This window comes from Manis javanica, chromosome 15, assembly GCF_040802235.1.
Source record: "Manis javanica isolate MJ-LG chromosome 15, MJ_LKY, whole genome shotgun sequence".
Classification (NCBI taxonomy): Eukaryota; Metazoa; Chordata; class Mammalia; order Pholidota; family Manidae; genus Manis; species Manis javanica.
In genome coordinates this window covers 23,311,600-23,366,794 of record NC_133170.1, presented here as the reverse complement: position 1 = coordinate 23,366,794, position 55,195 = coordinate 23,311,600, and the positions used below count along the sequence as shown (strand labels likewise).

At 43.9% G+C, this 55,195-nt stretch overlaps 2 protein-coding genes and 1 pseudogene across 2 annotated transcripts; 1 reads left to right on the top strand and 2 right to left on the bottom strand.

The window, feature by feature from the left end:
- Nucleotides 1-18,513: 18,513 nt before the first annotated feature.
- Nucleotides 18,514-21,046, bottom strand: LOC118972832 (sorbin and SH3 domain-containing protein 1-like; annotated as a pseudogene).
- Nucleotides 21,047-29,218: 8,172 nt separating this feature from the next.
- LOC140846348 (C-type lectin domain family 12 member A-like) lies at nucleotides 29,219-44,558 on the top strand. Its single transcript, XM_073222207.1, has 4 exons — nucleotides 29,219-30,042; nucleotides 42,155-42,253; nucleotides 42,540-42,728; nucleotides 43,608-44,558. The coding sequence occupies exons 1-4, from the start codon at nucleotides 29,952-29,954 to the stop codon at nucleotides 43,691-43,693; spliced, it is 465 nt and encodes a 154-aa protein (XP_073078308.1). The 5' UTR covers nucleotides 29,219-29,951; the 3' UTR covers nucleotides 43,694-44,558.
- A 4,153-nt stretch (nucleotides 44,559-48,711) lies between these two features.
- Nucleotides 48,712-54,916, bottom strand: LOC140846347 (uncharacterized). The gene is made up of 2 exons (XM_073222202.1): nucleotides 50,483-54,916; nucleotides 48,712-49,732 (listed from the first exon to the last, which is right to left on the bottom strand). Exon 1 carries the CDS (start codon nucleotides 54,914-54,916, stop codon nucleotides 54,062-54,064), a length of 855 nt encoding a protein of 284 aa, XP_073078303.1. The 3' UTR covers nucleotides 48,712-49,732; nucleotides 50,483-54,061.
- Nucleotides 54,917-55,195: the final 279 nt, after the last annotated feature.

The following is a 55,195-nucleotide window of genomic DNA, read 5'->3' as shown; positions in this document are numbered from 1 at the left end:
ATCTGCTGAGGAGAAAGGAAGTTTGTAAAAAGTGAAGAATCACAAGCTCATGCAGCTGTATTTGTTAACAGAGGATCCTCAGCTCAGTAACAGAGCAAAAGCTGTTCAAGTGGTTATTTTCTCCAATTGTCCCAAGAGTGGTACCCAGCTAATGTTCTTCCAGAACCATAGGAGATAAGAATATTGATTAATTAAAGGCAGGCTTTAAAACCTTATGGCTTAATAATCTTGTGTTAAGAAAGACCATCTTAAAGCTGATGAAAACAGAAAAGAAAGCTGGGCTCTAAACTGGCTGCTGAAACCAAAAACAAAACTATTTTCTCTTTCTCAAGCACAAACATTATGTTGGCACTGTGCATGAGCACACACACACACGCGCGCGCTCGCACACACACACAGGAAAACAAGAAAAAGGAGAAGTTAAAAAAAAGTCATCGATATTCAAGGTAGTAATGCTATGTTAGGAATGAAGGAACTCAGCTCGGTGTTGTGGGGAAGTCAGATAGGGTGAGACGAGAAACCAAAGTCAAGAAAGCAAAGTAAGTTTAATGCACTCTGCAGAGAGTAGCAGAGCAGGCCTGCCTAAGGTGAGACAGGCCGGGATACTCATTCTGGGGCTTCTTCTATGTGGGGTTGGGCAGGCCAGAGAAGTCCTTAACTGGCAGCTCTTAGCTCTCTAGGCTTGTTCTGATTGGTAAAATGAGGACAGGGGCTCTGCTGTGCCTGTGCTTCTAATGTTTCTTATCTGGGGAGATCCTGGACATTTCCTGGGTCATTTTTGGACCCTGTGCCTTCATCAGACCAACTTTCTGAGTCATTTCTGGCTCTTTGGTTCTATCTGATCAACTCCCTGAGTCATTTTTGGGGGGCCCCCTCTCCTTTTCATCCCGCTAATTTCTGTCTTTCTGCCTAACATTCCCCCCTCAAGCAGTTGGGACCCAAGTCATTGGGATGAGGGACGATGACCACTCTGGCTGCTCCCTGCTAGTGAGGGACAGTGTGGTCATTTGGGTCCCTCTGCTTGCTGACTGTCAGGATGGTGGAGATTTGTGAGACAGGGACCATGGGTCTAGTCAGAGAAGGGTGAGGGCCTCCGGAAAAAGCAAGGCAGGATATTTACAGTTGGAGCAATGTAACTACATGCAAGGAAACCCCCCTACCAAAACTCTGTGTTAAATATTAAGCTCTAGTCATTCTTCAGTGAGATCAGTTAATATTCCCCAGATAAAGAAGAGTAGCACATGTTTTTATTATGCTAATCATTTATAATCATGTGTAAGATTCACTTTAGTATGTTAAAAGGCCCAGGCCTATGTGCTGTCTTTCCTCCTTTAGACCTGATGAGGTGATTTGCAAACTGGGCAACTATTTTAGCAAGTTAAGCCCAGGCATAAACAACATAGTAAAAGGCAAGAAGGAGAAACCTTAAAGATAAGATTATATTTTAATACCAAAAAAGTTAAGAAGTTAGAAATTCTTAACTTACTGTTTAGCAAACAATACCTCAGCCCACCTTGAGGGCCGGGAAGGTGGCCTTGTTTGATATGCTCCCAGACCAAGATGCTGGTATCTCAAGGAGAAATCATCAGAGCAGAAAGTTGCTTCTGTTAATTCTAAACATTCAAGGACCACTTAACAAATCTATACCCGTTAGCCTTTTTTCATGTTCTCAAAAATCCTCAGCTGTCTATAAAACCCCCTAGACAACACACCACCCCAGACTCTCTTGGCCCCTCCTGGCGTGAGCCGGGAGCTCTGTCCTTTCACTGTATCTCTAAATAAAAGCCTATACCTTGCTCTCCTACCTTGAGTGTTTGAGAAGCTCATTCTTAGGCTTTGTGAACAAGAACCCCAACATCATTAGGACAGTAGGGGTGCCCATCTAGGGGTCCCAGGGAGATGGTTGGCAAGGGTTTGAATTCTCATGACAACAGGGCCTTGGCCTTGATGGATTTTAGTCTGTAAGAAACAAGTTTAGTTAAAGAGATTTAGTAAGCATGGTCCAAACAGTAGGGCTGGGAGGAGCATCAGCAGGGGTCCAGATCTGGGACCAGTTGCCCCTGGATTCTGATAGTTGCTGCAGGATTCTGGAGGCACTGTCAGGAAGCTTTTGGACAGTGTATCTAACTAGGCCATATTGGTTAGCATAAAAACAACATTCTTCATCTAGAAAGAGGCATAGGCCTCCCATTTCAGCCGTCAAGAGGTCCAATCCTCTTCTATTTTGAAGAGTGACTGCTGCTAAGGAGTCTATCTGATTTGAACAGGTAAAATACTCAAGGTATTTTCTTCTAGGCTGTCAGAAAAATCTTTGGACAGGCTTTGGTAATAGGACAGTGAGATAGTTAGTCCAGCCATGGCAGAGCTCAGTCCTGTGGTGATTGCTAAGCCTATTAAGAGAGGAATGAACTATGTAGCTCATTTACCTCCTCTGTGAGAGGACAGAGGAATGGTCAGGGATTGGCTGTTGGGGACTATTTAGAGGTCTGGGGCCAGGTGGGCTAGGGCAGGAGTCCCAGTCCAACTAGCTGGGAGGCACAAATAGGTATTTAATCCGCATAAGAAAAAGACTCATTTTTTTTGAGGCAGAAGTTGTTTTCAATGGAAAGTAAGTGGGCGAGTTGGCTGTTTTCATTTTCCCAGGCGGACAGGGTCCCTGCTGATACAGCTCTGGAAAGGGGTTGAAAGGGCCCGAGGCGTGTAGTGGACTGCTCCCGAAGTTTTGTTTTCCCATTGTATGAAATTCCTTTTGGTATTTATCAGAACCCACTGGGAAGAATTTTCTAAAGTGGGGCATAGTAGGCATTCACATTGGGTGCAGTAGGAACACTATTGAGCTGGTGCTAGGTCATCAGGACACCACTTCCTTTTCAAATCTTTCCTCAGAGTTTCAGGTGGTTTCATATTCTTGTTCAACGAATACATGAGGAACTAAAGAGAAGCTGCTCATATCCCACAGAAGTTGAGTCAGGATTAACACATTTATTCTGACAGGGACATTGTGCAGGGCCAGAGAAGAGACAGGGAGGCAAGTAGGGTGCACAGGAATGCAAAGAAAGAAAATGAAGAGCATTAAAAGGCACAGGATTAATCTCTTCTGGGTGGCCCCAAATTCACAGCTCTGGTCACTTCTATCTGCACCCAAAATGACATTATGAAAGGTAAAGTACAAAAGGAAAGGACACATAAAACCATTGTTTTCATTTGGGGACAGTAAAAAGAATGAAAGTTTGAGGAGAAAATGAACATACTCTACCTGTGTCACTGTGAAATAGTCTATCCATAGTGATATAGGGCAGAGACAGGAGATAAGCATAGTGATTAGCCTTCCAAAAAAGCCAAGATATAAATAATATAGCAAGAGTAGGAAAGACTCCATCTTAAGGCTAAGATTCCATTTTAAAAACCAGGATTTTTCAAAATAAGATTCCTAACATGTTTGTTAGCAAACACACAATAACTGAACCCACTTTGGGGACACAATGAGCAGTCTTGATTGATATGTTTCCAGAGCGAAGCCAATATCCTGGGGAGGAACTGGATCAATAAATTTCTTATGTTAAGTTTGTCTTGCAGAATTAGCTGGAGGACTGATAATAGAGGAGAGGAGACATGCTGTCTCTCACCAGAGATAAGCATCCTTAGACCACTTGACAAGTCTACACCCCCTGGCCAGTTGTCACATTCCTGAAAAGTGCTTAAAAGACAGAAACCCCAGCCTTTCAGCGTGCCTTCTCTCTGAGGACAGCTGCACTTTTTCTCTTTAAGTGCTTACCTTTAGTAAAGCTTTCTCACGCTCAACTTAACTGTCTTTTTGCTGTTTCATTCTATTCCCAAATCTCCATTTTACCCCTGGTAAATAGGGAGGGGCTGCTGAAAGCTCTGATTTGGGCCTGCAAGTTCCTATTCTCTGGGTGATGCTATGCAGTGAGCTTCCTCTCCCTCCCTCTGCATTTTCCTGCTCTCGGTTGCATGCAAAGCTGCTGCCATTCATTTCTAATCTCACCTTAATGAATTCTTTCCTTACCTATACTCTCTTCTGACCTGCTCAAGAATTCTTTCTCATTCACAGTCAAGAACCCTCCCCCGTCCAGGTTGAAGTTTCACCTGGTGCACAGAGAGAGACCTCCCAGACTCAGCTACCTGGCAACAATAGCTATTAGAACTGGATATATAGGAGAATATAGAGATTACACTATCATGGTTAAGTGAAACTCATTTTGTTCCTAAGAGAAAAACAGTCAAGATAAAAAATTTGACTCGAAATATATAAAGCACTTCATCACCTCAAAATGTTCTCTGTTGTACCTCTGCAGTTCATGCCCCTGTCCCTGAAACTGGGCAGCTACTAACCTATATCAATGGAGATGAGTTTTGCTGGTTTTAGAATTTTATATAAATGGAATCACACAATACACAGTCTTGTGAGTCTGGTGTCTTTTGTTGAGTATAATGTTTTTGAGTTTCATCCCTATTATTGTATAGACCAGAAGTTTCTGTAGGGTAGTATTTCATTGTGTGGATCTTAAATATGTGCAGATTTTTGTAGATAAATTATACCTCAATAAAGCTGTTTTTGAAAAAGAAAATAAGTGTTTAATTTTATAAACATAACACTTTCCAAAGAGGTTGTAACATTTCCATCATTTACACAGGACAGTTTCAGTTGCTCCACATTAACAGCAACATTTGATATGGTCAGTCTTTTAAATTTTAACCATTCTAGAAGGTTAGTGGTGCTATCTAAATGTAGCTTTGATTTATAATCTCTAGGGATCTGTTGAGCATTTTCTCATGTGCTTCTGGAAATTAATATACCTTTTTTTGTGAACTCTATTCAAATATTTTGCCAATTTTTACAGGATTATTTGTCTTCTTTTTAATGAGTTGTAATATATATATACTGCAACATAAAACATAAACACATTGCAACATATGTTGCAACATAATATACAAGTAATATAGCAACAATTTCCTTATCAGATATATGTATTACAAATATTCTCCACCATTTGTAAAGTGTCCTTTCATAAAATCTTTCTCACAAATTTTAGAAACACTAGAACTCTGTAAATGTTGAACCCTCAAACCTTTGAAGGGGATGCTTTCTCCCCTGTTAAAGAGGATGCTGAGCCCTCTGTCGTCAAAGAAACTACAAACCCTCCTTACAATCATCCCTTCCTATCTCTCTTCCTTATAAGACCAGTGACTAAGTTTTACTATTAGCCTTGATACTCAGAATGAATTTAGACCTACCCAATGTGTAATGACAACCTAGAGAATACATAATGGGATTGGAGTCTGAGGATGCTGGATTAACAGAGAAGCATAAAGCTGGATAAGAAAGATTTTATCAATATTGGAGTTCCTTTTGGGCCATAACATTTAATAACCTGACCATGTGTAATCAGACAGTGCTGATAAACTGCTAAAATAACTCCAAGAAGTTTGAAGAAAGCAATGGTCCATGCTAAACTGAGTAAAATGCCACAGTTGCTGTGGCAGATAGTTGAAGAGAAGATAAGAATACTTAGAAAAGTGGGCGTGCTGTAGTGGATGTATACTCTATATAGACAGAAAATCCTTCCCATGACTGTGCTCTGTGGTAAGCTATGATGGGCACCCTATTAACAAAGCACTAAGGTGGGAAGGGCAGGAGCCCTGCTGAGCAGCGACCTGTGGCTCTCCCTTGTAGGCCAGGGATTGGAACAGCAGATATCCTTGTGGAGTTGGACTCACAGATACCCTTGGGAATGACTGTATCTTGAAGTAGTAGAGGTCAAATGGCACAGATCAACCCCAAAGCCAAGTGGATACAGTACTGTTCCTGAGATAAGATAGACAGATAGGTATAAAAGATGTTTCCACTTGTGTTATGGTCTTTAACAAATGGTGCCACAGAGAAAAAAAAAGCCTTAGATTGTAACATTTGCTGATTTCTATGATATAATTACTCCCTCCATGGCAGATTTCAAGCTACCAGTATGAGATCATTGAACACCAGAGGTGAAAAGAGATGTGCAGTAGCACAATTATGTATTATTTCTATAATGTAGATACTATGGGCATAAATAACTTCATACATAGATAATAGTAAAATATAGTAAAAATAATCATAAATTGATGTGCTCTAAGTATTTATTACTTTCACTTTTAATCTATTTAAAGTCCAGATAATACAAGTTTTAGGTGTGACTATATTGGATGATTGGCTCACAAAATTCTGCAAATTTAAGTCAGAGCTTGCAAGCATACCACTGGGTTTTGCTGAACATCTATATTAGCAATAAATCAAAAATGGATGATCAGTAAGCTAAGGGAAACCACCCCCTAAAAGTTACAAATTATTTTCCCACTCTAGTTCTGCCTCAACCAGTTTTCTGACTCAGGACACAATTATTGAAGAAGGCAGGTCCTCAGAAAAAAGACATCTTTAATACCATGACTAGTACAAATCATGATTCCCCCAGTGCATCCCCAAAGGGACCTGTATAGTTTTCTCAGGCTGCCATAGTAAAATACCACAGGCATTAAACAATAGAAACTTACTTTCTCACAGTTTGGAGTCTGGAAGTCCAAGATCACAGAGCCAGAGGACTATGTCTGATAAAACCATCCTTCCTAGCTTGCAGTGGCTGGCTTTTCATTGTGGCCTCATATTCCTTTTCTCTGCATGCATGGTGAGAGAGCTCACTGGCGTCTCATCCTTTATTTCTTTGCTTGTTTGTTTGTTTGTTTATTAAGGTATCATTGATATAAAATCACATGAGCAACATTGTGGTCACTAGATTCCCTCCATTATCAATTCCCCACCACACACCCCATTACAGTCACTGTCCATCAGCATAGTAAGATGCTATAAAGTCACTACTTGTCTTCTCTGTGCTTTACTGCCTTCCCTGTGCCCCCCACTACATTATGTGTGCTAATCATAATGCCCCTTATTCCCCTTCTCCCTCCCCTCCCACCCAGTCCCTTTTCCTTTGGTAACTGTTAGTCCATTCTTAGAAATCCTTTTTTCTTTTTGTGCCTCAGCTTCTTTGTATTCCTCTTCTCTAATTTCCATACCATTTACAGTCTCTTCTACTACATCTAATCTGCTTTTAAATCCCTCCATTGTTGTTCAGATGTGGAATTTCTTAATTGAATCTCCATCCGAAATTTGTCCCTGAGTTTTTGAATATTTTTCTGCACCTACCTCCATGTTTATGATTTTTATTTTGAACTCCCTTTCCAGAAGATTGGTAAGTTCAGTTTCATTTTGCCCTTTTTCTGGGGTTTGTGAGATTTTGGTCTGAACCAGGTTCTTTTGGCATTTCATATTTCTATGTGGCGCCCTCTAGTGCCCAGAAGCTCTAGTCTCTGGAAGCTCTCAGCCCCTGGAGCAAGGTCGGGGGTCAGAGGGGAGCAGGCTGGTGCCTGTGGGGAGGAAAGAGCTGTTTCCTGCTTCCCGAATGCAGTGCCTGTCTTGACTGTCAGAGAAATCAGGTGTAAGCCTTTGTGCTTTGTGTCTGTAGCTGTTGTAGGCGATGCCTCCCTCTGGATGGCCTGATACTAGGGCAGTGACTGCAGGTTTGTAAGCAGTGCCTGCAGTCCAGGAGGAAGGCAAGCAGACTGCGTATCACAGTGGGTGTGTGTGTGTGGGGGGCCTCTAAACTGAGTAGGCAGCCAGGACGATGGAGCACCTGAAGCTCCTAAAAGTTCCCAACCTGCTGGGCAGAGCACACCCAGACAACCTTGTCCACTTATCCCTTCTCCCATGCAGCAAGCTCCGTGTGAACCCTGCCCCTTCAGAAGCCTTCTCACTGCTAGGAAGCCTCTCATACCACTTGCCTTTCTTTGTCTCTGAGCAGCCAGATATGGATCTCTGTCCTCCACAAATGGCTGAAATCTCAGTCTCTCAAGAATTCCACCTGTCTTAGCTTTCCAACCCCACTAATCTCCAGAGCACCATGAGATGTAGGTTTGTGCTCCCAAAGCAGATCTCCAGAGCTGGGTGTTCAGCAGTCCTAGGCCTCCACCCCCTCCCCACTCCGTTTCTCTTCCTCCCGCCAGTGAGCTAGAGTGGAGGAAGGGCTTGGGTCCTGCTAGATCAAGGCTTTGGTACATTACCCTGTTTTGTGAAGTCTGCTCTGTTCTCCAGGTGTGTGCGGTCTGGTGCTGCCTTCTTTCCTGTTGCTCTTTTAGGATTAGTTGTATTAACTGTATTTTAATGTTGTATGTGGTTTTGGGAGGAGTTCTCTGTCTCACCTCTCATGCTGCCATCTTGAATTGATTTCCCAGTTACTGTATTTTTTAAGGTGTCTATCTCCCTCCTGAATTTGTCCCTTAGCTCTTGAATATTTTTCGGTAGCTCCATTAGCATGCTTATGACTTTTATTTTGAATTCTTTCTCAGGAATATTGGTGTTTCAGTCTCACAGAGCCCTCTTTCTGGTGTTTGAGGGATTTTGGATCTTCTGCCTTTTCATAGTCCTGGAGTGATGGGAGTGGTCACAAGTGAGTGGCACGAGTGTCTGCTGGGAGGACAAAGCCCTTTTGTGCTTCCCAGTCACAGTGCCTCTCTCTGCTGTCTGGGCCAGTTAGTCATGTGCTAATTCCCTAAGCTGCCATGGGCAGAGTGGCCCTCAGGATGACCTAGGGCAATGGCAGGGGTCACAGGCAAGAAGCGCTGGTGTCTGCTGTGAGGACAAAGCCCTTTTGTGCTTCTTGGTCACAGTACTTGTCTCTGCTGACAGGGACAGTTAGATGTGTGCAGGGAGAAGCCTCTGCATTAATCCCCTAAACTGCCATGGACAGGGCTGCCCTCCTGCTGGTCTAGGTGATGGCCAGGTCTCAGGTGAATGGTATGGGTGTTTGCTGGGAAGGCAAAGCCCTTTCATGCTTCCTGGCCGCTGTGCCTGCCTCTGCTGTCCAGGCTGGTTAGCCATGTGCAGGGAGAAGCCTCTGTGATAAGCTGTAGTTGCTGTAGGCGGGGCTTCCCTCCCGCTGGTCTGCAGCAATGGAAGGGACAACAGGTTTGGGCACAGGTGCTGGCGGGGAGGAAGAAGCCTCAGGCTGCTTATTGCAGTGAGGGACCTTGGAGCTGCGTTGCCAACCACGGTGTTGGAGCACCTGATGCTCCTGAAAGTTCCCAACCTGCTGGGCTGAGTGTGCCAGGACTATTTTGTCCACCTGTTCCTTCTCCTAAACCCTTTCCCCTTTAGCAGGCTTCTGACTGTTAAGAAGTCTTTCAAAGCACCTGCTTTTCTTTCGTCCCAGGGCAGCCAGTTGTGGGAATCTTGTTGCAGTCTTAGGCTCTGACTTTGGTTTTTAGCCCCTCTAATCTCCAGAATACCATGCAGTGTGGGTCTGTGTTCCCAGGGTAGATTTCTAGGGCTGGGTATTGAATAGTCCTGTGCTTCCACTCCCTCCCTGCTCTGATTCTCTTTCTCCTGCCAGTGAGCTTGGGTCACGCCACATCATGGCTTTGTACTTTACCCTTTTCTGGGAGATGTTCACTTCTCCCAGATGTAGACTGGCTGGTGCACTCTTACTTCTGGTCACTTTTTTAGGAATATTTGTATTTGCTGTATTTTCAAAATATATGTGGTTTTGGGAGGAGATTTCTGCCTCACTTCTCACACTGCCATCTTTTTGCCTCCCATTGTGGTTTTACTTTTTAAGTTTGTAACTGAGGTAGCCTATACAAGACTGACTTTCTGATATCAAAGCATTCCAAAGATAATTCTGTTTGAATATGAATTTTTAACTGCATTGCTGTATTTAGTTAACTAATGTCTTTTTTGGAATTTTTCTTACTAATTTCATAAGAGAATCTATTTCTTTTTGTCTCATTCTTAGCTTGTTTTGAAATCAAACATACAGTAGCTTATGTAGAAGAACAGTGCAGATTTCTCTTTTTGGCTATTTTTTGTAACAAAACATACAATCTAAGAATTAGCTCTTCCTTGAAAGGCTAGTAGATTTACTCCATTTTACTTAGTATTTCAGTTTCTATAGTATTTATTTCAGTTATTTCTTTTTCTCCTTATATTTTGACATTTAATATGTTCCAGAAGCCTATTTATTTTCTTTTATCTAAGTTCATAAATGTAAGAATATAGTAATTTATCCTCCATTTGCCCCATGGTCCCAAGCACATAAGCTGGTGAGAATTATGCCTGGGCTTGCCTGGGGCTTGACTGGGTTTACCCCGCCTTATCTCTAAGCATCCTGACCCTCCCCCAAAGCAACAAGTCGAGCAGATCCACCACAATAAAAGGCACCACGCTGCTGCCCTCTCTCTCTCTCTGTCTCTGTGTGTCTGTCTGTCTCGCTGCTCTCTTTGTCTCTGTCTCTCTGTCCCCCTGCTCTCTCTCCCCCCCCCTCTCTCTCTGCTCTCTCTGTCCCGCTGCTCTCTCTACTGCTTCCTCTCTCTCTCTCTCCCCCCACTCCCTTCTGGGGGCAGCCACTTTCTCCTTCAGATAATAAAGTCTCTTGCGTGGGTCCGTGTCTCCTGAGTCATTCTGGGGTAAGGAGGGTTGCAGCGAGATACCCTTTCATTGGTGCCGTGACTTGGATGAGGCTCTCCCATTGACTTTGCTCTTCCTCCGGGAACCTGAGCTGCTTTGGGAACCCTCACTGCCCGATGCTCCTCCACGGGCTCACCATCCATTTCCCTGGTTGCTTGTCTTCTCGCCCAACACAGCCTTCGATTTGGTGAGTCTCCCCTTCATGGTCAACTTAAATGTCTCTTTGGAACCTGGGAAGTGACTGTTGAGTGTCCGGCACCCCCAAGGGCTCCTCTGGGACAGGGGCACCCCCAACCATGACTTTCAGAGTCACAGTTGATCCCCGTAGTTGACCCTTCTCTGCCTCCCCATGGTGAAAATCCTCATCCACTGAGGCCCAGTCTCCCTTTATCTACTTATCTACTCGACTCGAAAACTCCTGGTACCAGGTACCTAGCTTCCCCGGCGTTTTCACCTCAACCCCGCAGTTAGAGGTGGTGACGACTCCCTAACTGTGCCTGGTCTTCTCCACGACCTTCTCAATCGCTCAGGGACACCTCAGCGACTTCTGAACGGTCTCTTTCTCACCATGGGATCTGGCCCCTCCGTTCCCGCAGATTCACCACTAGGGTGCTTACTCAATAATCTAAAGCCCCTTCACCTCACTCCAGACCTCAAACCTTTTAAGCTTGTTCACTACTGTAATGAGATCTGGCCACCATATCCCTTGGTCAATCAGTCTAAATGGCCCCCCAATGGCTCTTTAGATCCTAAAATTCTCCACGACTTATATAACTTCTGTGAGCGCACGGGCAAATGGAAAGAAATCCCATATATCCAGGGTTTCTCCTACCTCTGAACCAAGCTCTCTGTCTCCCCTGCAATCCTAAACACCTATACTTGCCTTAAAGTCCACACCCCCCTAAGCTTTTTTCACATCCCCAAATATTCTCAACTGCCTATAAAACCCCTAGACAATGCACCACCATGGGCTCTCTTGTCCCCTCCTGGCTCATGCCAGGAGCTCTGTCTGTCCTCTCACTGTATCATTATGTCTCAATCTGTATGTTTGTGTCTAAGTGTGTAAATGAAAAATATTTTTCTACCTCCGGATGGTATTAATAAAAATTGATTTAAAGACAAGCGTTTGTAAAAATTGGGCATTCTAAAACTTCCAGAAAATTCTAATAGAAAATATTAAGCATTAATGCTAATTTAAGTTGAACTGAATAGACATGTCTTTATGGTTATCAGCTGCCTCAGTTTACCTAAAGTCATTTAAGTTGATGGTATCTGTTAAATCTTTCAAAGAAAAATGCTTAAAGTGAAGTATAGCTTTGTCTAATGTGAGTAACTATTTAAGCAAGTGCCTTAAAACTTTTAACAGCTTCCCAAAATCAAATTCAAAAAAGTGCTTTTTACCTCTAGTTCACTCTGATATTTTCCAGAGGGTCCCTGGAACATGTCAGAGGAATTTTTTCTTATTGGAGAAAATATTTGGCTAATTTAGCTTATTTACCTGCTTAATTACCTAAAAGGCACTATCACAGAGAATAATGCTAAACTTTGTTACTGAATGTTTCGTGTTACAAAAATATCCAAATTTCCTTATGACAACTTTCTTACAGTAAGCTCTCATCAAATCTTTAACCATTGTCATTTGTAAGTCTTTTGTCATCTATACTCACTATTTTATTACTCCTAAACTAGTAAAAAACTAGATTCCAGCAGAACAGGTATTAGTTACATAGGATTAAGTAAACTAAGGAAGATGATTTTGGTAGCTTTTTGTTTCAAATGTTGATAAAGTGTTTTAAGCTTTTTCTCTTAAGCTGACAACGGTTTAGTAAATGACTGCCTTTATAAGCAGAATTGAAACTTTATCTTTCTCTCTACCTGATTCCTCCAGAATTTAAAAACTCTCAGTGACTATTTTTATATTTCATGGCAGTATGTTTATTTGCATAAATTCAATAAGAATCTGCTTTCCTTGTAAGAGGACCAATTAAAAACACTGGTTATATTACCAAGGCTTTGACTGGAACGTCATACCTGAGAGACACGTGTGAAACTCAGATATGAACAGACAGCTTTAAGTAACTAAGATTGACTTTATAAAGCCAACAAAGCCCCCTAGAAGAACTAGCCTGATACCTTGTTTACAGAATTCCCAGCAGCCGTACCAGGTGAGTAAGGAAGGTCACTTCCTGGCAGGTGCAGGAACCTCAAGAATGTCTTGGGAACCTCAGGAAGAGAGGAATTCACCCAAATCTACAGGTACTGCAGGCACAACCTGATGGCAAGTCTGGCTTGGCTTTCTGACCTCAAGAAGCCCTTAAAAGTTCAATCTGAAATTCCTTACAAAAAAGTTCCAGCAAAGCACATTTAAAAGATCCCATGTAATCAATTACTCTTCTTGCTGCACTTATGCAAATAATCAAGGCAACTGTTAATTGTTTTCTTAATCTGGCTACTTCTAGTAAGAATGAGGGTGATTTTAGAGAAAAGTATTTTTTCAATAATGCAGTCTTATCCATACTAAATCCTAATACTAGTCATTGAGATGTAAACTCAATCCAGAATTCTAGTTTCCCCATGATACCTGGCTATGATTCTCAATTAGGCTCTTCATATTTCTAGTTCTTATATTCAGCCATGCATTCTTAATCTCATCAAGTTTGTCCTTCCAGACTGTAAAATCCAACTCCAGATGTTGCTATTTAACCTAATAACAATTTGTTCTATCTTGCCTAGAAGCCACAAAACTGCAAATAGTAATAGAAATGAAACCCAGAATAGAAGAGCCAACCTTCCGAGGCCCTCTCAACTGACCAGTGATGGAGACCTAGCTGCACCCTTTACTGCGCCCCTTCTCAGCATGAAGCAGCAAGAGCGGTCATCGCCCCCTTTCCCTAGCAGCAGCTAGGGTCTCTATCTGTAGAGGGGAAAATGAGACAAGGACCATAGGCTTAGAATAAGGTGAGAGCCTCTGAAAAAAGCAAGGCAGGATATTTGCAGTCAGAGCAATGTAACTACATGTTAGGAACACCCCCCCCCATACTAAAACTATGTTGAACATTAAGTTCTAGAATCATTCTTCAGTGAAATCAGTTAATGTTCCCCAGATAAAGAAGAGTAGCACATGTTTTATTAATGCTAATCATTTGTAATCATGTATAGAATTCACTTTAGCATACGAAAAGGCCCAGGCCTATGTGCTGTCATTCCTCCTTCAGATCTGAGAGGTGATTTTGCAAACTGAGCAACTAACTTAGCTTGCAGACCCAGCTGCAGATGGCATGGTAAAAGGCAGGATTCTTTAGCAAACAGACAATACCTCAGCCCGCCTTGGGAGCTGAGCAGGCAGCCTTTTGATATGCTCCCAGACCGAGACGCTGGTATCCCAGAGAAAAATCAAGGCAGGAAATTCCTTATGTTAAGTTAATTTTTAATATTCAGAGAACACTTAACAAGTTCTTCCCCAAGGCTTTAGAGATAGTCCCCACCTTTTTGGACAGGCTCTAGCCCAAGACCTCAAATCCCTTACTCTCTCGAGCTCTGCCCTCCTTCAATATGTAGATGATTTCCTCCTGTGCAGTCCCTCCCTACAAACCTCTCAACAGGATACTATTCTCCTTTAAAACTTTCTCTCAAAACACAGCTATCAGGTTTCACCCTCCAAAGTTAAGGTGTCTGTCACTCAGGTCACATACCTGGGAGTTCAGCTCTCCCCACGCTACCAGGCCATTACCATAGACAGGAAAATACTTCTCCAAACCATGCCCATTCCAAACACCAAACAACAGCATCCCTAACTCCCAAATGGCAAAGAGATACACAACTCCCACCTTAAGCCGTTTGTTTCAGTTTATTCCCCTCCCACCAAATCTCTCACAAGTTCCTACTCCTCTCTGACGGGACCTTTTACTCGCCGCATTTCACACTGCTCATCTCGGCTTGCACTCACCACTGAAGAAGTTTCTGCCAGCACAGTCCTAAGACCTCCCTTACAACTGCCATGAGTCATGCTTCAGGATTATTAACCCTGGTCTCAACACTTACTCTCTTCACCAGACCTATCTTCCCAGTGCCAGCCCTTTCTTCTCTTTCAGACTGTCCAAAAGATTGCACCATCAAGGATTCCCTTTACCCTACAGGTTGCTTTAATGCCTACACATATGTCCCCAAAAATGCTATTAATTCAGCCACCCTATATAAACATAGCAATCAGTCCAAATGCAAAAAATTTCTAACCAAACCTTTAACCAGCTTATATTACAGGATTACCAACCCCTCTCTAAAGACGATGATCCTTATTGAACCTGGAAAATGCCATCACCACTGCAGACCAAGGGCTCATCTGAGGACAGCCCCCCATCAATACAAAAATGAACTTCATCACCCCTTCCCAAATCCTCTACCACTTAAAAAACAGAAAAGGGAGGAATGTAAGAATATAGTAATTTATCCTCCATTTGCCCCATGGTCCCAAGCACATAAACTGGTGAGAATTATGCCTGGGCTTGCCTGGGGCTTGACTGGGTTTACCCCGCCTTATCTCTAAGCATCCCGACCCTCCCCCAAAGCAACAGGCCGAGCAGATCTGCCACAATAAAAGGCACCACGCTGCTGCCCTCTCTCTCTCTCTCTGTCTCTGTGTGTCTGTCTGTCTCGCTGCTCTCTTTGTCTCTGTCTCTCTGTCCCCCTGCTCTCTGTCCCCCCCCCCCTTCTCTCTGCTCTCTCTGTCCCGCTGCTCTCTCTGCTGCTCCCTCTGTCTCTCTCTCTCCCCATCCCCCTCTGGGGGCAGCCACTTTCTCCTTCAGATAATAAAGTCTCTTGCTTGGGTCCATGTCCCCTGAGTCGTTCTGGGGTAAGGAGGGTTGTGGCGAGATACCCTTTCAATAAATGCACTAGTGTTTCAGTTTACTAGGACTGCTGTAGCAAGGTACAATAAACTGGCTGGCTTAAACAATATATATTTATTGAGTTACAAGTCTGGAGGCTACAAGTCTGTAATCAATGTGTTGGTAGGGTTGGTTCTTCGGGAGGGCTCTAAGATAATGATCTATTCCTGGCCTCTCTCCTTGGCTTGCAGATGATCATGGTTATGTTGACTTGGAATTCTCTTTGTATGCAAGTCTACAACTTTCCCCTTTTTATAAGGACACTAGTCATATTGGATTGGGATCCTCCCTACTGCCCTCATTTTAACTTGGTAAAGATGCTATATCCAATTATGGTCACATTCTGAGTTGCTGGGAGGTATTACTTCAACATATGAATTTGAGGGCTGGGGGGACACAATTCAATCCATGGTAATTAAATTATTTTTATAATATTTCATTAAATTTTTAAATTAATATTTTATGTAATTATTTGTACTTGATTGGTATTTTCCTTGTTTTTTATCATTTGAAAACTTTTATACATTTATTTACTCTTTTCTAATAACCACCATTTGGTTTTATTACTCTTCTCATTTCTTCTCTTTTTCATTAACTTCTCCCATTTCCTGTATTTTAAAATTTTGTATATTTTTATTTTGTTCTATATTACTTAGATGTGTTGTTTTCCTTATTTATTATATTTCCCTGATGTTTCTTCTAGACATTTTATAGTTTTAACTCTTGTGTTCAGGTTTCAGATTCACTTTGAGAAAAGTTGTATGTGGTATAAGGTTACATTTTTTAAATATGAATTTAGTTGTTTTAGGAGTCTGCTGAATTCTTTCTTTTTGAATTATCTTGTCATTTTATTGAAAATCTGAGGGTCTATATCAGGGCTTATTTCTTGATTCTACTTGGTTTCTTTGATACATTTTCTGTACTGTGCCTATGTCGCATGATCCTGATTGCTGTAGCTTTATTTTTAATCTTGAAATCAGGTATTATAAATTCTCCAACTGTATTGTCCTCTATTCAAGATTTTTTTTTCTCTTCTAAGTCTTTTCATATTCTTTAAAATTGTAGAATCTGCTTGTCAATTTCTGAGAAAGCCTGGCAGTACTTTTATTGAAATTGTATAGAACTTAGAGATCAATTTGGGGAAAATTGACATTTTAATAACAATTAGTCTTCATCTGTGAACAATGTTTTTCCTAAATAGGTCTCCTTTGATTTTTATTCATTAATGTTTTATAGTTGCTAGTGTGCAACTTTTGCACATATGCTAATTATATCCCCAAGTAGTTCATAGTTTAAATTTTTTATTAAACATTGTTTGCTATGCTATTCTGAATAATGTTTATTAAATAATATGTACAGCAAATGTCTGATTCAACACATCTATTTATCAAATCAACCCACTATAATAAAAAAAAATAAATGTACAGAAAAATCTGTGTCCATAGTACATGCTCTTGGTGTGTAATTTAAATGGCAATACTTTAATCAGTTATATGTAATTGTGTTATTTTTCTTTTGCAATATAATCTTTTCTGTAGTAACCTAGTCTAGCAATCAAACTTAATACTCATAGATAAAGAGGACTGCAAAAACAAAAACTAAAACAAAATTTAAAAAAGACTATAACAGAGACAAGTTACCTTTTCTCCCAGAAATAACGATTATTTAGAATTTGACAAAGATTCTTCCATTACCCTAATTGTTCAAGAGTGAGCTAATGGAGACAAAAATATGAAAATGTTCTCCAGGATCCCTTCAGGAAAAATTTGTCTCTTCCTCTCTTGCACCTTTATGAGCATATATCACAATCTCTCTTGATTTAGTACTTTTTTGTGTGTCTGCCTCCCCAGTCATCTCTGAATTCCCAACAAGCAGAGAATGTGTCATTTCTATCTTTATTTCTCCAAGGGCTCTAACAGAGAGGCTGGCAAATATCCTGGAATTGGACAGAGTTGTATCTGAACACCCCAGGCATCCCAGTGGCCTCCCTCCTCAGATCTGGGCTCCACAAGACACAGACCTCCAGGAAGTGGCAGAATCTCTGCCTCACACTTAAGGCTGCTGCATCTGCACCTTCTGCCCTGAAGAGAAGCCTCCCCAGGGTGTGTCAGGATTCACAGCCCTGGGTGACTACCTGAGTGGTCCCTGAACTCCTATGGGGAGTAAAAATGGAGACACTGTGAGTCTTTCCTAAGGCTTGGCACACTTCCACTCAGTGGTGACCCCGGCATCCAGTGTACATCAGTGTATGGCAAATGAATCACCCAACACCATCCTGGCTAGTAATGGTATTCTGATAAATGAAATTGCTACCCTGAAGGTGACCATTTATAAAAGCCAGGGATATGGGAAAGGAGCGTACTGCACATGACCTTCAGAGCTACAGAGGCGTTGTCACTTTGTTGTTGGGAAACACAGTTAAGTATCTGCCTGGCCATCCTGCTCCCATGGGCAAACCTGTGCTTTTCTGTCAACACCAGGGGTGCACACAGGCTGAATGCTCAGGGCATCTAAGTCTTGCCTCTGTTTCCCTACGTACCTCAGCAGGTCCAGTGAAGGACTTGGTTTTGGGTAGTCTGGGGGCCTCTGCCACTGTCTAGGGATGGCCTGGCAGCCCACACTAATTTCCAGCAGTGTGGAGGGGTCAGTAGTCTCTAGGGTGTATGGGGCAGAGTCTGGGAGGCCGTGTGGAGCCTTAGGAGGATGGCTGGGAATCTACCTGGCCCTCCAAGGGTTGCTTCACACTAAACCAGCCTGGAGCCAAGGCTGAGAAAGCAAGAGGCATCTCTGGTCTACCTACTCCCAGACGGTGCTGCAGGTCAGATTACCCAAGAGGGGAGAGGAGGGCAAGGCTGAGTGGCTCCAGGAAGCAGCTAAGCAAATACAGGTCTGCCTCATTTGCTTTTGCTCAGGGCCTGGTTCTGCCTTGTCTGACACACAGTAAGCTTAGACAGGCTCGGGTTTTAAGCACAGCACTTCTCTGTCCCTTTCTTTTGCCTCTTACTACATCCACAGCAGTAGTTTCCTCCTGACATAACATTTAAATAAAAAAGCCAGTTTGTGAATCATGCTCCCTTTTCCAATAGAAATAAATGATCTCTGTGGTTTTCAGTCTTCTTATAAATACAAAAGCTTTACATAGTTTCCTGGAAAAGTACCAAACTACCAACAAATTCTCCATCATCAGATTTTCCAAGACATCAACAATATCTCCATCTCGGAGTCCCAGTTCATTGTGGTTCTGTGATATGTAGCTATTTAATGCTTTAACTAAATAGATCCTGTGTGAGGTAACTCTTTGCTGCCGGGCTTGAGGTTGCCAAGGGCTTGCAGTAGCACTAGGACTTGGGGAGGAGGAGAAAGGCATGTCCATGTGATACATGGGGGCTTTCCACCAGGGGCATTGATCACATCCGTGTACGTGATGGGGTAGATGCCTTGCGAGGACAGCCCTGGGGTCCCTCTTTTGAACCAGTTCTCGTCCACCTGTTGGAGCAATGTGATCCTCTTACCCCTGTACTTGCATGTCACCATTAAAGTTAAAGTTAACAATAGCCTCTTCACCTGCACTAGTGCTGACTTTTGGAGCCGAGCGTTTTCAGCAGGAGGAGGAAGCTCAATGTAGGTGGGCAGGGAGAGCCTGGTGTTCTTCCTCCCAGTTCAATCTGCTTATAAATGTCAACAATGACTCCCTTCTGGCAGGCCAAACTCCTTTAGTGCCTGAGCTTTAAAGTCAAACTTGGCTCTGGAGGTCTCCTCTCTTTATCATCATGGTATCTTTGAATGAAGTCTTCTGTGGGATCCAAATAAGCTGGTGTAAAAGGTCTTGGTGATTCCGAGTCGCTGAGAGACATTCCCAGTTCACTCTGTGGGTTGCGCTTGTCCAGGCTGTGCCCTTAGCACAGCCCAGAATCCCCATTATTAAAGGCCCTCGGGCTATCCTCTGACGCCAGGGGTCTCTCTTGATGTGGCCCTTGAGATGTGGTTCCATCTGGCCATGGTGTGTTGGGAAGACAGGCATTTGGGAACTGAGTGTTGCCTCCCTCGGGGGATTGGGGGCAGGTCCTGACAGGACTGACCGGGGGCGGGGGTTCTGGCCTCCGGCTCACGAAGGGGGCCTGAGAAGTCAGGCCAAAGGCTGTCTGTGGTGGTGTTGGAAGGGCCTTTTCAAACAAAAAGGAGGGCTCATTGGGTGGACATTCCTGATGAGCATGCTCTGGTCCTTCAGGAACCCAGGCGTCAGTTTGAGGCTGCACCTGCTTCTAGGTGGAGGTGAGTCAGGTGTGGGAGGCCGGGCAGGAGCCCTTGCGCTGGCTGAGGGGTGTGTGGGCACATCTCCACAAACACTGCCACCCCTGCCCTCTCTGCTGTCACGGGATGTTTGAGTGGTGGTCAACCTCATCGGAGCAGGCGGCATGCGGCTCAGATGGCCCGAGACCCCTAAAGCCCAACATGGGGTCTGCCACATTGCTACAGGTGGGGGAGGCAGAGATCCCCCTGGGGTTCATCCTGTCCCTCTCCCTGGGATGGAGCTCGGCTGGCTCCAGGAGGAACTCGGATGAGCAGGCCGAGGTGAGGCCACTCTGGGATATCATGGATGGGGGGCTCCTGCTCACCCTCCAGACAGATCCAGGGACGGCGTGGACCAGCTGCTCAGTGCTGTGGTATGGGAGAAGAGCGTGCGCTTGCCCGTGTGCTCTGAGCCCTCCTGGTTTGGGGGCCCAGCTCGCCCCTGGCTAACACCAGGCTTCTTTTCAAAGCAGGAGGTAAGGTCCAGCATACTCAAGGAGGAGACAGACCCCGGGAAGAGGTCAGCTCAGTTGATTTGGTGCATGTCCCAGGTGAACATGGAGAGCTGCATCCCACCCTTTCCCGAGTGGGCCTCCTGGCACTGCCAGACTCCTTCAGGCTTGCAGTGCTGCTCGACTTCCTTCAAAATCTGACCAGGAGCACACCAGCAGGTTGTCCACACTCCCCCCAGACTTGGAGGGAGAGACTTATTTTGGAATCATTCAAAGAAACTGAAACACAAAGGTTCCCACAGCTCTGAAACTTTTCTGATGGTGACAGGGCAGATTTCTCCTATTTCACTGAGTGTTTCATAAGGAGGTACTGCATTTTTTTAAAACCTTTAAATCATTGCATAATCCTCTAAGTTTCTCCCTTTCAGCTCATGGTTCTAGTATTAGATTTTGAGATGAGTTATTTCAGAAAGAGTATTTAAACTTTTAGACACACAGTAGAAAATGTAAAAAAGTTAAATTAGTAATAGCTCTATTTTGCGAAATTTGGAATTCAACTGCCTAGAAGTGCAGTGAACAGGAACATGGTGCAGTGGTCACTGAAGTGAGATGGCGCAGGAGGGTGTTGCCAGGCAACACATTTAACTAGTGTCCAGTGTATATGACCAGAGTAAGATCTGGGGCTGAGTTTGTCACCCAGCAACATTTCCCTAACCATTCTCGCCTCCAGCAGCTACTGCGCTGAGCTTGTGGAGTCCGTGGTCCCCACCAGATGCCCAGTTGCCCGAGAAATCAGGGGAGCTAGAGAAGTTCCCTCCTGGACCAAGCATTTTGATGTACAAGTACCTAGGCTTCAGTTTTGTTCCGTTGTTCCTGTTGTGCTCTTTCTGCCCCCAGATCTGCAACATGGGGGACTTGCTGAAGTCTCTAACCGGCTCTCAAGCTTTCAGCATCCTGTGAGGTCTTGCAATGTGCCTGCAAGTGGGTGTGATTTTCCTTGCGTCTGCAATGCTCAGGGCTTCTCAGCTCTAGTGCAAACCCACCCTCTGCCTTCTGCAATTTGTAGAAAAGCTTTAACCTACTTGTTATAACAACTAAAGTGAGTTGAATATTGACATCAGGTAAACAAGCCCTGTCTGTCCTTGGAGGGGCCTTTCTTTCCTTAGATTTCAACTTAGTTGACTGTCCAGTGACCTCAGATCTCTGATGGGTTTAAGAAAAGTTACAAAGTTACAGATTATATTAGCTTTGCTTTGCTGTCCTAGAAGCAGGAGTGACGTACTTCTCAGCTTTCTCCACGCTAAGTGGAACTGAGCCTTCCCCTTCATAGCTGTCTGTCCGCGATCCCACCTCAGCCCTCACAGGTTGAAGTCTCTGCTCAGCTAGAGAGGAATAAATGTCAGCCACACTGCGGAGTCAAGGGTAGGATGAGAGTAAAGAATGAACTCACCCAATACTGATTTGCTTCCGCTTTAGCTCCTGGCAATCTCCAAAGTCATGCTTGAGACAGTTTGGATAGCGTCCTGAAGCGAGGACTCGGGGGACAGGCTTGGACACATCCTGCAGTCAGACATTGCGAGGGGGCTGGTGGGCGAAAATGCTGAGGCAGCAGGATAGGGGAGAAGCAAGTTGTCCCCAGGGTGTAACGCTGTGACCAAAATGCTTAGAATGCGGCCCTTAGCACTGCCTACGGAGACCCTGCGGATCCCCCAGCCACGCAGCTGAAACGCTGGGGGCAGGGGCACTGTGCTCCCCCTGGAGTCTGACATCCGGACGCGCCAGATCGCTGTGCGGGCCGCCGGCGTGTGGTAGCTGAGAGGAGAGCCAAGCCGCTGCCATTGCCTCTGCATCCGGGCTGCTGTCCCCTAGTAAACAGGCTCCCAGGAAAACTACTTACCTCCCTGTGAGTTAAGATCTATAAAAGCATTCAAAGGATACCCTGAAAATATAGTCTTTTTTGAACTTGGTGAGACACGTTTTGTTGAATGAAAGAAAAGAATTCAAATTGGGCTCGATTTTTTTAGATTCTAGGTAGAGGGAGATGTGTGTGTGTGTGTGTGTGTGTGTGTGTGTGTGTGTGTATATGTCGGTGTGTGTGTGTGTGAGACATTTGAGAAATAGGAGAAAACTGAGCTTTACAAAAAATCAGGACACTGATCCAGACACGGATTTGCCTTCCTTACACTCAGTGCATCAGCAGCACCATCAGTCGTAGATTTACAGGGTGATTCATTGTTCTCCATGGCATTCCTTATGACACGGCTTCTGACCAAAACATTCATTTCAAGGCACAAGTAGTGGGACAATGACAATTCACTGGACTTCATACATGCCCACCACCCAAGATGAATGAATTTAGTTGAGCAGAGGAATGACTTAAATGCTCTTTAAGACTTAATGATGTGATAATCTGGGAGACAATACTTTAGAGGATTGAAGTGCTCCCTTATAACAATTGTATAAACAGCCGTCAACATACAGTGTCAGCCCCTATGCCCGGAATGTTGTTGTCTGGGAGCTGACACGAGACAAGAGGAGTAGCTGTTTGGTGTATTATTATTAGGCAGAAACCCACGTGGTGAAATTTTGCTGTTTGTTTACCAAACTACGCGTTCATGTGTTTGGTGATCTGGAGCCGAAGGTTGTAATGTTTCTACCAAGAACATAATCACGGTTCTGTTAAACTGCCAGTTGAGACAGGTCACTACTGGCCATTGTGCGTCCTTCATGTCTCTACAACAACAGGTTCAAGGAGACAGATTCAAATGCTAAGTACAACTTGGGCTGTGTCTGGGCAGTGGGACAGGCAGGTTGATACCTGGAGCTGAAGGAACAGCTGAGGCGTCTCCCTGGTCCCTCATTAGAGGGCAATAGGACGCTGCAGTAGCCCTTCACAAACAGGACTAAGAAGGAGTGCAGTCCTGTGAGGATGGACATGTGGGTCAGATTGTGATAAAGACGGTGCCGGAAGAAGGTAAGGGGAGCACGAGATGTGTGGTATGAATAGAAAGCTCTGATTCCAGCTTCGATCACGTGATCGGCTTTTCGTGGAGAGACTGTACTACTATGATTTTTTTCTTTTTTGGGGGTTTACACCTGGCTTTATTCTCTCCGTGGTGGGTCAAGCACTAGAAGCATGTCTGCACCCAGCTGTTTGTGGCCCATAATCCACCTCTGTCTCTGCCCCTGCCCAGAGCACTGGAAAGAGTTCTTTATAAAGGGACTCAGTCAATAATAGCTCATTGCCAATGGGTGTGGAAGCAGTAGCCTAGCAGCAGGCCAGTTGCATCATCAGGTAGTTTAGGATCAGGTGAGGATCCTGGCCATTGGAACTTCCATTTTCCTCACATCCAATCCAGGTTTGGCTGGCTTGCTGTATGGTTAAATTAGACGGCCATCCAGACTCTCTGGAGCTATCAAATTGCAGATCTGTAAAAGGGGAATGAAGGCCAACACCTGTGCCTCTGGCTTGTTCTCCCAGCGATAGGTCAAGCAATAGAATTATGTCTGCACCCAACAGTCTACAGGTCTGTAATCTTCCTTTATCTCTGCCTCCTTTTTTTTTTTTTCAGATCACTTCCATTTATTTTTTATTGAAATATAGTTGACATAATATTATGCTGGCTTTTTGTGGAGAGACTGTACTACTATGATTTTTTTTTGTAACTGGATTTTTTTCACTTTCCATCTGTCTACCCAACCCTGCTACCTTATTTGAATTGGATTAGTGATAGTTAATACTTCAGGTCCTCTGATAGTGAACTTTATGTGTCCATTTGAACTGGGCCAAAGGAAGCCCAGATAGCTGGAAAAGCATTATTTCTGGGTGTGTTTGTAAGGGTGTCTCCAGAAGAAATTAGTGCGTAAAAAGACTGAGTAAAGATTATCTTCACCAGTGAAGGTGACATCCTGCAATCTGTTAAGGGCCTCCACAGAACAAGAATGCAGAGGAAAGGCAGATTCTCTCTCTGAGCTGGGGTCTTTTCCTATCTTCTCTCTATCTTCTCCTCAGGCTTCCAGAGTCAGGCCGACTTTCCACTGTTCTGCTCCCCAACCCCCCACCAACCCCAGTTCTCAGGTCTAAGGGCTCAGACTGAATTACACCACTGCCTTTCTTGGTTCTTCAACTTGCAGACAACAGATCTTGGGACTTCTTGGTCTCCACAGCCATATGAGACATTTCCTATAATAAATCATGTATATGTATGTGAATATGTGAATGTGTATACAGGTAAATATATATGTGAAAATATATGTATATACATATGTCTATATAGGTAAAGTGTGTGTGTGTGTGTGTGTGTGTGTGTGTGTGTGTGTGTGTGTGTGTGTATCTTCTATTGATTCTGTTTCTCTGGAGAAATCTGCCTAATACAGGTTTCTTTGTAAGTATGACAGAATTGATATTTACGCACAATGATGGGGTAGCAATAGGATTTTGTCAGAAGGCGAAAGAGATTAGCCATGTTGGATGTTCCAGACCTACTCCCCGCCACTCTCTTCCCTCTGCAGGGCCCAAGACAGCTGACGCCTATGCACAGGGTCGCTGGACACTATTTTCCTGCAGCTCTTGGGTGGAAAATAGGAAGACTGGGGAAAGGTGTGAAGGCGGGAGAGCACCCCCAACAGGGCTGGGACAGGGCGATGCAGTTTCCTGCCTAAAACTGAACCCCCAAGGGAACCCCTGCTGCAGTTACGGCCCCTGCAGCTCCCATCAGATGCCACAGAAGCCTTGCCTCTCAAGCTGGTCTCAGACCCAGTTTCCCACAGCAGCTACCTGGGGGTGTTTCACTATTCCTTCTTTGTTTCCTTTGAACCCATCCATGTTGTGCAATTTGTCCCATTATTCTGTTCTCTTCAAACTCCTTTTAAAAAATGTGTATACTTGATTTTCTCTTTGGATGCTGACTGTGGGTCTCTTTTTTCAGCCTGAGTGTATGACTTCGTGTGGTCACTCCTCTTCAATTATACGACTCTGATGGGATATGTCTCAGAATTTTTGCCACTGGGCACACTTCTCATCACCCATCTCTATTTCTTTCCCTTCTTTCCATTATAATAACACACACAAATATAGGTAATTCGGGTATTGGATAATTTAACTATCACGTACATTTGGTATAGAAAAACATTTGCAGTTACATTTGAAGATCATCTCTCAGAATTTGACTGGAATCAAGGCTAACATAATTGTGAGGAGATCAACTTGCTAAATCATCCTAGATCTCAGTTTATTTATGTGGAAATAAATGTTTTATTTACTATAAAATGTTTTCTAAATACCTGGTGTGGGGAAAATGGAAATATCTCACCAGGATTCCTGCCAGGCCTTAATAGGTATCCTGTCGGCACATCTATGGGATGTTTTACTGGGGGCAGAGTGGCCGGTCAGTCACGGGATGGCCGTCAGGGTAGGGGTGGGGAAGGAACAAGCATTCTTCCCTCCCCCCCTGTTCCTGGCATGTAACTGATCAGGTGCCCGCCAGTCACCAGGTGTCCCCCCCAGATTTCCTTCTGGTGTGCGAAGGGGGCTGGAGGAGGGTGGCTGGGGGAGAGAGCTTGGGAGCCATCCAGGAGGGGGTCCCACCTGGTGCTAGGGAGGAGACACTGAGCCATGAGAATAAACCCCTTTAATTCCCAACTTCTTGCACTTGCCTTTCTTTGGTCTCATCATTTTCAGAGGGAACTTGCCCTGGGCAGGGAACCCCTCCCTCCTCCCGGAGCTACATTATTGTTGCTGTTGGCAGGATTCAGTGAAACCAAAGGGCTGTCATGGGAGGATTGTTTCAGCGGCTGCCCCTGTGGATGGCGGGGAGACACCAGGGATCCCTCAGTGGGGATTTGGCCTGGGGTGGTTTGCCTCCTAGAGGAGTGGGCAGCTCCTGAGAACTGGAGAAAGATGGAGAAGCTTGAGGTAGTGGAGTTGGCCCTCTGAAAAACTGGGGACTCCTTAGGGAAACTGAGTGCCCATGAAGCAGCAGGAACTGTGGGTGGATGTTTCTCAGTGTTGGGAAAGGTTATTGAGGAGAGAGATGCACGTCAGCAGAAAATGGCAGAATGGGAATGAAAGTTGTGGGATGCCGTGAGGAATGAAAGCAAGCTGTTAAAAACAAATTGCACTGCTGAGAGATGTACTAGTGGTGCGGGAAGGGACATCAGGAGAATGCAGGCTGCAAGACGCTGTGGGGGAGGTGAAGAATGGGGTAGTGCCTCCAGCTCCAGAAGTAGTAGAAGAGACGTCAGGGAGGGAGGAGCCAGGGGAGGGCAAGGAGGTGGGGCCAGGGGCGGAGCTGCTGCCTGGCCTGCGCTGGAGTCCCGCAGGAACCCCTCCGCTATTCAAAGCCCATCCAGTTATAGTTAAGAAAGTAAAAACGGAACAACGGTGGGTCCCTCAGGCAGAGGTGCAGCCTCCGCCCAGCTGTGAAGCACTCCGTGCTCTGCCCCTGTACCCAGGCTGAGTTGGGGCATTTGAGCTCCCAGTTTGGTAGAGGCCTTGGGAGCCTATGTCAACCTGGCCTTTGTACCTTTGGGACTCAGGAGTAAATGGAATTATTTTGTCTATGTCAGAAATGGGGGAGCTGGCTTCCCTGATGACTCACCCCTGTCTCTGGCAGGCAGGGATTACAAAATGCTCACCAGGCCCAGGGAACCATGTGCTTCTCCATTGGGTAACTGCCCCGCTCCAGGCCATACGGCCTGATCAGGGTGATTTGCCATCTTTCCCCACTAGATGGCAGACGTATGCTGAGCTCCAACAGGTGTTACAGGAGTTGGGCCTGAAGAATATCATTTATAATATAGAACATCAGGGTCCAGATGAGTTGTTCATCACGAGAATGAGAAATCTGGTGCTCCAAACAGCTCCCCCATCTCTCTTTGGGTCCCTAGTGACTATGCTTGCCCCTCACTTAGGGCAAACCCATAAGTGAGGTTACTGGTCCTGTAGCAGATCAGGGAGAGGTTGAAACACTGAGAACGCAAGGAAATATGGTCTGCTAGTAAGCAAAAAGGTTTAAAGTCCTGTGAGGGTCTTGAGGACCCAGATGTAGGTCGATTTGATAAAGGCGGAGGCAGTAAAAGACAAAGTAGATGGGCAGCCCAATAAAATCTTGTTAGAGCTGTGGCAACAATTAAAGCCAGAGCAGCAGTTCTAGTCACTGAGGTCCAAGAAAAGGAAGTTGCAGGCAAAGTCACATGTCCGGCCCGTGAGTCTGCAGGACTTCCTGGGGGAGGGTACACAGACCCCACCTAGACCCTTGCCAGATGGTGATTGGGCAATTGGATGTTATGGTTTGACTGAGGGGAGTGTCAGGTCCCTGCCTTGGGGGACTGGCTTGGGCCTCTGGCACCAGAGGTCACATGTCAATCAATTAATCAGTCCCCAGTGAATGTGCAGTGTGTCCTGGCTCTGGTGGACACAGGAGCTGAATGCTACCTGATTTATTGCCACTCTGAGTGTTTTCCTCGGACCCCCACTGTCATAGATGGATGTAGGGGTGGGGCTGTCAGAGTGGGACAAGCCCAAATCCCATTGGGAATAGAACATCTAGTACTATGTACGATGCTATGCTTACCTCTGATTCTCTTACAGATAAATGTGGCATTATTGCAAGAGTTTTGGGTCTAGTAGGCCACTGAAGAGTGTTTATCCCACCCTTGGCACAAATTCTAAGGCCCTTATGCCATTTGGTATGAAAGGGGCTGGGATGAAATGTGTGCATTTACCTTTGCCTTTGCAAAGTGGACAGTTAAGGCCATGGAGGCCTTGAGTGAGCTAGACCCATCAGGCCCTGTGAGCTGGATGTCCATGTGACTGAAGACAGCTGTGACTAGAGCCTCTGAAAGTGGCTTGCAGGCATTTGTTGTTGGCATCCCCAGGGATTGATGAAGCAGAAGCCTTGGTCCAGGTGCACTGGCTGGCAGGACAGCCTGTCTTGGGGCAGAAGAGAGTGTGGGCTGTAGCCCATCTGTGGGGACTGCTTTTGACCTGTAGAAAAGTCAGCAGAACCCTGGCAGAAGTGCACGACTGAGTCCCACAGCAGCATGGAGACTACCTGACCTTGAACATTTTGACACACGAACCAGCGATGGCTGGCCCTTCTGGCACCTTGGGGACAAGGCCTGGAAGCTGGCCTCCTGTGTGTTCCTGTAGTAATAGCAGAGTGGTACACAAAGATTATAGTAGGTACCCACAACAGCCAGCAGAAGGTAAGAGTATCTTAGCGGAGAGTTTTGTTTTATCATTATGGCCAATGTACGCACCTCCAGTAGCCCTACATATTGATCCATCAGTAACTCCCACAGGGAGAGGGGTGAAGGTCTTGCCCACTAGACCAGGACCCCATTCCTGCCATTGTCCTATCACAGGCCCACTCTCTTGCATGTATCCTACCTGATGGACAAAATTTGCCTGTGTTGGTGTCATTAGAAAATGTGTCTTATCACCCTGAAGGTTAATCTCTTCTACAGTCTTTGCGGATTGGGTCCACCCTGTAGCTACAGCTGCTGCCTGCTGAGCATGCCCAGAGCTCCCTGCTTGCTCGGCTGCTGGCCTCCAGTGGAAAGTGTGCGCTGTGGCCTCAATCTGAGTAGGGCCTTGAATGCAGCTGGATCCTCAGGCTTGAAGATTGTCATGGTTTTGTCGCTCTCTTTACACTGTGGAATGTGGTTGCAGTGCTCTGGCTTTCTTGCACAAAGGCCATCGCAGAACATCGTGGGTGTGTAGAGAGCGAGGCGAGAATCCTAGAAGGATGGACTGGAGGGAACATGGGACCCTCTGACCAGGAGTCCCACCTGGCCTTAATAGGTATCCTGTGTGCCCATCTATGGGATGTTTTAATGGGGTCAGAGCGGCTGGTCAGTCACCGGATTGCAGGTCCAGGGTAGGGGTTGTGAGGAAGCACCCATTCTCTCCTCCCTTCCATTCCTGGTACATAATTGGTCAGGTGCCCGCCAGTCACCAGGTCCCCACCCACTGAGTTCCTCCGGGCGTGAGGAGGAGAGCTTGTGAGCCAGCAGCTTGTGAGCCGTGCGCGAGGGGGTCTCGGCTGGTGCAAGCGAGGACATCCTGGGCCGTGAGAATAAGCCTCTTTGATTCCCTGCTGCTTTTGCTTGCTTTTCTTTGGTCTCATCAAATTCATAGGGAATTTGCCCCATGTGGGGAGCCCCTCCTTCTGGAGCTGCATCTGGCCAGCTCTAAACCAAAGAATCGGGTATGAAGTTTCAGTCATTCAAATACTTTCATCAAGTAAGACGACATTGTATAAAGGACTTTTTAATTTATTTGTTACCCCCGACAATTCATTGTATACTCTTCCTTCCGTAAGTGATTAACTGATTAAATAGCCTTCCGTAATGTAACCAAGGACCAATATCGCACAGTGAGTGTTTGAGGAATATATCTTCTGTTGTTCCTCTGCTTGAAAGTTTTTCTTCAAACAATTCTGTTCTACCTGTATCATGTGGTGCTAAAGATCTGTCCCCCCTTGAGTGATTTTAATAATACCCCAGACAATCTTCCAACTACTTTCTGCAGTTGGTAATTACAGAGAAAGAGAACTAAGGGGAGAGAGGAGGAAGACAGACGCGACTCTTGCAATATCTGTCTCTTCTTGCCTGGTCGGTGGCTCATTGCAGACATGTGCATGATTGGCACAGTGGTTATGAAAACAGAAGCTGAAGCTTACGGATTTCATTTTTGGGTTAAAAGCAGAAGTTTAAAAACCAACTCCTGTTCAGCCAACAACTCTTCTGGCTCACCCTTATCTTTCCTTCTTCTTTTACCGTTTGTTGAGCTTTCTTTCATAGCCATCAATGTCTGAAGAAGTTACTTATGCAGATCTAAACTTCCAGGACTCCAATAAGACAGAAAATATCCAGAAATTTGACAAAGGTGAGATAAAAGGTAAGATTTTGAGCTATGGATGTGTCATACAGTGGTAGAAGTGAAGTGTAGAAAGTAAGTGAAAATGTGGACATGTAAGGGGAGAGGCCCTGCTCTTTAGGTATCAGTGTATTAACAAAAACCCTTTAATTTGATATTTTAATGAAATCTCCCATTTTTCCAAACCTACTAAAAGTCTCCATGAAAATTTTCTAAGGCACCAACCAGCATGTTGAAGATTCAACCTTTCACAAATTTTCTATTTTTTTAAATGTCACACTCAAAATAATTAGGCTAGGATTATATTTTCATGCGACTTTTTTTTAAACATTTTTTCCCCCCAGGAAATGAAGCCATGGAACAAGGAGCATATTTTATCCCTGAAAATCATGGTTTTGCATGTTCTTTTGTACAAGAAAATGCTAGTCACAAATATAATGAATGCTAAGGATGGATCTCATTTGCCCTCTATGTGACATGCACTAGCCTATTTTCTTTATGAGGTAGAAATTGGCCTCTCTATTTTGCAAGTAAAAAAACATTGGCCTTGATGAGTACACGGTTTGCTTGGATGTCCTGTAAACGTCTGTGTATTAGAAAAGACCTTCTACTTAACCTGCCAGAATTATGTTGAAGAGGGTTTGGATGTGCATAGGACGTTTAAGCAAATCATTGGATCTTTTAGGTCTCCGTTTTGTTACCTTTAAAATGGAGACAATGATACCCGTTTAATTATGATCTTGCAGCATAAATTTGTACCATTTTGAAGAAGGCTAACACGTTTAATTATTTAATGAGGCTCAAATTAAAGATTGATTAAATAAGATGAGAAAATGCACCAATAAAATGTTTTTCACTGGTCAGGATTGCACTAATCATTTATTTATTTACTTGTTTCTTGATTTAATTTAGTGTGTATATCTTTAATGTTTAAAATTGACCACACTCTTCAGTTCTGGGTAGCATGAATGAAAATAAGAGGATCTTAAGAAGAATGACAATGGTAAATAAATCTGAGATTATATCCTGTAAAGGGCTATGACAAGGAATTAAAGTTCTTTTACTTTGAGCAGTTGCTCCAATTTGACTGTTACCATCAAACAAATCAAATTTTGTTCATAGAAGGATGCTAGGCAATCCCCTGTAGCAAGAGATGACTAAGTAGAAGATTCAGAATTTAAAACTAAAAAGTAAAAGGATGTCATTTTAACATTATACTATAACAAGGGATAAAAAGTACAATAATAGCATTCAGATCCTGTAATCTTTTAACTGAACATGTTACCATACTGTTAGATACATTATTCACTAGACATTTTATTCATTCAGTTACTTTAAATGAGATATCAGTTCTCTTTAACGTGCTTTTAGGTCTATTATTTATTCTCTGACTGATTAGATGAAAGTTCAGGGAATATTATGACTGAATGGGAATATAGCTGTTTTACATAAATCTTCAATTAACTCAGTCCCATAGGTATGAAATATGTTTTGGACTAAATTCTCTCAACTTAAATGTGGCATTTAAGAAGGGACTTCTTCATTTGAACAGTTGAGAACTCAGTACTTTGACAATTTATTTTAAAGTTATCCTGTAGTAGTATGATGGGATTATTATATCAAGAATCTGATTCATTATTTTTATTTTTTATTTTTTGAAGAACATTATGTTTACTAGGCTCTGCCCTACCCCAAGTCCACCCCCACAAACCCCATTACAGTCACTGTCCATCAGCATAGTAAGATGTTGTAGAATCACTACTTGTCTTCCCTGTGTTGCAAAGCCCTCCCCTTTCCCCCACCCCCCACATTATACATGCTAATCATAATATCCCCTTTCTTCTTCCCCACCGTTATCCCTCCCTACCGTCCCATTCTCCCCAGTCCCTTTCCCCTTGGTAACTGTTAGCCCTTTCTTGGGTTCTTTGCTTCTACTGCTGTTTCATTCATTCACTTTTTCTTTGTTCTTATACTCCACATTTGAGTGAAATCATTTGGTATTTGTCTTTCTCCACTTGGCTTATTTCACTGAGTGTAATACCCTATAGCTCCATCCATGTTGTAGCAAATGGTAGGATTTGTTTTCTTCTTATGGCTGAATAATATTCCATTGTGTATATGTACCACATCTTCTTTATCCATTCATCTACTGATGGACATTTAGGTTGCTTCCATTTCTTGGCTATTGTAAATAGTGCTGCAATAAACCTAGGGGTGCATCTGTCTTTTTCAAACTGGAGTGCTGCATTCTTAGGGTAAATTCCTAGAAGTGGAATTCCTGGGTCAAATGGTAAGTCTATATTGAGCATTTTGAGGAACCTCCATACTGCTTTCCACAATGGTTGAACTAATTTACATTCCCACCAGCAGTGTAGGAGAGTTCCCCTTTCTCCACAACCTCGCCAACATTTGTTGTTGTTTGTCTTTTGGATGGTAGCCATCCTTACTGGTGTGAGGTGATATCTCATTGTGGTTTTAATTTGCATTTCTCTGATAACTAGCAATGTGGAGCATCTTTTCATGTGTCTGTTGGCCATCTGAATTTCTTCTTTGGAGAACTGTCTGTTCAGCTCCTCTGCCCATTTTTTAATTGGATTATTTGCTTTTTGTTTGTTGAGGTATGTGAGCTCTTTATATATTTTGGATGTCAAGCCTTTATCGGATCTGTCATTTTCAAATATATTCTCCGATACTGTAGGGTACCTTTTTGTTCTATTGATGGTGTCCTTTGCTGTACAGAAGCTTTTCAGCTTGATATAGTCCCACTTGTTCATTTTTACTTTTGTTTTCCTTGCCCGGGGAGATATATTCATGAAGAAGTCACTGATGTTTATTTCCAAGAGATTTTTGCCTATGTGTTTTTCTAAGAGTTTTATGGTTTCATGACTTACATTCAGGTCTTTGATCCATTTTGAATTTACTTTTGTGTATGGGGTTAGACAGTGATCCAGTTTCATTCTCTTACATGTAGCTGTCCAGTTTTGCCAGCACCATCTGTTGAAGAGACTGTCATTTTGCCATTGTATGTCCATGGCTCCTTTATCGAATATTAATTGACCATATATGTTTGGGTTAATTTCTGGAGTCTCTAATCTGTTCCACTGGTCTGTGGTTCTGTTCTTGTGCCAGTACCAAATTGTCTTGATTACTATGGCTTTGTAGTAGAGCTTGAAGTTGGGAAGAGAGATCCCGGCCACTTTATTCTTCTTTCTCAGGATTGCTTTGGCTATTCGGGGTCTTTGGTGTTTCCATATGAATTTTTGAATTATTTGTTCCAATTCATTGAAGAATGTTGCTGGTAATTTGAGAGGGATTGCATCAAATCTGTATATTGCTTTGGGCAGGATGGCCATTTTGACAATATTAATTCTTCCTAGCCACGAGCATGGGATGAGTTTCCATTTGTTAGTGTCCTTTTTAATTTCTCTTAAGAATGTCTTATAGTTTTCAGGGTATATGTCTTTCACTTCGTTCGTTAGGTTTCTTCGTAGGTATTTTATTCTTTTTGATGCAATTGTGAATGGAATTGTTTTCCTGATTTCTCTTTCTATTGGCTCATTGTTAGTGTATAGGAAAGCTACAGATTTCTGTGTGTTAATTTTGTATCCTGCAACTTTGCTGTATTCCGATATCAGTTCTACTAGTTTTGGAGTGGAGTCTTTAGGGTTTTTTATGTACAATATCACGTCATCTGTAAATAGTGACAGTTTAACTTCTTCTTTACCAATCTGGATTCCTTGTATTTCTTTGTTTTGTCTAATTGCCATGGGTAGGACCTCCAGTACTATTTAAATAACAGTGGGGAGAGTGGGCATCCCTGTCTAGTTCCTGATCTCAGAGGAAAAGCTTTCAGCTTCTCACTGTTCACTATGATGTTGGCTGTGGGTTTATCGTACATGGCCTTTATTATGTTGAGGTACTTGCCCTCTCTTCCCATTTTGCTGAGAGTTTTTATCATGAATGGATGTTGAATTTTGTCAAATGCTTTTTCAGCATCTATGGAGATGATCATGTGGTTTTTGTCTTTCTTTTTGTTGATGTGGTGGATGATGTTGATGGATTTTCGAATGTTGTACCATCCTTGCATCCCTGGGATGAACCCCACTTGGTCATGGTGTATGATCCTTTTGATATGCTGTTGAATTCTGTTTGCTAATATTTTATTGAGTATTTTTGCATCTACATTCATCAGGGATATTGGTCTGTACGTTTCTTTTTTGGTGGGGTCTTTGCCTGGTTTTGGTATTAGGGTGATGTTGGCTTCATAGAATGAGTTTGGGAGTATTCCCTCCTCTTCTATTTTTTGGAAAACTTTAAGGAGAATGGATATTATATCTTCTCTGTACGTCTGATAAAATTCCGAGGTAAATCCATCTGGCCCAGGTGTTTTTTTCTTGGGTGGTTTTTTGAATACTGCTTCAATTTCTTTGCTGGTAAATGGTTTGTTTAGATTTTCTGTTTCTTCCTTGGTCAGTTTTGGAAGGTTGTATTATTCTAGGAAGTTGTTCATTTCTTCTAGGTTTTCCAGCTTCTTAGCATATAGGTTTTCATGGTAGTCTCTAATAATTCTTTGTATTTCTGTTGGGTCCATCATGATGTTTCCTTTCTCATTTCTGATTCTGTTGATGTGTGTTGATTCTCTTTTTCTCTTAATAAGTTTGGCTAGAGGCTTATCTATTTTGTTTATTTTCTCAAAGAACCAGCTCTTGGTTTCATTGATTTTTTCTGCTGTTCTATTCTTCTCAATTTTATTTCTTCTCTGATCTTTATTATGTCCCTCCTTCTGCTAACTTTAGGCCTCATTTGTTCTTCTTTTTCCAATTTCGATAATTGTGACATTAGACTATTCATTTGGGTTTGTTCTTCCTTCTTTAAATATGCCTGGATTGCTATATACTTTCCTCTTAGGACTGCTTTCGCTGCGGCCCACAGAAGTTCGGGCTTTGTGTTGTTGTCATTTATTTCCATATATTGCTGGATCTCCATTTTAATTTGGTCATTGATCCTTTGACTATTTAGAAGCATGTTGTTAAGCCTCCATGTGTTTGTGAGCCTTTTTGCTTTCTTGGTACAGTTTATTTCTAGTTTTATACCTTTGTGGTCTGAAAAGTTGATTGGTAGGATTTCAATCTTTTTGAATTCACTGAGGCTCTTTTTGTGGCCTAGTATGTGGTCTATTCTGGAGAATGTTCCATGTGCACTTGAGAAGAAGGTGTATCCTGTTGCTTTTGGGTGTAGAGTTCTATAGATGTCTATTAGGTCCATCTTTTCTAGTGTGTTGTTCGGTGCCTCTGTGTCCTTACTTATTTTCTGTCTGGTGGATCTGTCCTTTGGAGTGAATGGTGTGTTGAAGTCTCCTAAAATGAATGCATTGCAGTCTATTTCCTCCGTTAGTTCTGTTAGTATTTGTTTCACATATGCTGGTGCTCCTGTGTTGGGTGCATATATATTTATAATGGTTATATCATGTTGTTGGACTGAGCCTTTTATCATTATGTAATGTCCTTCTTTATCTCTTGTTGCTTTCTTTGTTTTGAAGTCTATTTTTTCCGATACTAGTACTGCAACATTTGCTTTTTTCTCCCTGTTGTTTGCATGAAATATCTTTTTCCATCCCTTGACTTTTAGTCTGTGCATGTCTTTGGGTTTGAGGTGAGTCTCTTGTAAGCAGCATATAGATGGGTCTTGTTTTTTTATCCACTAAGTGACTCTATGTCTTTTGATTGGTGCATTCAGTTCATTTACATTTAGGGTGATTATCGATAGGTATGTACATATTGCCATTTCAGGCTTTAGATTCGTGGTTACCAAAGGTGCCAGATTACTTTCCTTACTATCTAAGAGTCTAACTTAACTCACTTAGTATGCTGTTACAAACACAATCTAAAGGTTCTTTTCTATTTCTCCTCCTTTTTCTTCCTCCTTCATTCTTTATATATTAGGTATCAAATTCTGTACTTTTTGTCTATCTCTTGATTGACTTTGGGGATAGTCAATTTAATTTTGCATTTGCCTCGCAATCAGCTGCTCCACCCTCCCTACTGTGATTTTACTGCCTCTGGTGACAGCTATCCAACCCTAGGAACACTTCAATCTATAGCAGTCCCTCCAAAATAGACTGCAGAGATGGTTTGTGGGAGGTAAACTCTCTCAGCTTTTGCTTATCTGGAAATTGTTTAATCCCTCCTTCAAATTTAAAATGATAATCTTGCTGGTAAAGTAATCTAGGTTCCAGGCCCTTCTGCTTTATGGCATTTAATACATCATGCCACTCCCTTCTGGCCTGTAAGGTTTCTCCTGAGAAGTCTGATGTTAGTCTGATGGGCTTTCCTTTGTATGTGATCTTATTTCTGCCTCTGGCTGCTTTTAACAGTCTGTCCTTATCCTTGATCTTTCCCATTTTAATTACTATGTGTCTTCCTATTGTCTTCCTTGGGTCCCTTGTGTTGGGGGATCTGTGGATCTCCATGGCCTGACAGACTATGTCCTTCCCCAGATTGGGGAAGTTTTCAACAACTACCTCCTCAAAGACACTTTCTATCCCTTTCTCTCTCTCTTCTTCTTCTGGTATCCCTATAATGTGAATATTCCATTTGGATTGGTCACACAGTTCTCTCAATATTCTTTCATTTTTAGAGATCCTTTTTTCTCTCTGTGCCTCAGCTTCTTTGTATTCCTCTTCTCTAGTTTCTATTTCATTTATTGTCTCCTCCACCATATCCAACCTGCTTTTAATACCCTCCATCGTGTTCTTTAATTATTGGATCTCTGACCTGAATTCATTCCTGAGTTCTTGGATGTCTTTCTGTACCTCCATTAGGATGTTGATGATTTTTATTTTGAACTCCCTTTCAGGAAGAGTCATGAGGTCCATCTCATTTAAATCTTTCTCGGGAGTTGTATTAACAATTTTACTCTGGACAAGGTTCCTTTGGCGTTTCATGTTTGTATATGGCCCCCTCTAGTGTCCAGAAGCTCTATTCTGGAGCTGTCAGCCCCTGAAGCAATGTCGGGGGTCACAGGGGAGCAGTACAGGTGTCTGGGGGTAGGAAAGAGCTGTTCCCTGCCTCCTGGCTGCTGTACCTGTCTGCACTGCCTGAGCCAGTGGGCCGGTCACACAGGTATAAGTTTTTGTCCTAGAGCAGCCAGATATGGATCCCTGCTTTCCACAAGCAGCCGGAATCCCAGTCTCCCCAGGAACTCTGCCTGTATTAACTTTCCAGCCCAGTAGTCATGCAAGTCTTATGAAAGCACCATGAAATGTAGGTTTGTGCTCCCAGAGCAGATCTCCAGAGCTAGGTATTCAGCAGTCCCAAGCCTTCCACTCCCTCCCTGTTCCATTTATCTTCCTCCTGCCAGTGAGCTGGGGTGGGGGAGGGGCCCGGGGCCCACGGAGCCACAGCTCTGGTACGTTACCCTGTTTGCTGAGGTCTGCTATTTTCTCCAGGTGTGCGCAGTCTGACTCAGTCCTCTTTCCTGTTGATCTCTCAGGATTAGTTGTGCCAATTAAATTTTCTAATTGTATCCAGTTTTAGGAGGAAGCCTCTGTCTCTCCTCTCATGCTGCCATCTTTGACTCATTATTTAGAAAAGGAAATAAATAATGTTTATTTGGAGGCTATAAAATGCTCGTATACATACACAAATCACAATCCCTGTATGTTGAGCCTAGATATAATACCAAAAAAAAAAGAAAAGCTAATTTGTGTGTATGTCTGAGAGAGACAGAGACAGAGAGAAAAAGAGAGACAGAGAGACCTTCAAAGGATTTCATTTCATTTTCTACCAAGTCAAGCATGTATTATCCTAAAATTTCTCTTACTTCTTTTGGAGATCTTTCCCAGCTTACTAAAATATAGAAGAGGTTAAGTTAAATGAAAGGACATATCAAGGACTAAAGGAAGGAGAAAAAATGGTAAAGAAATATCAGAAGATATAACATTCAAAAATACATTGTACCGGTAAGTTTTGTATTTTTCCGTTCATATTTAAAGTATGATACAAGTAGACTCCCCAAGTTGACTTCCAGCTTACACTCAATAAAGCATACCCTCACTTCATCCTACTCATAATCCCTGATTTCTCTTATTATATACAGCTCTTACCTCCAAGCACCTGGCCCTTTGTATGTAATTTGCCCTAGCAAAACCACACTTGAAATCAGTGTGTTTAAGTTAAAAATAACAAACAGTAGCAGTGGAGAACACAGAAGTTGGTAGAAACAGTGAAATTAAGAGAGTGGAGTAGTAGAAGAATTCTCATATATTATTTAAGTAATTTTTCCCTGCAAAACATAAAACTCTTTGAAATGCTAACTTTGCTATGAACAGAGTTTTTATTGTTAGATCTTGTGTCCATTTATCATCAGCATTGTAAATTTTATAAAGGGTAACAGCTCAGTTCTGCGGGGTTTTCCTTTACCACAGACTTCTTTTTAAGAAAGATGGGCTTAAGGACTTTACAGTATTTTCTTTCTTATTTTCCTTGTTTGTATTTCTCCTTTTTTAATGGTGTAAAAAAATTAAAAAAGGATTTGAGTGCCATGAATTAAATATACCAACAACTTCCCATAAGAATGCCATTTCCACTTCTCATCTCCTGTGCCCACTTACTCTAAATTTCCAATTCAGGAACTCTTTGACTGAATTGAAATCTTGAATCCATGTCTTGTTCACTTTCTCAGTTTTTTTTAGTTTTCTCATTATCCAGCTTAAAGTCTACATTATGTAATATAACTTTGTAATATATATATATAAGCTCCTCTTAGTATCTTGGCCACCCCTATTCAATGTACTGCTTTTTTCTTTAAAAACTCCTCTCTGGTTAAACTTAAATATCCACCCACTCTGTACCTCACCTGAACAGCTGGACATGGCTGGTGAAAAACACAAATTTTGAAGCCCAGTTTATGCTCACCAGACAAGCTTTCCTTCTATCTCTTCCTACACTGTTTCTTTCTTCTACCCAAATTTCCATCCTACCAAATCCTCATTCATATTCTGCTTTGCTTCTAGATAGTATTTACAAAGTACTTATTACTCTTACCTCCTTATTCTGCTATGAATTTCAGTCCACGTGTCCTTCTCTCCTGTGACACCAACATGCTATGCTACACCTATTTTAACAAAACACAATCCATGCTTGGCCACATAAATCTCTCCATTTATTCTTCCATTTCTTGTTTCCTTCCACAGCTTGTATGTTGGAAGTATTACCTTTGGTCACAGACTCCCAGTTCTCCACCTCGCGTTCTCTTCTCAGCTGTCTCTGTTAGGTGTCCCCCTTATGGTTCCAAGGAGACTGTTCTTGTCAAGGTCACCAGTGACCTCCTTGTTTCATCCTAGTAGTTACATCTCTGTTCCTTTATTTTTTTACTTCCCTGAAGCCCTCACAGAATTCAAGTCTCTCTTCTCTGAACACTTTCACGGACACATCCTCAGGGTTTCTGCTGCCACAGTGGCCGCTCCCTCTGTCTTCCTGTTTGACTCCTTGTTCTGGATCAAACTCTGTATTACGGAGCACTCCAGGACTCTGGGTCCCCTGCTCTTGTGTCACTGAATAGACTTCGCTAAGTTGCCTCATTCAGTCATTTGGATTCAAATGCCGTGACTCCCAATATCTCCTTATGACCTTTCCCTAAATCTCCAGACTAGAAAATACATGTGCCTGTTTCATATTTCCATATGGAGTTCTAATGTCATTTCAAAAAAAATGGCAGAAAGAGAAATACCTATTTTTACTCTAAAACTGTTCCCAGTCCTCAATCATGCTCATCTCATTATACAAAATAAATCATACTTAAGTACAATCACAAAGTGTTTGCTATATGCCAGTGCCATTCTACTTGCATTATAGATTTTAAATTACTTTGTGGCTTTCTTTGTTAACCAACACAGAAGGTAAGACATGGTTAAATAACATGTCCAAGATTCCACATTCTGTGATAAGCAGTAAACCAGAATTCAGACCCAGGAACACTAGCCATAGAGAATGTGCTGTGCTTTTTCTTAAATCAGTATGCCAGCCTGCCTATGAATGTGTATATCTTGTTTTCTACTAACTTCATCAAGTCAAAACTCTTTCACAAACATTTCATGTACTATAGATTCGAACCTCAAAATGTATTCTTGATCTGTCCATGGGTTATCACATTCTCTAATACCAGTAAATCAAGCTACTGTTCTCTCTCACATGGCATACTGCAACAGGCTTCTTGCCATTCCTCTGCTCCTAACACTGAGCCCTGCAATTCATTCTCCATATGCAGTAATAGTGACCTTTCTAAAAAATCAACTCAGTTATTTTTCCCTTCTGATTAAATCCATTTAGGGTTTTTGAAGTAGCTGTTCTTGCTGCCTGTAATATTCTTCTCACTGATTTTACATGCTGATTCCCATTGCCATAAGGTCTGTGCTATCTCCTTTTCTAATATAACTGTTTCAAATCTGTGCATACCGTAGCACATGTTGAGATCTTTCTCTCTCTCTCACTCTCGCTTCCTCCCTCTCCTTCCCTCTCCCTCTGTGTATATAAACATATATATATATGTATATGTATATTCATACCTTTCTCACACAATTAAAATTTATATTATGTGAGTGCATATATGTCTTGTTCACTTCTATATTGTTAGCACCTAGAATAGTGTCCACCATGAAGACAGTATTCAGAGATGACATGTGAGTAATTGGATAATAAATGAGAAAGTAATTCTTAAGAAAGAGAGCACTCGAAGCTATTTATGCTTCTAACCTTAGGTCAGATCTTGACTGTGTACTTTCATATTAAATATCCAAAGTTGAAAAAGTTATTTCACATTTTATGTTCAATTCTGTATTTCATAATATTGTATCACCAACAGTGAGATAGATGTAGGACAAAGGTGAGAAGTATAGTAAGTGTGGGGAAAATGGGTCTTTCTGACCAAGATTCCTGCCTGGCCTTAATAGGCATCCTGTTTGCACATCTATGGGATGTTTCACTGGGAGCAGAGTGGCTGACAAGTCACAGGATTGCCATCCAGGGTAGGGATGGAGAGAAAACACCCATTTTCTCCTCCCCTCCATTCCTGGTTTGTAATTGGTCAGGTGCCCACTGGTCACCAGGGACGTGCCCACAGAATTCCTCCTGGTGTGTGAGGGGGCAGAGTAGTGAGGCTGGAGAGGGAGCTGGGAGCTGGGAGCCCTGTGAGAGGGGCTCCCAACTCGTGCCAGCAAGAAGAGGCAAAGCCATGAGAATAAGTACTTCACTTCCAGACTTCTTGCCCTTGCCTGGATTCTGTTTCATCAAATTCATGGGCAACTTGCTCTGGGCGGGGAATCCCCCCTCCCGGAGTTAGAGTAAGACCATTACGGTACCCCCTGAATTACATTCTCCTGAAATACCTAGTATCTGTCTACACAAATGATAATGCAAATCATGTAGTGATTTAATTATAATTAATTTATAATATAAAGTTCAGAAATTCCTGTTTTGATTTTTAAAGAGGGAAATGGTCTGTTTCAGGCTTTACCATTCAGTGAAAAAGACACATTCAACAAAAGTCCATTGCTAAAAACATGAACAAATTCTAAGGAGGAAATAATGTAGACCTGGCCTAAAATATGGCTGATGGGAGGACTCCCAGAAGCATTACAAAGAGGCAGCCTATCACTTATGTCCCACAGCCACACTCTCATGATTTTCTGGGGAAAGCATAGATGGCTGAAATCATTTTCTATGGCACCTCACAATTGTCCGCTCTAGGAAGGATTATGTAAATTGACCCATTTGTTAGCTGCCAGTTACTCTGTATCCCAGATTGGTATAGATGAGGTATGTTGTATTCAGATTGGTTGGTGTCCTTACCTTCTCTTTTTTAAAATATATATATATATATATATATTATATATATATATATATTTGCTTCTTTGTTTCTTGAATCAGCCACTCCTGTGAGTTTGTGTGTAAAACAGTGGCCAGAATTTTTTGACTTATTCTTTAAAAAGGTATTTTAGAATGTCCTTGAGTTTCCAGCAAAACACGTTCCGTTCCTGGGAACATGTTAGGAGAGAAATAAAGGCAAATGAATGAATGAAAGCTTTAAATGAAGATGGATGCCACATCCAGGACTCTGCTGATTCTGCTTCCTGCAGCGCCTCCTGCTCCTCCCCACGCCTGGCGTCACAGGGCCTTGGCTCTGGCAGCTCTATGCCTCCTGCTGCTGATCGGACTGGGAGTCTTGGGAAGCATATGTATGTATTACCCCTGTTTTGATTGAAAAGGAAAACACCTAGAATTGCATGAGTTTTACAAGAAAGTTTACTCCTTGAATTGAGGCTTTGGAATGATTATTGGTGACATACTCACAAAGGGGACTTATAACTAGGTACTTACTACCTGGTAATTAGTCTCTTTCTCTCACCCCTGTGAAGTGACTTCTTCCCTAGACCATTATTATTATTAACGCTAGGTCAGCAAAAAGGAGGTGACAGTTGTCTTAAGGGATTAAAATATTCTATCATCTCTCTCTTTTTGGAGTTTATGTAACTTCAAAGATAGAAATGGGAAGATTGAATGAACTCCAGAATTTCACAGAAGAACTTCAGAGAGATCTTTCTTTACAACTGGTGCATAACACGGACAGTTCCAAGAAGATCAGGGACCTCTCTGTCACTCTGCAAAAAATAGCCACCAAATTATGTCATGAGCTATATAACAAAGAACCAGGTAACCCTATTTGTCTTCTGAGTTATTTATTAGACCATGAACTAAGCCTATAAATTACCTGAGAATCATTTCATCAATAGCTAGCAACCTTTCCCTAGGAAGCCATTATTTGAGGAAGGAATTAAATGTGGTTGATAGGGATATTTCATTAATATTTCTGTGCTGTTAGAAGAAAAGCAGAATAACTATAGGCTCTCAGATTATCAGGGGATGACAGTTACTTAATAAACATTAGACAGTGTAAGTTTTTCTGATCTGAGATTTACTAGTTATTTTGGTCACTGAGGTTAATAGAAGATAGGGAGGAAAGGGTGGGTAACCTCTTTATAGGCAGCTGAATAGGTGACCTCACTCTTTTTCAGTCAATGTTTTATGAGAGTCAATAGAGAAGAAATAATGTTAGGTCCTATCCTTGGAATTGGGAGGAATTGGTCTTTCTAATGTCTCTAATAGTTTCTGTAGCTCAAAGTACTAAAACATGTTCTTCGTGCTATTGAAACGTCAGAGAGCTGGAACTGCTGGATTGGAGAGGGTAGGGCTGATGTAGGTTTGTGGGTCTGGTTCTCACCACACAATGTTTCTTGTAATTGGCTTTGTAGTAATAAAAAACAATGACAAAGGGAGAGAAATAAATCAATTAATCATGATTCAGGGCTCTTGAGGCAGGAAAGTATGCTGGAATCCAAGTGTTTAATTTGAAACGTGTTATGTAAATTACATTTTGGACATATTGTGGTAGTATATATGGAACACAGGATTCATTTTCTTCACTTCTGTTCTAAAAAGAAGACAAGTAAATTTGGTTAATTTAACAATGGGAACAATAAGAATACTGAAGCTTATCAACACAAACCAAACGAAACAACCTTCTTCTTCCAGAGCACAAATGTAAACCTTGCCCCAAAGAGTGGCTGTGGCTTGAGGACAGCTGTTATCTATTTTTACCTAAGGATCCTAAAACCTAAAAAATAATGCAGAAAGCGAGTAACAGGATATGTTCTGCTAAAAATGCCAGCCTGTTGAAGATTAAAAGTGAAAGTGTGTTGGTAAGGCCCCACGGATCTCTGCCTGTCAGAAAGACAGTCCCTTTTCCCATCACGTAACAGAGAGGAGTGAGGCATATCGGGGAGGATTTATGCTAATCCATATGTGATTCTGTCTCATTTTAGTTGCATTATGAAGTGACTGAGATATAGTGCATTCATCTCAGGGTGTCACTGCCAAGGTACAGCCTTACCTTAAGACCTTAGCATCAGTGGAATCTCAGAGGCTAGGCAGATGGGTAGATATGGGGCACCCAGAATCTTTAGGTCTGTGAGCATTTCCAAACCAGAAGTTTAGCATCTACTTTCAAAATGCAATTTCTGAGCATTTATCTAAAAACAGATCTGGAAATTATTCCTGATGGTTACCAATTTCAAATGACTCTAGGTAAACTCAGGCAGCCGACAACTACTAGAACATGCCCGCCTCAGGCAAACTCAAATTAGCATTAATGCTTAACACTTTTTTTTATCAGGTTTTCTGGAAGTTTTAGAATACTCAATTTTCACAAGCGCTTGTCCTTAAATCAATATCATTAATACCATCTGGAGGTAGAAAGATATATTCATTTACACACTTAGGGGGTTGTCTGAGTCTGTCTCATTGTCAGTATAACAATTATTAGGCACGTGAAAGACACAAAAGACAGAGACACACACAGATTAGACACACAGCGGCTGCTTTTTGTTTTTTCTCAGATTCTTAAACAGAAACCTAAAGGAATCAGAGGGTTGATATTCCTGGTGCCTGAAAATCAACCCTATCTCATCAGATTCACCTTGCCGGAAAAACTCTAGGTAAACTCAGGCAGCCGACAACTACTAGAACATGCCCGCCTCACTACCAGGCGTCCCTGGCCTCCCAACCTCCCCAAGGCGTCCCCCAGGGTTGCAGCCTGCGGTGCTCCTAGTACGTCTACCGACCGCAGTCTCGACCCTTTTACGGGATCGGGACAGCTGCCAGACAACAGGTACCCTTTCAGAATTCCGACCGGTCTTACTGAAAAACAGAAAACAGAACACAGACAAACCAAGGCGTCACTAATCTTACCTCTTCCTCCAAGAGCGACTTCGGGAGTGAAGCGGGGTGAGCGCATGATCCCGGACGAGCCCCCAAATGTTGGATTTTCCCAGAGGAGGATGCCACCCCAAATCACTCACGAAAGGCGTCTCTTGATGCAATAAGCAAGAGGAATTTATTCAGGAACCAGCTAGCTGGGGTCCAAGTTAGCCCGACGCAGCGGGTCTCAACGAGGACCCTGAGCAGCTAAAGCCAGAGGTTTTTATAGCATAGCATTTTCAAAAAGACAGTATTTTCTTACACAGTGTTTCAGCAAGATAAGCTTGGTATGCATGACTATCCGACCAAGGTTAGCTGTCTGAAGGCCGCAGCTGCCCACCACCTGGTGTTCATGATTAACTGATTTGAGGTTAGCTAACTGAAGGTCACTACATTTAACACTGGCTGACTAATTTGTTTTTCAAGATTCTAACAATTTTCTCTCTCCTAGGCTAGAGGGTGGTGTTTAACCCTTTAAGATGGCTGTACTTATGCTAACTTTTGATTTTTCAGATCCTACAATATAAAATTTTTAGAAACTAATAGATCTTTCGCTCTCTGATCAGAATACAATAAAATTAGAAAGAGTAATAATAGTATAAACCAAATAATCTTAAGTACTTGGGAAAAAACATATTCCTAGGAATATTTTTATCAAAGAAAACAAAACAAATGAACTTACAAATCTTTAAAAATGTACTGCAAAGGAAAACATTTCCTTTTACAAACAGCTATTAAGGAAAGACTTATGACTTTAACTCTTTCATTACCACAGAAGAAAGAATATAGTAACCAAACTTAGTAACTGACTTTACATTAATAAAAATCATAAAAGAAATTGAGACAATTGACTATTTTAAAAGCTTAAATCAATAAATAAGTTTTGAAGAGGAAATTCAATTTGAAGACTGGTTTCATTGAAAAGAACTGTGGGTAAAATTGTAACATTTCCAGAATATCTCACCTGGCTTTGGTACATCTGCATATCAATAGGTGTTGAGAGGTGGAAAGAAGTATGGCTTTAGTGCATTCTCATCTTTCCTCAGGGGTGGAGAAGTTCATCTCCACAGATAAGCCTCTGGGCAACAGAGGGCTTATCTGTACCAGAGAGGTGAGGGGAGGCCGGTTTTGCTGCTGTTGGAGCAGGAAGAGCGAAAAACGGCCCCAGACTGCAGTTTGTAAGCAATAAACGGATTTTAAACTTTATTTCTCCCTTTGACTGATTTTGGTTTTTAGAGGTATTTGGCACCGGGATTTCCTCTTCCTGGACTTACAGAATCCAATAGCCAAAGGGGTTTTCCAAAAGGAAAAATGGAGAAAGCAAAATTATCAGATATTAGGAATAAGTTTATATATGTAGCCATAAACAATAAGCAATAAATTTGAAAGTCTAAAGGAAACTGGCAACTTCCTCATAACCTATAAAGGGAAAATTGGGAAAGATCAATCATCAGGGAATGGACAGGAAGACATATTAAGTAATATATTACAATACTGGCACAGAAAAAGTAAGGAAGAATATCCAGCAGGTAGTCAACAATGATTACCCGGAGATGAGAAAGTAGAACAATGAACAAATTAGGAAGATAGGAGGAGAAAAAAAAACCTCTAAAATATAAACCAGAGCATACATAAAGTATCTAAAATAAATCATATGATCATATATATTTAAAATGTGTTTTTAGTGTTAGATGTGAATGTAGAGAAGCACTCACACTGGCAGATCATAGATGGGGCTACTTAACTTTGCAAGCATTTTTTTTCACGCACAAAAATAGAGTACCAATACTCCTATACACTGAGGGGCAGGAGGTGGGGGGGTTGGAGAAAGGGGAAGCAACATGAAATGCGTTTTCATGTCATTTTCCTGAATTTGTGTATCCTCCTAGGATACTGCCCTGCATCGAAGGTGTGGTGCCCAGTAACTATCATTTCGCTTAAGTTGAACGTGGTCATGCTGGCTGGACGGGGGACCCTGGGCCTCTCCCTGAGGCGGCCCTGATGTTACCAGGCGCATAGGAAATGAATCCAGAGACAGAGTCATATGACATTTTCAGATAAACAGAGAGGAAAACTGGTTTCAATTCTATTTGACCATAAAACTTCAGACATTCTCTTGAGGATATTTTTATTTAAATGTCAGGTTCAGTGGTTACTACTCATGTAGAATAATGCTAACGACAGTAAGTAAAACCTATTTTTCTTCAAATTATAAATTCAGTGCAACAACAGAAATACAACTGACTTACATCCTGTGAGTTTTTATGATGATTTCATATATGTGAAGCAAATTATCCATTTTCATGACATTTTCTTTGCCTAACTCATTCTAAATGCAAACATCCTTCAAAATGCCATTATCATTACTGTTAGGGTCCTGGCTTCCGAAGCTTCTCCAGAGAACAAACTACACAGGCATAGAGATGTAAATACAGGCAAAGTCTTTATTCAGCCAGCAAGCTGGGGTCGACAGCACCTCCCTTGACACGCAGGCCGAGTCCCAGCTGCCGACCCCCAGGCAACTTTAGGTATTGCTTATATAGGATTTTCACAGCGTCACACCAAAGCCCGCGCATTTCTACAACCAATAATTTTTAAACACATTCTATATTGTAATCTTTCAGGAAACACTCCAGCTGCTTGACCACTTCAATTGTTATCTCTTGCTTACCCAAGCATGTCTATGTGACTTATCACGGATCATGCCCCCAGGCTGCTGCCCACCTCTAGTTATCTAACTTAAAGCAGGCGCATTTCTAAGCTTAGCCTCGGGTTGTTTATTCAAAACTGGATGGCCCATGCTGAGAACAAAGCACACAGGCAGTTAGGTTCAACGATGTTATTAGTCCTCTTTCCTGACTCTTGATGCCCCCTGCCCTCCTTTACATCTCCCCCCTTTTCTTGATCAGACTAAGGAATCTTCCGCAGCGGTGTCTAGGGCCTGATATTTTTGACGAAGGACCAGGAGTTGGACGGTGTCAAACTTCTCTTGCACAAACTTAAGCAGCCTATTTATTATACACGGGCCGATGGTAAGCAAAAGCAGCAGGATGACCAGTGGCCCTGCAACGGCCGAGAGGAGGGTAGCAAACCATGGCTTGTGCTTGAACCAAGACTCAAACCAGCCTTCGCTGCTGCTGCTTTCATATTCTTTACGCTGCCTGTCAAGTTCTTTTTTCAGTTTGGCTAAGGAATCTCTAACTGCACCTGTCTTATCTACATAGAAACAGCATTCTTCTTTTAGGCCTGCGCATAGCTCACCTTCTTTTAAGAGCAAGAGGTCCAGGCCTCTTCGGTTCTGTAGGACCACCTCTGCCAAGGAGGTGAGGGATTGCTCCAGGTTTGATACTGACTGTCGGAGCTGTTCTAGGTCCCTGTCGACTGCCAGCCTCAGGGCTGTGAGCCCTTTTTCCCGTGTCACGAGGGCTGCGACCCCAGTGCCTGCCCCTGCTATACTTAGGGAGACGAGGATCCCAATGGTCAGGGCAGTAACAGCCTCCCTCTTGCTCCATTGGGGATTCGGCCTTTGTTCCCAATAAGAAAGGAGAGAGTCATGAGAACGATATATTAGGCGAGGTAGAATGGCCACCAGCACACAAAACTCATTATTAGTATTGAACACAGAGGTGGATAGGGCCGGGGTGAGGCCTGTCTTTGAACAGAGCTACCAACCCGAAGAGGGTATAATCTACTTTCCTTGCTCCCATGGGGTGCTGTTATAGGAGGAGCATAACTGGCTCTGGGCCGTCGGGACTGTGCCTACACATGTACCAGCAATAGAGACTTGAGCGATTGTAAGTCTCCATGGTCTCCCATCCCAGTAGGTGGGATGGGGGTTGCTGATAGTGTAGGAGCCATTTATCCCGATTGCCTCGTAGAAGGGGGGTGAACTTGGGTAGCATAGCCAACAGGGATCAGTGAGGGAGGAAGTGGTGTGGTTAAGAGTCTCTACTACTGCCTGCACCATTTCCCACATGGGATTACTTAACCCGGAGGGAGTGTGCTGGGCCCATAACCCAGAGGTCGATGGACCCAGTCCTCTCGTGGGTTCTGGAGCAAGCATCCTGGTCGGCATTTTCTCATCTTTTTTGCTCAGGCCCTTATCTTGGATTGAAGGTTTCTGGGGATTTATAACCGGGTTGGGACCTACGGCGGCGGTGGGAGCTAACGCGGTTAATTTAATGGTGAGGGTTGAGCCTTCTTCTTCATGTCCCTAAGATTTATAGTACTTTATCCCCCATGTTAGCCCTCTTATCCAACGTGATACCTCAGTCTTTTTGCCCATCTCAGTGAATTGAATTCGTACCCAATCTCGGTCCCCGTCACAAGCCCTGTCCCTTTGCACGTGACGTGGGAGGCCCTGGTTGACATAAGAAAATTTGACAGCATCCCCTTTTGTAACCGGCCATTTCTGACCCCTATCATTCGAGGTTACACAGGTCAATTTGGCACACCAGAAGGGCCCCCACCCACATGATTCTCCTTTACCTGCTTTTGGGCAGGCATAAAATCCCTGAGCCTGGGTGCCAGCTGAAGGGGCGATTCCCCAAAGGGTCCGGTAACCTTGGTTGATCCGTCGAAGGCAGAAAAACAGGTCAGGCCACCAGGTTCCGAGTGGCGCACTGTGTTCTGTGGTACTGATGACTTCTCCAGTTGCGCCGTTGACCAGCACCCAGGTCAGGCCCCATGGCGGGGGGTGGCTGGTCACAGATGTGGTTCCCTTTAAGGTCCATACTAAGGCACTTATCAGCAGGATCCCCTTCATCTTCTGCTTAGGTGTAGTTTCAGGGGATTCGCAGGATGCTGCTGCACCTTCCACTCCTCCTTGCGGGCCCCTGGATCCTGATGAGGCAGGCTCTTCTGAACGTGGGTGTGGTGCACCCAAGGAGCGATACTGTCAACTTTGAGAGCAGTGGGGGTGGTAAACAATACAACGTAAGGTCCTTTCCGCCTGGGCTCAAGAGTCTTCACTTGGTGTCTCTTGACCCACACCATATCCCCTGGGACTATGCCATGTTCCAGGCTCGGAATTTTCCCACCCTCGTAATACGCTCTGATCAGGGGCCAGATTTCCTGCTGCACTTTAGCCAAGAGCTTGCAACACCTTCAGGTAGTCAGGGGACGGGTCCTCTACACCGGGAAGCTGCACTCGCCGGATTATGGGTGGAGGAGCCCCGTACGTTATCTTAAATGGAGTTAAACTATGTACATAGGGGGAGTTCCGAGCACAGAAGATGGCTAAGGGAAGGAGGGTCACCCAGTCCCCGCTAGTCTCCAATACCAATTTAGAAAGGGTCTCCTTCAGGGTCCGATTCATTCTTTCTACCTGCCCAGAGCTTTGTGGGTTATAAGCACAATGTAACTTCCAATCTACTCCCAAAGCTAGGGCTAGTCCTTGCAGGACTTTGCTAATGAAAGCCGGGCTGTTATCGGAACCTATTCTTCCGGGACCCCATATCTGGGGATGATTTCCTCAATTAATCTTTTTGCTACTACCTGGCTAGTCTCATGCTTGGTTGGAAAGGCTTCCACCCACCCAGAGAAAGTATCTACCATAACCAGCAAATACCTGTATCCATACTTCCCTGGTTTTATTTTGGTGAAGTCTATTTCCCAACTCCTCCCTGGAGCCCTCCCCCTTTCCCAGGTACCTGCCAGGTGCAGCCCTCTTGGGGCTGGTCTTAGCCTTGCACAGCTACTGCATTCATTCGTGATCTGACGAGCTGCCTCATTCTGGTGGGGAACACCAACTGCGCAGACTGGAAAAGGCTGAGCAGCTTTTTCCAGCCTAGATGGGTGGACTTGTGCAGATTTGCAAGCATGTACTGCCCCAAAGCTTCAGGCAGGATCAACCTACCTTCTTGGTCTCTACTCCAGTTTCTCTCCCTAAGCACTTTCCCCGAGACTTGTTTCTTAATCTACTCAAGATCCTGGGGGGAATACTCAGGTTTGGGTGGCAAGGCGGGCAGTTCAGGTATGGGTATTTCGAGGGCTGCAAGTACAAGGGAGTCCGAGAGGGCTGCCCTTTTAGCTTCTGCATCAGCATGGCTGTTGCCGATGGCCTCAGGTGTCTTCTTTGATTGGTGGCTCGGTACATGTATAACTGCTACTGCTTTGGGTTTTTCGACAGCAGCTAGTAGTCTTTGGACTTCTTGCAGATTCTTCAGTCCCTTCCCTTCCACGGAACGGAATCCTCTTTCTCGGTAGATGGCACTGTGGACATGGACAGTGCCAAAGGCATATCTGCTATCTGTGTAAATGTTGGCCCGCTTGCCTTCTGCTCTTTCCAGGGCCTCAGCGAGAGCAATAAGTTCCGCTTTCTGTGCTGAGGTGCCAGGGGGCAGAGCTGCGCTCTAGACAACTTCCCCGTCGTGGGTTACTACTGCTGCCCCTGCTCTCCTGACCCCCTCCTGCACAAAGCTCTCCCATCCGTATACCAATTTAGCTCACAGTTCAGTAACAGGGTGTCTTTCAGGTCTGCTCGCTCCTGGATAATTTCGGAAAGGATATCTCTACAGTCATGGATGGGGGTCATCAGATCTGGGTCCGGCAGAAGGGTGGCAGGATTTAGGGTTACCGGGTCAGAGAAGGCGATTCGGGGAGAATCTAGTAGGAGCCCTTGATAGTGGGTGAGTCTTGTGTTCGTCATCTATTTTCCCGGAGGATGCTTGAGGATCCTCTCCACAGTATGCGGGGCTGTTATTCTCAGATTTTGGCCAAAAGTCAGCTTGTCTGCCTCTTTTACCAGTAGAGCGATGGCTGCTAGAATACGCAGACAAGGTGGCCACCCAGAGGCCACTGGGTCTAGCCGCTTGGACAAATAAGCCACAGGTCTCTTCCACGGGCCCAGCTGCTGAGCCAGAACTCCTTTAGCCACTCCCTTCTTTTCATCTACAAACAGGATAAAGGGTTTTTCTGGGTCTGGCAGAGATAGGGCGGGGGCCCGGAGGAGAGCTGCTTTTAATCTGTCAAACGCCTCTTGTTGTTCCTGCATCTATTGCCAGCCCGGCCCTTCTTTGGTTGCTTCATATAGCGGGCGGGCTATTTCTGCATACCCTGGAATACAGAGCCTGCAAAACCCGGCTGAGCCAAGAAATTCTCTCACTCCCCGGGGTGAGGAAGGGATGGGGATAGCCAGGACAGTTTGCTTCATGGCCTGTGTTAGCCACCTGGCCCCATTAGATATTTTGTACCCCAAGTAGACCACTGACCTCTGGCAGATGTGGGCTTTCTTGGCGCTGGCCCGATATCCCAGTTCGCCTAGTTCAGCCAGCAAGTTCCCCGTGGCTTCTTCGCACTCTTTACGGGTTTCTGTGGCCAGCAACAGGTCATCTACATACTGCAACAACGTCACGTGGGGGTGGCTCCTACAAAAGGGCTCTAAGTCCTGGCTTAGGGCTTCATTGAATAAGGTGGGAGAGTTCTTGAAGCCCTGAGGCAGTCTAGTCCAGGTAAGCTGCCCTTTTCTTCCTCCCCCTGGCTCTTGCCGCTCAAAGGCAAACAAAGGCTGACTAACTTCAGAGAGCGGAATACTAAAGAAGGCATCTTTCAGGTCCAGAGTAGTATACCACACATGCGTGGGTGGCAGGTGGCTAAGGTGTAAGGGTTAGGCACTGTAGGATGGATGTCTTCCACCCTCTCATTGACTTTCCGCAAGTCTTGCACTGGCCTATAATCTTTACTGCCAGGCTTCCTCACTGGAAGCAGAGGCATATTCCATGCAGATTGGCAGGTCTTAAGGATTCTTGTCTCTAACAGTCTATGGATATGGGGTGCTATCCCTTTCCTAGCCTCTTCTGGCACTGGATATTGCCGGACCCGGATGGGTAGAGCTGCAGCTTTGAGTTGAACAACGACTGGGGATAGGTGTTTGGCGAGACCAATTCCTCCAGTCTCGGCCCATGCGGAAGGGAACTTCTGTACCCAAGAGTCCATCTCTCCCTGGCCCCCCTTTTCTTGATCCGCCTGAAACAGACGATGTTCGTCGGCCAGGGACAGAGTTAGCACATGCGCCGGTTGTAGGGGCTGCCCTTCTTTGTCCATGATTTTTATCTCTTCAGGTTCAAAATGAATGCGAGCCCCGACCTTGGTTAATAAATCTCTGCCCAGCAACGGTGCGGGGCTCTCGGGTATGACCAGGAATGAGTGAGAGACCTGATGCCTTCCTAGGTCCACTTTTCTGTTAGTAGTCCAGGCACATATCCTGGACCCTGTCGCTCCCTGGACTATACTTGTGCGTCCTAGGTTTAGGGGGCCGTGGGCCTGGTTCAGAACTGAATACTGTGCCCCAGTATCTACCATAAACCCAATGGGAGTCCCCTCCACGCACAGGGTTACCCAGGACTCGGGGAGGGGTGCCGAGCCCCGTCCCCGTCAATCTTCCTCTCCTAGGTTCAGGGTCTTAACAGGGTTCCCTCTCCCTTGTTCTCTCCTTTGGGGGCACTCCCTCTTCCAATGTCCATATCTCTTACACAGGGCGCACTGATCTTGTCCTAGTCAGGATTGACGGGGTCTTGTTCCTCGAGGTCGCCTAGGGCCCTCCTTCACCCCGGCCAGGAATATCCTGGCCATCTCCTTCCTCTGCTTCTTGTTCTCCCTTTTCTGAAATTCTCTGTCTTCCTTCCTATTTTTCTCCTGCATTACCCATTTCTCTTTCCTCAGCCTTTCTTCTCTATCTTCTGGAGTTTCTCTAGCATTGAAGACTTTCTCCGCCTGCTGCAGCAGTTCCCTAATAGAGATCTCCCCTAGGTCCTCCCGTTTGTGGAGTTTTCTCCGGATATCAGGGGCTGCCTGGTTGCTAAATGAGAGGACTACAGCTGACCTATGTTCCTCTGCTTCCGGGTTTATGGGGGTGTACTGCCAGTAAGCATCAAACAGCCTTTCCAGATACGCGGCTGGGCTTTCCATTTCCCCCTGAACAATAGTTTTTACCTTAGCTAAGTTAGTGGGCCGTCTGGCAGCCGCCCGGAGACCGGTCATCAGAGTCTGGCGGTAGACCCGGAGACGCTCCCTACCTTCTGCAGTTCCGAAGTCCCAATCTGGGCGCGTAAGTGGGAACGCCTCGTCGATGATGGGCTGGAGGGTAGTGGGTCTTCCATTTTCTCCGAGGACATTTTTCCTGGCTTCATTGAGGATACGCTCTCGTTCTTCCGTTGTGAAGAGAGTGCGGAGTAATTGCTGGCAGTCGTCCCATGTGGGACGATGGGTAAACATAATGGACTCCACTAAACCTATAAGACACTTGGGGTCCTCTGAGAAGGGAGGATTCTGAGTCCTCCAATTATAAAGGTCACTAGATGAAAAGGGCCAGTATTGATATTGCTGAGCAATGCGGTACCGATGGCACGCACAGGCAGAACCGGCACTGCTCCTTCTGAGGTGGAGGAGGGAGCCTCCCCTTCTTGTTCCCTGGCCCCTCGAGACCTTAGCTGCATTCCTCCAGTTCTACCTGGCGCCCAGCGTGGGGCCAGGGCGGGGGAGTGTGAGGAAGCTCTTTCCGGCTTCCGGCCTCCCTCTGCTGAAGAATCTGGGGAAGCTGCAGCTGCCTGGTTCCCGCTGGGTTCCCTAGCCGCATTTTCTATTCCCCCGGCAGCTTCACCCCTCTCCTCTGCATACGGGGGTGGCTGCTCAATCGGCGGGAGGGGGTAAAGAGGAGAACTGTCCGGGAGGACAGGCGGTGCACTTGGGCACACAGGATTTCTGGCCCTGCAATCAGAGGGCTTTGATTTTTCCTGGGCAACTAGGACGGAGGTCTTTTGTGGGTCAGTATGAGGTTTCTCCACCAAAAAGGGCTCCAACCAGGAAGGGGGATTCTCGGCCAAATTTTCCCAAACAAGAATATAGGGAAGTTGGTCAGGGTGGCCCTCAGGACCTGGCCGGGAGATAATGGCTTTGATCTTGCCAATAAGGTCCAAAGAAAGAGACCCCTGGGCCGGCCAGCCTACTCCGAAGGAAGGCCACTCGACTGAGCAAAAGGTGTCGAGCTTACCCTTCTTGATGCCAAGGCTCATACTTAAGGCCTGTTCCTTGACCTTGGGGAAATGGGAGAGGATCAGACTCTTAGGAGTAGCCTGAGTCTGACCCATGGTTAGAAAGAAGAAGGAAAAAGAATATGAGGGAGACAAAGGTGAAGGATGAGGATGCCACTTCAAACAAAATGACTGTTGTATGTGCTTGTGAACGAGTGCCTGTCGTTGCACAGTTTTTCTTCCACGGAGGACGCAAATTTATCTAGGATTCGAGGCTGTGACCCCCTTATCCTGTCACGGGAGTCTTCTAGCGGCAGCCGCCCTAATGGCTCTTAATTGCCCGACCCGTGCCCGCAGGGAATTATGTAGTGGCAGAAAGGAGGAACGGAGAGAGCA

Coding starts and splice junctions, on each gene's coding strand:
- LOC140846348 (XM_073222207.1), top strand. CDS start 29,952: ATGTCTGAAGAAGTTACTTATGCAGATCTAAACTTCCAGGACTCCAAT. Junction 30,043..42,154: donor TGACAAAGGTGAGATAAAAG/GTAAGATTTTGA, acceptor TGCTTCCTGCAG/CGCCTCCTGCTCCTCCCCAC. Junction 42,729..43,607: donor GCTATATAACAAAGAACCAG/GTAACCCTATTT, acceptor TTCTTCTTCCAG/AGCACAAATGTAAACCTTGC.
- LOC140846347 (XM_073222202.1), bottom strand. CDS start 54,916: ATGGGTCAGACTCAGGCTACTCCTAAGAGTCTGATCCTCTCCCATTTC.